The following is a 72089-nucleotide window of genomic DNA, read 5'->3' as shown; positions in this document are numbered from 1 at the left end:
GTCTACCTGACTGTGGAAGTTTGAGTAACTGGCTAGTGGCGACTCCGGTTAAATATAATACCCTCATACCTCAATCATACTGATGAAATCCCTTGAAGAAAGCACCAATGAGCACGATTCGCCCACGATCCTGTGTCCACACAACTCAATTGAGAGATAATCTAGTAAATATTGTGGTTACGCCATCTGATATCTTACCACTAGATACACGTCTAGTTAATGTTGCATTCGTTAATGTGGATCTTTTGGGTCCCGTATCCACCTTTACTCCTAACCAATCATCGGCAATGGGCCCTAGGAAGACTTCAATGACCAAAGTTTAATCCCATGTCGAATCCTGTCCTACGGTGCACTTGAGTTTCAAATCCGCCCCATCTTTCGGCCCACACCCTTCGATGATCTAACGAACCATATGAACGGATTATATTTCTCACCAACATCTCAGTAGACCCCATGTCACTTCTGTTGTAGACTCAATTTTCACAAGTAATCCGCGTCTGCAACCGACACCGTATCTTCCTCTCCTCCTTCGGCCCAATAACAAGAAATCCTTCTCAACCTAAACTCCGCCTCTCCATCTAAACCATACAAACCATGCAGCCCTAAATCTCTTTCATCCTACAACACTAAAATCCAATTAAAGGTACTAGTTCCTATAACAATCCACCACCTCTTGTTGTAAAGGAAATTTGTGATAACCAACTAGAAGCATCCTATTACGAACCCACCAGATAAACACATATGGAACTTCAATTTTATGTTTCCCTGAGCTCCTTTGCACCAATCCAAATCATCCATAAGCATCTGAATAGAGAAACGATCCCTAAATGGAAAGTTGCCATTAATGTAGCCATTCTCCCTCATCGAAAAACCACCAACCATCTCTAGGAACCTCTGATCTAAGATCCAATCTATCAATCATGTTACCTATATGATTTACATGTAATTAAAAAAAAAAAACCATGATTCAATCCAATGTGTAGAATCGGCAAACCAAACCTATGCAACATAAAAAACACAAATCATTTCAAATTGAACCCGTTTAATGTAAATCCTTGTGCAATTTGGATTTCAAAACTGAGAACCATAGAGAGAGGTTGAGAGGATTATAAAACCCCTGATGAGCCAACGAGAGAGTTTAGAATTTTTTTTAAAAAAAAGAATATTTGAAAAAAATGAAAGAGAGAGACTAGAGAGTAACAGAGAGTTTGGGTTACTACTTATTGAGCCACATCGAATCAAATGAATCTAGTGCATTGCTAGAAGTCCATGAAGCAAGAAGCCATAGGAAGAGAAATGAAGAATAATAAGAGAGAGAGAGAGAGAGAGAGAGAGATGAGGTCGCTAGGTATCATAACAAGTTGTGACTCACTAAGTCACGAGAGCAATCCATGTCTAGTTCATTGCATGTTGTTTGTATCATAACAAGTTGTGACTCACTAAGTCACGAGAGCCATCCATGTCTAGTTCATTGCATGTTGTTTTAGCGGAAGAAAACAATAGAGATCGAAGGAAGAAACTAGAAGAAGAAAAGAAAAGAAAAGAAAAGAAAGGGAAGAAAATAAAAGAGAGGAAAGAGTTGCTACTGAGTCGACTCATCAAGTTGAATCACTAGCGTACCGAAATCGTAGAAAACCAAGGCTGAGTCAAGATCTATGCATGCCATTCATTAGGTGTGATTTCACATTTAGACCCCATAATTTCACATTAAAACCATATCAAGTCACATAAGTCTACCTGAGTTAAACTAAATCCAAGTAGAGTTGAATCTAGGTTTTATTTCCAGCATTTCTCTAAACTATTACGCACTTATCCAAGTGGGTGATCCTTCCCAACTTTTGTAAATTCCATATTTATACAAGTACGTTGTGTAGTCATATTGTTTATTTTCTCATATGATGACTAAAGTTACATTGATTTCAGTTTATGCTCAATTTGTTAATTAAATTTTAAATTCTCGCCATGTGAGCTTATAGTAATCATAGAATTGATGTGGATATAAATGTACTTTTATTGATAAGCTTTACTTATGGAAAATCAATGATTGATTACTATGACCGTTAGATTGTGTTACTTTGTTCGCACATTGTATTTGGATGGAAAATGAAATTAGGATTACAGGTGCTCTGCCTTGGGTTGTTCCCTAAAAGGTTCATCATGGATGCTCTGCCTTAAGTTAATCCATAAAAGGATCATCACATGTGCTCGTCCTTGGGTTAATCTTTAAAAAGATTAACACATGTGCTCTGTCCCAGGTCATTCACTAAAAGTATCAGCATGGGTGCTTTGCCTTGGGTTATTCCCTAAAAGGATCAGCATGGGTACTCAGCCTCGGATCATTCCTTGAAAGGATCAACACAAGTGGTCTACCTTAGGTCATTCCCTAAAATTATCAATCACATGGGTGATCTGCCCGAGATTATTTTAAAAAAAATTCATATAAGAAACTATTATTAAATTGATTTGTTATTCCTATGTAATTACAAATGTCAAAGTATCTATGTGATTTAATGTCTCATTACATATGCTTTGATTTTTGTTTATAAATATGATATGATGAGCTTATGTATGTATGAACCGGGAAATGATCTCGATGGGTCATTCTACTCACCTCATTTAATTAACCATTTCAGGTGTTAAGTTGAAATTCTTTGAGCTTGCAGATCTTCCATTAGTGTTGTGAGTGTATTAATCATTGCTTGGCTTTCAATTATTGATGTAATGGAAAAGTTTTAATAGTTCATCCATGTAATAGGATGGTTTGATTCCCAGTTGTTATTGTATAAGAAACCATAATATTTGATGAGTAAATATTACTTTGGATTTAGATTTAATTCATTAGAAGACTCCTATTTCATTCTCATTTATGATTAAATATGTAATAATTGTGTTTATTAAGTTCACAGGCCTAGGATTTGGGTTTCAAGTGGCCTACTTGGGTACCTAGGTTTTGAGGCGTCTCACATTGATGTATAGGGAAATCAATATAAGGTTAGTTTTGTAAGTCGATTGCCACTGTGATTTGCAAGATGATAGCTGTAAAGAGTGCAAATATACATAACATATATACATATACATACACACACACAAAATCATATAACTAATAATTACATAAGTTGATGGTTCACACTAAGCAGATCGATCATGCATATCTATGGTCACAACTTTCACAGATTGATGGATGCATATATGTATAGATGCGTGGATAAATGGGTGGACATATGCATGTATGCATAGATGAATGCAAGTGCACACGTTTGCACGGGAGCTTATGTACACCAAATCCCAGGTCATTATATTCTACCTCCTTATAAGAATTTTGTCCATAAGTTTGTGTATGTTCAAGTGCATGTAATCCCCTACATAAATTTGGGTTGTTACAACCTACCCCTCTTACAAGAATCTCATCACTGAGATTTAATCATGCCCATAACCAATTTTTATTTTATTTTACACCCTAATGTGACAAAGTGTACACTATGAGAAGGTACACCCAAGTAACCTCACAAACAAAACAATCAGTCACAATACAAGCAACATCACAAACAAAAACAACCAGTCATTGTACAAACAACATCACCAAAGTAGAGGCAAGCAATTGACGCACAAGCAAAACAAATAGTGACAGTACAAATAATAACACAAATAATCACGATGTTATAACTTATTTTCGATGTGCTTACGTGTGTGCAAAGAAAAGTCTAACTTCAGACATAAATTATATTTAAATTTTATCTAATCACACCAACCAAAACTAACCTCGGGTTTTCTATGACTCATGCGTAAGCTATGATGTAACCCATACCTAAGGTCCTCAAAATTTAATCCTTAGGTTCTGATACCAAGCTATCACACTCCGAAATTTAATATTCAAGTTGGCTAGACCCGACTCTGTATTCCAAGTCATAATTAATAAGTTAAGCATTCACATCCATAGTTTTCATCAAAATTACAGAACATAAAATGATACATTCATGAAAGTATTCTCATAATCTAAGTAGGTACCAGTCCTTCTTAAATCTTCTGTATCTATAATGCATAATAGAGAAAGTATTAGCGTTATTTTTTTTAAAAGATAGTACAAAAATTAAAATAATTAAAATAATAAGGGTCATGGTCGACAGGTACTAAGGGTCATGGTTGACGTATAATAAGGGTTGTGGTTGACAAGTAGTAAGGATCATGGTTATTCAACAAATGTTCAACCAAAATAATACAACAACAATCACCATTTATCTTTTTTACTTGTGTTTAACATGACAACCCCAATTCTTCCTTATAACCTCAAATTCTTACAGTGATTCCTTCTTCCCATAAACAAACAAACAAATACCTTCGTATAGCCATTCCTTATCCCCATAAGCAAACCAGATGGTGTCCCTTAAAAAAAAACTAGTGATAAGGGCCATAATTTTTACAAAGTGTACTTCTTAGGAAAAAAATGGTGGGATTTTTTTTTTACCGATGAGAATGATGAAAGGCCATGTGCCAGAAAACGTATAGCTAGAAAATGGAGTCACCAGAGAATGGTGGTGAGTCACACGGAAGAAAGTTCGAAGGAAGAAGAAGAGTCTCTGAAAAATCATAAAAATTCAAAATGAGACCCTCTCGACCCACTTGGGCCCTACTAAATGGTCTTCAAACATTATCCACAGGGCCCATCATGGGATATGTGTCAAATCCATTTCGTCTATTGGATTAAGATTTTAATCTAAGCACATCGGCCCAAGAATGAGGTACATCCATAAACAGGTGGACCATACCATAAGAAAGAGTTGGAATTGAATAACCATTGCTATCAGTTATTGTGGACCATAGAGAGATTAGATCGTATTGTAATTAGTGTTTTTCTGCTAAAATTATGGGCCACAAAAAGAATGAATTAATTAGATGTCCTCTCGAGTAGCCCCAATCACCACTTGATGGGCCCATGTCAAACATCGAGATGGGGCCCTTTATCTTCTCATGCACTCAACCATCATACAGGCGCATGACTCGATGTAAGGGCAGTTTCATCCATATAAAAAAAAAAAGTGTACCAGGAGGCAAAAAAAATAAACAAATGAAAAATGGTGTTAAACAAATGTAAAGACCATACCTTATGGTTATTTTGGTAAAAATCCCTAAAATTAAGGTCCAAAACTAGATTTTTTTTTTAAAAAAAAAAGGTGGGGAGGGAAATGCCTACCATTATAACCTTCCTTCATCCACTATCATGTTTATATCTCATCTAAACTGTTCATAATGTTACTTTTGTTGTGATGAACTATAAATATAAATTATTAGCTTTATAGTGTTGTACCCTATTTTTGATAATTCTTAGAAAATCCAATTGAAAAGGATACGTGTTATAGCAAGGGAAAGATATATATTGCTAAAGATATTCAAGGATGCTTGGAATATTTTTTATGAAATTACAACTAATAGGTTGATGAGTCAGGGAGCAATTGAGAGGTATTTAAAAGCAAACTAAGTGGTCGAAAGACATCCAAGAGGTGCAACCGAGAGGTATTCAAAAGCAAACTATGTGGCTGAGAGGCATCCATGTAACACCCCGTGCTTTTGAATACTCGAGTGTTACTATTATAATCTAGATTAGCATATTTTTATGAAGATAAAAATAACATACATTGTTCACCATCATTTAATAAGTCACAACCCATTATTTAATTTCAATAGTTGGAATGCCAACATCTCATATCCAACCATTAATTTAAATAAATTGATAACTAAACGTTAAAACCCATGTATTTTGCCCACTTACAAACCTAAATAATCTAATCTTTATAATCAAAGACTTATAGGAGACTGAATGAATGAATAAATGGCGCTAATCGAAGTGTGACCCACATGAACAATTTAGAAATATATATATTTATTTATATATAAATCTAAATACAAATAAGTAATTTATCTTTGAAAAACATACAGAACATCTCCAAAAGAGAGAACCATGGGATTTAAATATAAATAATTGATAATCAAAAATATAATAATAAATTTAAATGAAATATAAAACATTGCGAAAATGATATTTAATATTATAAATATATATATGAGGCCATTTAATCCATAACCCAGCGACTAATTTCTAGCTAAATGGTTCCATAGACCCTTTTTATTGTTGATGTTCGAATTCAGTCCGATCCAATCATTGGATCAACAGAAATCCACAATTGGAGCTAATCTTCAAGAAGTATGGTCCACCTATGAATCTACCTCATCTATGAACTGGGACCCTAATAGGACTAGTAGGAGCCACTGAATGGCATGGATCTCTCAACACATCACTGTGGACCCCACACTCACGATGTGAGGGTACACCATTGGGTGTACACATGCGGTACACCGGTCCGCAAACCTGGTCAAATGGGCGATAAAAACCAGAAAAGGAGAATTTTGCTCTCCTTTTCCTTCTTTTTCAACAGCGAACGGACAGAGTCCATTAATTTGAATTTTGGCCCACTTCCTGTGACCACGTGAAAGATCCAAGCCGTCCATTGTGTTGCACTGGTGCAGCTGACCAAAACTCCATTGGTAGTTTAGGTTACAAATCACGCAAGAACACACAGAATCGATCACAAGCAACTAGGATTCGAATGTACATGGTATGTTTGATCCAAATCGGGCCACTATTCCAGTTCGTATCATTGATTTGAACCGTCCATCATGTAGTCCAAGAGACTTTAATTAAAACCCAAGAACTTTCTACTCCTAGCTGCTCATGTGCTTGTGCACAATCTCAGGAGGAACGTGAGTTGCGTGCGGTGTTTTTCCAAAAATGGAAAAACTTTCGTTTTTCTCTCTCGTTAGCTAATATTGCACGTGCCTCCTCATCCTTAAATCCTACCCATACACGTAAGTTAATCCTAGCCCTCCATTCACCCCGCACTCTAAGGCTTCCCTAACAATCAAAGAGCTGCCGCAACTAAAAACTAAAGAACCCACGAGTTTTCGTGGCTATTCATCTAAATGGTGGGCCTCACAAGGTCTTTGAGACCCATCCGAACCATCCAAAAGCCTTGTACCCGAAGATCAGTCACACGATTCGATTTCACCATTGATGGTGCTCTCATCTTCCTTCTTCAACCGAACAAACCCATTACCTTGCATTACCTTGCATGGGTCCCATCATTGATCTAATCGGTCCATCCCGTGGCCCAGAGGTCTGGAAGATCGTCTGAATGGATGGATTACAACCATACTATTAGAATACCATCATATCGACTCAAATCTTGTTGGGTTAGGTGACTAAATCTATAACTAATCCATGATTAGTTGTCGGTCCTTCTAGATGTCTAAGAGGGTATAAATAACCATCTTTCCTTTTAGGGCAACGGATTCAAAAAGGGAGAAAAGAGGAAAATAAGAGAGAGGGAGAATACGCCATTTTCGGAGCCGCATCAAGTCGGGTCTACTTGGTTCATTGCTACAATTTCGAGTCGGGTCGAGTGCTTCTGAGTCCCACTATTGGACGCGAGTTGCAAAAAGAGAGGAAGAAGATGAGAGGAAAGAGAAGAAGAAGAAAGGAAGAGAAAACAAGAGAGAGAGAGAGAGAGTGCTGGAGAGAAAACAGGCAGTCGTTGCTCGTGGTGGATTTTGTTGCCGCACTCACGCCCGAGTCGAACTACGTCCTAGTTCGAGTCGGGTAGGCCTGGCCATGATGAGAAGAAGCAGGGAAAGGAAACGAACGAAGGAAGAGCGAAAAGAAGGGAAGGAAATGGAGAGAGGGCAGGTTTGAGTTGGGTTTGGCTGCTGCCGAGTCAGGCTTCCTCGACTCAGTTTGAGTCACAGTAAGAGCTGGGAATCTGGACCGAGTTGAGTGTGGGTTTAGTCATGTTGTTTCCGAAATTCTAGTTGAGAGAGAGAGGGGGAGAGAGAAAGAGTGTTGTCTCGAGTTGACTCGGCTGAAACTCATTGAGTCGAGTTGCATGAATCGGGTCTGGTCTTGTTAAGTCCAGCAAGCTTGTTGGACGTTGCATGTTGAAAAGAAAATTAAAGGGGAAAAAAAAGGGAGAAAGAGATCAATGGAGAAGGAGGAAAAGAAGAGCAAGTAGGGAGTCAAGTTGTTGAGTCGACTCAATTCAAAATCGAGTCAGATCTCCGACTCACTATTTGGTCGGGTCCAGACCATGCTAGAAGTTCTCAGCATAAGAAGAAAAGAAGAAAAGAAAAAGGAAAGATTGGAAGAAGAAATAAGAGTCAGGAGTCAGAGTGAAGATCACGTAACTCACTTGAGTCGAGTCGCCGAGTCACCAATCGAGTTTAGTGAGTTCTAATCTCATAAGTTTTAGAGTTAAATCTTGTTTTGAATTGAGAAGGTTGACCCAGATGCTTATTTGAAATATAGGAAATGTTGATTCCCAAATGCCTCCTTCGATCATGAAATAGGTACCGAGTTGCGCTGGGAACCAACTCATGTGAATTGCTATGCTTAGGATGCAATATAAGCAAATAAATTCAACTTGAAAGGTGAGGAATCACCCCCATTGCTTCGTTCATTCATTTATTTCCAAGATAGTTTAAAACCGAGTGTAGAGAATTTTAGAGTTTCGTAAACATAGATTTCATTCCTTTTATTCATACTTTGTGTTGATGGTTATGAAGTAATGATTCAATCCCTATTGCTTTAATTCTGTATTTATAGAATTTTGTCTTATAATTCTTATGCTACATTTGTAACTGTTTGATTATGGGTACACTTCTACTAGTCATAACATGAAATGGAAAATTCCATTTCAATCTAGCTTACAAATGGTATGGTGAGAAATTGCCCTCATTGCTTCCTATATTCTTTAATTTCCAATTTAGTTTGAATCTAGTATATGGATAGATTTTAGAATGTGGTAAACAAGGATTAATTTCTAATATTGAATGATATGAAGTAATGCTTTGAATTATATTATTCAAATTCTATGTCGATTAACCATATGACTAAAATTATTCCTGTCAACACTACATCACATTGGTAATTACCAGTGTATGAGAATACTCCTGATGGCATGACATGAGTATTACAACTTCATTTCATTTTATCTTATGAGTTGTATAACAAAGATTATGTACAGAATGTTTTCTTTATAAGAAATGTAGAAAGGACTCTTAGATAATTTAAATGATCTAACAATACTCGAGATTGACATGTCACGTTTGTGAGCCCTCATTTGAGCTTAGAGAGATTATGAAGATCCATGTTGAATTCAGGATTGGATACTTAATCTTTTACTAAGAACCTTATGATTTGATTATATTTACAATTTGAGAAGCAATCTTGTCAAATCTAAGGAATGTACATGATACCATGGTGCATGACATTCATGCATGACATGTGAGCTTTACCGAGTGCTCAATGTAAGTCACATTCTGCTAGGTTTGTTAAGGGTTCTATTACTTAAACCATCAGAATGTGTGTATTTGCACCACTATGAGTTGCTCACTCTTTACATGAAGTTTTTCCATATTTAGAACCTCCTCGAGTGTATCCTGAATATTTTTCCAGGAGGTTAGACATCCTTTGATGCACTCATCTCCATGGTCTTTTCCAAGTAGTCAAACTACCTTGGGCGACCTCTTCTTTTGATAGCTAGATGTGCATCCTCAAATCTATGACTTGAGCATGCATTCATACATCCATTCACATGTATACATGATATTACTATCTTATGGAATGGATATGTTGGTTTAAACTACATTTGAATGATTTGATATGCATGAATCTTTGAGTGAAATTTTCACTAGGTTATCACTCATCCAATCGTGCGGTTACACCAAATAGACACAGGTTTGATAGCAGATAGAGACCCCTATGATGGGACCCCCGGGATAGTTGAGGAGGAGTTCAGCGAGGAGGAACTTTATGTCAATGTAGTGGAGCAGTTGGAGCTCAACTGATATCTTAGGATTTGCATATTTTCATACTTCAGACTTAGTGTTTTGCTTAAATTTGTAATAAAATCCCCTGCTGAGGGATTTCCTTTAACTTTCATTTATATATATTGAACTCCCTTGATTCTGCCTTTGTTAGTTTATACAGCAGTTACCTTTCTTAATGTTATGAAATTAGCTACCAATTAGATATATGTTAGTCTACTTCATGATGTCACGCCCCAAACTCGAAAATCGGGCTCACAAAATTTTCGATCGCCGAATCCAGCGCCAACAGCTCCGTAGTACCCTATTCTCAGCTCCCGACACTCATATACCAGGTTCCAATCCTGGGATCCTAGAAGGAGGATTTTTTTCAACATACATTTATCTCATAAGAAGCATAACCACAAGTTTACCCAAATCATAAAGGCAACATCATCATCACATATCCACTAAAAAAGGAAAATACATATATCAAAAATCAAAGCTCTAGAAGACAGCTACACGCTCCAAGCTCAACGCTACTGCAACCTAACGCCACCTGCACGCATCTATCGTGCATAAGCTTATAGAAAGCTTAGAGGGTGGTGTAAGTGTGTGCGCAAGGTAAGTGTCAAGTATACAATATTAGAGCAATGCGGAAACATACTGGTAAGTCCATAAATGTCATCAGCCTTATCCAGGCTATGCGATACAAAAACATAATAAGTCAATATCATATACTGAGGAAGCAATATAGATCAGCTATGCAATGTAGAGACATAGTAAACCAAATGCTATGTGTTGAGGATGCAATGGAATATGCAATGCGAATGAAATGATCAAGCTAGGGCGTGAAGTCGGGATGATAGTATGTAGTATCACAGGCTACGGGGTCTATCACAAGAGACTTTTATCCAAACTAGTCCTATATCTAAATTTAAATAGATAAACTCAATGTAGTAAACTCCTGATCTCAGGTTAGTCGCGCGTCCAACCGAAATCCTGGCCATTGCGAAAGTACGCATATTAAATTAGTTGCGCACCACCAGCCCGAGTGGATAGTGAATGAATGAATGAGTAAAATGTTGAGTACGTAACTCCTACTCAATAAGTCAACGTATCAATACCGTACATCTCTGGGATAATCACCGGAGTCTAGTACACTCTAAGCCAGCTTGTTGCCCATATCCGAGCGCACAACTGGGTAAGTGAAAGAGACCTCACTATCCACCTACCAATATCGGGCTCGGCTCGTCGATAGCGGACCCATTCTTTAAGCTGGTCAAACTCAACCTAAATATTGCCCCCTCACTCAGGTGGGTAAGATTACACCCCTTCCCAACCGATCACGACATAGTGGAAAACGCGACCTACTGGTATATAGCCCTCATGCACTCATATATATCCACTCGGTTTAGACGTTGGGGCGTCCTCTAGTACGAAGAGGGTTTAGGGACTTTCACCCAGGGATATTCATAGCATCCCATGTAAAAAAATATTTCTGGTGTCCCATCTGACCATCCACGACATGCATGTAGAGGCCACGACCTTAATGTCGTTAGGGCGTACAGTGGTCATACAAAATGCGAGATGCATGAGTCATACCATCCAGTCATGCATCAAACATGCGCGTACTGCACTCTCAAGGAGTCCCATAATAATCCACCCAATGGCATGTGCTATGATCAATCACTTCTTATATTAAGCATACATATGATGCGCATGGACATGGATCGTGAAGCTATACTAAGCATGTTATATGATGATGATGTACTATCCTTATATTAAGGATGGGCCTAGACGGCCTACTCATGTTAAGAATGGGCCTAACGATCATGGGAGCCTAATAGTTTGGGTTAGCCCACTAAGGGGAGGTGAGAATGGGCTTAACAATGGGCCCTAGGGAGAGTTACAATGTGGACATTTAATCATCATTGCTCTTACAATGAGGACATCAAACCATCATTGCTCCCAACGCATGGCCCATCATAAACGTCATTACATACACCATAGTGGAATCACATCGATCCTCATGTACATCGCTTTAGGCCTCACACAAGGGCCTCACATACATCGCATTGGGTCTCACTCATGAGCCTCACATGCATCACATTGGGCGTCATACAAGGGCCTCATATACATCACATTGGGCCACATCCCATAGGCCTCGAATATATCACTATAGGCCACGTTCCATAAGCCTCGAATACATCACAATGGGTCACATCCATGGGCCTCTCATGCATCACATTGGGCCTCATCATACATTACAATGGGCTGCACATATGGGCCACACAAATATCATATAGAGGCGCACCCATAGGCCTCATGTACATCAAGTTGGGCCCCATCAAATGGGTCGCAAATACATCACGTTGGGCTTCACCAAATGGGCCTCATATACATCAAGTGGGCCGCATCGCATGGGCCACAATTACATCATGGGTCGTCTCACAGCATACCGTCCAGGGACGGACGATGTTGATACAAAATACATACATCAAGGTGGGTCATACGTCCCAGTGGCCTAAACGGCGTTGATAAAACACAACTTCAAGGTGGAGTCCAGTCCACGTATATGGACGGTCGGTGAGGATAAAACCCATATGTCAAGACCCCACAATATCTGGACGGTGCTTATCAAACACAAACATCAAGGTGGGGCCTCATGTCCAAGATCTGGATGGACGAATAGACAGTGTGGAATAACACATACATCATGGTGGAGTCCATGATCTAGACGATCAGGATGACCCACGTCATCAAGGCAGGCCCCACATGTGGGTGGTTCCCACCGTCTAGGACGCTGGACGGTGTGGGTTGCATGGATGAAACGCATACGTTTGGTGGGTCCACACGTGTGGCCCACCAATCCAGTAAAATGGGCAGACAAAAGATATAGAATGCATACATTTAAGTGGGTCCCACCGTCTAGCAGGTTGGACGGTGGATAAATACATAAATCATGGTGATCCCACAAGGTTGGGCCACACGTGCCATCAAGGTGGGCCCCACATGCTATGCACGGGCAACGTGGGTATAAGACATTAAGGTGGATCACACTGTCCAGCAAGCTGGACGGTGCAGATAAAACTCATAAATCACGGTGGTCCCTGGATGGACGATGTGTATACAACACATACTTCACGGTGGGTTTCCACCGTCCAGTCATCTGGACGGTGTGGATGGAGCACATACACCCCCACGTGGTCCACGGATGGACGGTCTGGATAGAATAGATACATCTCGATGCGTCCCACACCGTTGAAACAGATAGACAGCGTGGAGACAAAACGTGTACATCAAGGTGGGTCCCACCCCCACATGGGCCACATGGGTGGGGTGGGCCTCGCCCAAAACAGATGGACAGCTGCGTATAAAACACATATACAAAGGTGGGCCCCACCGTCCAGCAGCTGTTGGACGGTGCTGGTATACAATACAAACATTAAGGCGGGCCGACCTGGACGGTTGGGATAACACACGCCTCATGATCAGACCCTCTTGCTGACGTCAATGTAGCTATCAACTGCTAGCCGTTTAGATGGTCCAGATATGGAATACAAACATCTGGTGGGCCCCACCCCCACACGTGAGCACGTGTGAGGTGGGTCCCATCCTAGGAAAAGAAACGGAAGGACAACGTGTATGTATAACACATATATACAAGGTGGGTCCACCATCAGATGGACGGTTTGGATTAACAGATACGTCATGATGGAGCCCCACAGCAGTTTCCAGCTGCTGGACTGCTAGGCTGCTAGCCCAGCGTCCAATAGATGGACAGCTGGATGTACACATGCATTAAGGTGGGTCTACACGGTGGCCCACTGGAGTTTGGATCAAACTGATATTTCTATTTTCCCTTCACCCGGGGCCTATCCCAAAACAGGGGCAACAGCAAGGTGGGCCTCATGATCAGACGGTGTGGATCTAATCCAACCTCAAGGTGAGCCCCAACAGGAAAAAGAGAGAGAGAGAGAGAGAGAGAGAGAGAGAGAGAGAGATAGATAAAGACGGTGTGATGGAGGGACCCCGCCACTATGGGCCCCTCTTTGCTTACAACACATATATGAAAATGGGTCCCATCACAAGTGAGCCTTACATCAAAATTAAGATATAATGCTATGAACACCCACCGATTTCGTTCCTCTTTGGCTCCTTGGAATGCTAAGCTCCTAAGCTCTCCTTTTGATGAAAGTTGATGAAGGTTGGATTGCTAGGATGGGAGATTCGGTGGTAGGGAGTGAGCCACACCTAGCTTCTCCTCTCTTTAGGAATTGCTTGGACGTTTTTCTCTCTTTGGTAGCTTGGAATAGAGTGAGAAATGAGAGAGGGGGGAGTGGTGTGTATGGCATGGGAAGCATGGGTCTCATTGATTTTTGGGATGAGATAAATGAGCTAAGCATGAGTTGCTTTGACTAGTTGGTGGGAGAGGTATAGGTGAGTGATGGGTTGTACTTGACTCGTAATTGATTGATTGATGTGATGTTTGGTAGAGATTCACTTGGGTTTCGCAACGTGCGGCTTTTTCCTCGAAATGAACGGGAGCCCACAACTCTTGGCCTGGGTATCGCATCGGCACCCGAGACGCAGCGTTGGAATCGCGGCGATGGTGCGATCGTAACGGTACAAGTCTCAGGTCGAGCTAACTCAAATATACAGGATGCTACTTAAGGTCACGTGCAAACACCGATTACAGGTCGCGGGTTGCCGGAATTCGACAAGAGGATCGCAGAAATCTACGGAACGGTGCGGACTAGGATACGGGCCTTACACATGACGTAACCCTCAGGTGCTCGTACTCGGGCAATCATCATTGGGTTATAAGAATCAGGGTGTTACAATCCATGAGGTAGCTGAGAGGGTCCAAAAACAGACCAAGGTTGAAAAGTGCCCGACAGCGGACAGAGCGATCGAGAGAACCCAGGAAACAAAATGCAACTGAAAAGCTCGATCGAGTGGTTGAAATGGAAAGATGTGAAGAGTGGTCAAGTGGAGTGCCAGTGAGCGACCAATAAAAGAAATGTTGTTGATGTGTGGTCAAAGGGTGAGTAATGATCGAGAGAAATAAAGCTTGGCCGAGCGGAAAAGAAACAGTCACAAAAGAAGTGTCAAGATAAGAGAAGGATTTATAAAGACTTTTCAACTATCATAGCCATTGTAGAAATGGAAGAAAGATTTGGAAGAACAAGAAACAACAAAAATCTATAAATAACAGAGAAATGTGAGGGATAAATTCCTAATCTAATTGCAATAATTTTAAAAACAAACAAACTTATCTTATCAATTTACTTTATATCAGCTTATTCTAAAAATATTAGTGATCAAGTAGCAATAATTCTTAGTTATAATATTTAGTTGTAATCTAAGTCTACGCTCATACACTGGATTTGTTCTTTATCTAACATCAAATAGTTCTTTCAATAGACACATTCGTACAGTAGTTCTTAGTGACCGATTGTGAGTTTTTCATTTTTCTTGATCTGTATTAGTATTATAAAAGTCATTTCTTGTGAAAGGTACAAAGTAACCCATCATCAGAGGAAGAACCCCACCATTCGATTATCGCTTGATCGTTATCAAATTTTGCAAGTGATTGCCATATCAATTCTGGCATGCCGTATTATTGAAAACAAATCGAAAAGCCAATGGATAAAAAATGTTTCAACGAGGACATTCAATTCCCACTATTTTTTGTAGTGTGGCTTAATTAAATTTGAATCTCCACCATTTTTGAGCTTATATGGTAACATGAGCTGGCGAAATGGATGGAAGGATAGATTTCATACACATCATGGTGGCCCACCAATGTTGCGACCATGGGCAATCCATCTCCTTCTATAAAGTTGGGAATAATGCTAAGATCTTTTGCTAAAAATAGACAATTTCCCCCTTAAGGTGGGCTATGAAAAGTGAGTATACCACTAATTATTTTCTTGCCATGCGTTTGTTGTGACATGCTGGTCGCATGGCTTGATTTTGTGCATAATCCAAAAAGTGTATGGCACATGGATTTAGTTAGGCTAGTGACCTCGACACCATCAGTTAGCTGATGTCAAAGCACGGTGAGCTAACTTTATATATATATATATATAGGAAAAAGTACTATGCGCTTGACCTCACGAGTCCATCTCATAAGGTCGAGCTGTGTGGGCCCCACCGTGATGTGTTTCGAACATCTACCCCATCAGTCAGATGCACCATTCCATCATGGGCCTAGGTCTCAAAAATCAAGTCAATCCGTGACTTGTGTGGGCCACACCACATACAAAACTGGGGAGGGGCCGTGTACCATTAAAACATTCATAATCATTTTTTAAGCCCACTGAGATGTGGTTTGCAAATCCAGCCCATCCATTATGTGTGTCCCACTTGGATGAGGGTTCAGACCAAGTTTCAGCAGCATTCAAAACTCAGGTGGGCCCCACCAAGTGCTTTTATATGTTTTAACGGTGTCTTCACATGATTTTAGATGGTATGGCCCACCTGAGTTCTATATACAGCTGATTTTTAAGATATCGCATAATTTAGAGGGGACCCATCAAATGCATGGTGTTGATGGTCGACACACATCATGGTGGGGCCCACATAGCTCGACCTCATGGGAGCTTATCGTGAGGTCGATCGCATAGTACCTTGTCCCTATATATATATATATATATATATATATTCACGCTGCTCATCTATTTTGCCACTTAATTTTTTAGCATGGCCTCATTTCCAAAGCTCAGGTGGACCACACCACATAAAAATATGGCAATTAAATGCTTACTGTTGAAAACTTTGGGGAGGGCTATGTGACCTTATAAACTGGTTAGATGGCTGATAAGCATCACTGTAGGCCTTAGAAAAATCTCAACAGTAAACATCGTCTCCCTTTTGTTTCCCGTGGCATGGTCTACTTAGCTTTGAATTTACCTCACTTTTCGGCTCATACCCTAAAATAAGCTTTCAAAATGCATGGACGGCATGGTTAAAGCACATAGATCATTGTGGGCCATAGAACTTTGACACTAGCTAGCTGGCTGGTGTTTGGTTCACCAGCCCGAGTGAGCTCGCTCACACCCGATTGGAAGTTCAGATCTCCCACAATATGACACATGGGCCATGTGTGGATGCCCACGGCTCCCACTAGCCTGAGTTAGTGAGTTAGCATACCTCTACACATGTGGCCCACCTGATAGCGAAACCCCCGGGGCTTCGGCCACCGTACAAATATGAGTGAGGTCTATCTAACGAGTTATCTGAACCGTGAATTGCGGCCTCATTTGGTACTGAGTTGGCTCAGAATCAAGCCGTTTCGGCAATCAGGTGACCACACGTGTAAGCTTATTGTCGGAGTGTCGTTGAATACTTTTGAATAATTCATTAACATAACACGTGGCACCCTAGAAGGCCTAATATGTCGTCGGCATCACATGCAAGAGGTTTAGCCAGTGCATGATGCATGTGCCTGGATGGTAGGATTCCATGTCATTTTGTTGCAGATTCATTTGACCGTCCATTTTCTGGTGCGCGTGTGTCCTTCCTGATGATGGAAACAGCCTGAATTTTGGGTGAGTGTACATCTATAGCGAGTCCCAGTTTCTGAATGGTTAGGATCTCTAGTACATGGAAGTGCAGGGCAGCTGTCAGGCACCTTGAATAAGCACAAAAACCTTGATGCTCTGGGAAAGTGTGATGATGATACACAGGCACTTAGAATTTGCAAACACGGTCTACAAGTAATTCAATTTAAACCGTTCAAATTAATTTTTACATTTTACATGCACCATGAACCCAAAAACATGCTTATTTGATAATCTGATTGTCAGATTGGCGGGCCTTCATGGGACAGTTAAAATAGAAAAAAATCCAACGGTCGTATTTCCAAAAAAAGTGTGGCTTCATAATTTACCCGTTTTAATCTGAGTTGATAACGACACGTGTACACCTTGAGAGTGCCTGCGCATCAAGTGTCATGCTCTGTCAGCGTAGATCCCCCGTTGGAAGGCCTCCATGGAAATAGGATTACTCAGTACGACTTTTATCTTACCGAGTAAACTCAGTTGGGCCCACGCCTTCCATCTGTTAGATCATTTTAATGGTTGAATAAAAAATATAAATATTCCCAAAGCTCAAGTGAACCACACCAAAGGAAATAGTAGGAATAATGACTTCCACCATTGAAACCTTGCAGGCCCAAAGTGTTGTTTATTTGTCGCCTAACCGATTCATAAGATCGCATGAAAATGGCTCGACAGAGTAGACACAGTCTGCTTGGGCTTCTTTAGCCAGGCAGCTTGGATGGAATTGGATAGTATTAGAGTAGATTGCACAGATTTCAAAATAATGATAGCGGTAGAGTGATGTAAGATCTATGGGATTGCTGTATCCCGAGATTGCTATATCTATTTGGCACAGTCCGCTAATCCTGAGGTTAAACCTTCCAATCCCTCTAACCAAACATATCCCATACAATTTTGAAAGGATTAGGGTTGATTAGATGGAATTTAAAGGTAACGACGGTGATGTCAGTGGATTGTCTTAAGATCCATGAGACTGCTATATCTAGGGATTAGGATCCTCTGTCTGTTTGGCACGCCTAACCAATCCCAGGACCAATCCCTTCCAATCTGCCCGGCCAAACAGGCTCTTAGCGGACTGAGTTACTCAGTACGCAATCCGCTCCCCCATCCAAGCGCAATTCAACATCCCGTGCGCTCCCGGCTCACGTTAGAGCCAATTATCATCTCGAGCACCGTCCTCCCTACCGCCAATAAAAAAGCGGGCCGCTTTTTGGAAGCTTTTGATCCGACAGCGACAAAAGATGAAGAAGAACGGAAGGGGAGAGAAGGAGGAATACTAATTGCAGCACACGTGGTAGCAATGCAAAAGCGTGTGAGATCATATCCGCTCATCACAGTCATCCCAACGGTTTAGATTCCTTGCTCAAACAATAGGCATATCTGGTCATGAGGTGGACCACAAGAACACATGAAATGCGAACCACGGGTCATTCCACTTAAAATTTCATCTGTTTTGAGTTGACTCGTCCGACTATTATCATTCCGTCAGTTTTGATACTAACCATCTAAAAAGTGGGGGCCGCTTGGTAAACGGTTCCGATCTTGCACACACATGGATAGTTCCCACGTGAGAGGCGCGTTCACTTGCAAAGTCCACGCGAGCCGGTCCACTTGGCATGTACATGGAGGAATTCTGCGCGGGAGAGAAATTGAAGAGGCTAATTGCGGCACGTGTCAAAGGCCATTGCCACTTTTTCGGTATATACGCGACTTTCCAATGACCCCCACCGAGCAGAATCGGAACGCGGATTTCCTACTAGACCCCTTTGCACGAAGTTCCTCCGTTGGGATGCCATGTGGGCCCACCGTGATATTTGTTAGAAATCCACCCCGTTCATCCGTTTTGCTGAGGTCATTTTGGGAAAATATGACAAAAAAATGAGGTGTATTTAAACCTCAGGTGGGCCATGCCAGAGGGAAACAGTGAGGATTCAGTGATCACCGTTAAAACATTTCTATAGCCTTAAAAATTACTCATGCGGATAACTTTTCCTTGTTTTCACTTCATCCTAATGGGAATGACCTCGTAAACGGTTTGGATGTCATATAGACGTCGAGGTGGAACTCAAGAAAGTTTCAACAGTTGAAAACTAATATTTCAGTTTTTACTCTACGCAGCCACTTAGTTTTGAATCACCTCATTTTCGGTAGCATGCATTGAAATGACCTCGCAAAACAGATAAACATACTAGATTTCTAACAAAACATCACAGGGAGCCCTACCTGTCATCCAAGCACTGGCACTCCTGCTTAAAGACTTTCCCACGAAATCGCCGGCTTCCAGGACTTCCGTGAGACATCCAATCCGGCCATGGTACTGCCTAGGGCTATAAGTGGTCAACCTGTTAAGTATGTATTTTATTGACACAACCTATCATTTTTCTATACTATTTAGTATAATAGGAAGCCTTTGCTTGCCACAAACAAAGATATTATGTTTTTATTGCATTGTGTTGGTCCACCTAGTTATTGACATTCTCACGACTGCTGCATTAGGTGCAATTTTTGACGATGTGGCCCAACATGTGGGGGCAAGCAAAGGACCTAGACTTTATTGAGTATAATCCCACAAATAAGCAGATTCAATAATCAAGTGGACCACTATGCTAAGTGGTAGACAGTCTCTATTTAACATTGAAATTACGAGTGTATGTTGGCTATGAAAAGAAATAAAAGAAAGAAAGTCATAAGTCAATGATGTTGAAACTTTTGTAAGGCCTACTAATGATGTTTATTTGTCATTCAACATATTCATAAGATCATGTAAACCTTAGATATAATATATATATATATATATATATATCAACTTGATCTAATCTTTTTATGTCCTGTGAAAAGTTTTCCCAAGTAGGGATTTGATCCCCACTATTTGGTGAGCTTGAGGTTCGGATCTGCCACATTTTTTGGGTTTTATATCTTAAAGTGGTGTGGCACAATGGATAAAAGGTGGTTATAAAATCCATATATCTTGGTAGCCCTCATAGCCCCTGCCTATGCCAGAGGGATTGGCCGGATAGTACTCGATCCAAGCCTGAGCTAGCCAAGTCCCCGAAACAACAGAAAGGTCAAAAACTCAATGGGGCTAGGTTAATGGTGTAGTGTGATGGAAACTCCAGTGCATAAACCTTTTTTTAGAGATTACTATGTCATCCAAACCATCCATAAGCTTATTTGAAAAGACCAATATAAATAGATTTATGGCATAGCCCGCTTGAGCTTTGGATGCTCGTCATTTATAACTTATGTCTAGGCATGAGCTAGCTGAAGTTAATAAAAAACTCTCCATACCAAACATTAGGTCAATCCTCTTGCAAGGCCTGCCACACTCAAATTCTAAAAATAAACAATTATAAAGAAAATTACCAATGGACTATCTAAGCTATGCCCACTTCATGCTATACAAGGTTAAAAAGGAATCTAAACAAAGGGAGGGCCTTTTGCATGAGCAGAGCTAATTGCTTACTCAGTAACTTAGTAGCCATGTGTCTTGTCCTCGCCATCCATCCATGAGCCCAAAATTTTTTGATGCATGGCTAAAGCCTAAGTGGACCATACCATGAGAAAAAAGTGGGGATAATGTACCTTCTTCGAGTTCAGGATGAAGCTTGTCATCCGACTTGCTCAGAAATGTTGCACAACTATGGATATGAATGAAGGGAAAAAGCCAAACAACAACTTGATTTAAAACTTTTGTGGCTCCGAGGAAGTTTTCCATGGCAGACTTTCAATTATCAATATGTCATATAGTGTGGTACACTTGAGCTTTGATTATGCTTCAATTTTGAGCTCATGGATAAGACACAAACATGATAGTGGACCTCACAGAGGAGTTACCCACACACACGCGGATCGATTAGGTGAGTCCCATACTCACCCAAGTCGGTGCAGCCCTTACTGCGGGGCCTACCTTGATCAATATATTCTAAATTCATGTTGTCCATCCATTTATTCATATTACTTTAAGGCATGATCCTAAAAATAAAGTTGATTTAATTCTTAGGTAAACCGTAACTAAGAAAAACTCATTGATTGCCCATGAATGAGCCACACAAGTTTTGAATCATGATTGTTGATGCGTAAATATGTTTAACCATTATTGAACCTTCGAGTACCTGTACACGAAAAAGACAAAAGAGACCCTGGCCGCAGCAGAGGACCCTCTGATGCCTGGGTTAGACAGACAAACTATGTCTAGTAGAATGTAAAGTTTTTTAGCATGATTTGTGCATTAAGTTGTATGTACCTTTCACTACTAGAGGAGGCTATTATTTATAACCTTACGAGTACGGTTGCGTAGATGGCGATTTTTTTATTTAGCAGATGCGTATTGTGGAGGGAATCGTATTCCGAGCATGTCACAATTATCTTCCCAGATCTTCGGCTGAGATTTCAGACAGATCCGTGTTGCGGTTATCTCCCGAGATTTCTGAATAAGATCTTGGGTGAGTCTCTTTAATAATATTTGAATAGTTTGAACCAGTAAAAACATATACTAGGAGGCCGATGTTGAGCGTCCAAGGTAACTTACATAGTCATCCCGGGGAGTAATCTTTGGATCTAAATTTGATGAGCCGTGGTTGAGCTTTCCTCGTAACGTTGAGTGGATCATCGACTTGTCGACCTACCCTCGGGCACTGTATCCAAGCGTTGAGACCAAGTTTCCTTAGTCGAAAACAGGAATGATAATCATATTCATTTTATCGTACGACGCAGGACTTCCTTAAGTGTAAGAGTTTGGAGTCTTGTCCTGTACAGAATTACACCTCGAGAACCCTTACCAATGGATGATCTAAGCAACAGCTCGAAAAATGAAAGGGGATCGTGAAAGGTCTTGGCATATAATGGAAGCAGAGATACTTCGCTTTCTAAGTGCCCAATTCAAGGAGTGGGTGATTTTTCCAGTAGTGGATTACAATTTTGGTCGTTATGAGCTCCTTGATCATGTTTGGAGCTAGCTAATCACGTGATGAGCACACGCATCTAGCTGTCTCCTCCTTGACCTGTCTATTTTTACTCATAAATAATGATCATATTTGTTTTTTTTCCTTCATCCATGTTAACGTGACGTGACATTATCAACCGGTGGGATGAGTACTAAACATTACAGAAACATTAAGGTCGGCCCCAGGAATTTTTTAATGGCAGGGATTTCAAGCACCAATGTTTCTTACGTCCGCGTTCACCTGAAATTTGGATCTGCCCGTGTAATATATACAGGTAGCCCCCACGACAAGGACCGCGCCTTCTTGGGTTTCGCCTGGCCGCACCTAATCCGCTCCCAAACGTATGCTGCTATTAACATCTTCAGTTTCTACCGCGCGAATTTCTTTTGATCCACTTAATTTAAGAGAGAGGAGGAACGAAAGTGAAAACACGCACGCACCACGCGTACGTACATGCAGGGGTCACTTTCTGTAATTCGGGGAAAAGCAACTTAACATGCTAAAATCCACACCGTCCATCAGGTACATAAACAGTTATTTTGGTGTTTATTCCAAAATTAAGAATGATTCAACACTCAGATCGGCTACCCCATTTAATTAATCTAAAACAACTAAACATATGGTATGGTCCACATAAGTCTTTAAATACTGCAAATTTTTAATAAATCCGTTCGTCATGACGAGCCACATCAGATGAATGGATTGGATGGCATATAAACACCACGTCGGGCCCTGTACAAAACTAATGGTGGCACCGCATCCCAACGTTTTCCTACACTGTGGCCTATTTAAGTTTTGGATGGAAATTATTTTTGGTTTTTCCGATGAAAATGAGCCATGGTATCTGATGGACGGAGTGGATCTCATGAAAGTCCAATCCAGGTCTCTCTCTGTGCGCGAGGTACCTAGCTCGACGTACGCTCGCGCTGCTGGAGTGAAGTGGCCGGTCAAATATCGTCAAAAACCAGGATCTCTCTCAAACGGACAGATGAAAGAGAGAGAGAGAGAGGACTGATAAAGAAGGAAAGTAAAAAGGGCTTGCTTTTGCCGTTTATTACTGTTCGCCCTCTATTTTCTCTCTCACTGCTGCTGCTGCTGCTCTCCTTTGTATGGATTCTTTTTCACTGTTTCATGTGAGTTTGGGATTTCATTTCTTCCCTTCTATTTTATAATGCAGTTCCCTTTTCTATTTTTTTTTAAAAATATTTATTTATAATTTAAATCTTCTATTTTCTCATCTCTTCGATATCATATTTTCCGGATCTACTACAGTAAAGATGCTGAAATTCGAATTTTTCTTTTGATTTGGGTTTGGATTTTTAGGGAATTTCTTTTTCTTTCTTTCTTTTTTGTTGATTTTTCGGTGAAATCTTTTGTTTTTGTTTTTGTTTTTGCCAAACAGCGGCATTTTGTCGATGGTTAGGGTTTGGGTGGAATTCGCTTTGGCCGAATAGCAATTCGGATACTTTGAATCTGTCTCGTGGTTCGAAATGTGGTTTTTGTTTTTATGGATAATCGGCTCAATTTGTGATTCGGGGTGCTTCCAAACAGGCCTCATGATTTTCTTTTATTGGAAGATCTGAGCTATCCATTTCTTGCCGCTTCATTCTCAGTCGAATGCGAGTTGTTGCTGTATTTATTTCCTTACCGTTCAGCTGGAGGATGCCAATTCATGGGTTAGGGTTGTCCCGAGGGGATTTTTGGACCACCGTCTATCTACGTTGGGGCCAATTAGATCAACGGTCTGGATCACTGAACTTTGTGTTCCATTGCACGGACTGAAGTTGGAATTTTGTCTGGTTGAGGAGCATGTACATCCTTATTTTGGATCGCTGGAAGTAACTGAATTTGACGGTGACTTTTTTCTTCTTCTTGGATAATTGGTTCAATTGGTGGTTTGGGGTGTTTCCAATATAGCGTCTAGATTTTCTTTTATTGGAAGATCTTAGCCATCCATTCCTTGCTTCATCTTCAGTTGAATGTGAACTGTTGTTGAATTTCTTTCCTGGACCATTTAGCTGTGGGATGCCAATTCATGGGTTAGGGTTGTCCTGTCGAGTGGATTTTTGGAGCACAGTTGGGTTAACGGTCTTAGTTGCTGAACTTTGTGTCCCATTGCAGAAATAGAAAACCAAGGTTGTCGGTTTGACAAGCATATAATTCCTTATTTTGAATCCAAGGAAGTAACTGAATTTGACAATGGCTACCAATTGCATACTCTTTGGGCTTTTTTTTTTTTTTCAATAATTATTTGCTGTTTTTTGTCCAGATGGCCGGCACTAGGAATCTTGGACCTCTTCTTTGTATTTGTTTTTATCCAGGGAGCCAAGGATAATCGCTGTCTGCTTCCCATTGAGAAAGTCATGAAAGGGAAATAATAACTGTAGGTGGAAACAGTGAATTCTTTTTGTCACCCCCTTGGGCTTGTTTCCTTGTAGGATTTTGGAAAGAAACCTTGATAAACGAAATTGTTTCTCTTTTAAATGTAGTACGTGTTTAGCATTGCGCCATTGCCCATTAGGTCATAGGGATGGTATGCTTCTTGGCTTGAGGACATGTGTTCTTCCTGTACTTTCTAAAGCAGGGCCCATGAATTGGTGATCCACCCTGGGACTCTGGTTGGTCCAACCATGGATGGCCATGTCCGAAATCTCCCAGATTAGAAGATCCCAGCTATCTAACGTTAGATTCTTCTTCTTCTCCCTCTTCTTCTTCTTTTTTCCTTTCAAATGTTGAAAGCTTGGAATTTTCTGGGGGCCCATCGGATCAAAGATCTGGATCACCAGAATGTGGGCCCCACTTCTAAGAACAAAGGGACCAAAGAGACTACATAACATATGCAAGGTTCAAAATATCAGAATGTATCATAATGTATCGGGAATATATCATGATATGGCGTTTCATCTGAAAGTATTGTTTGTATCATTGATGTATTCCGATTGAAACGCATAATGTCGTAGTGTATCCTCGATACATTCCCCCCAAAAATTGCAATGAAATTCAATATTGTCCCTAGATACATAATATTGGTGTGCGGCGTTTTGTTTCAGCTATGTGTCGCAATAATTTATATTGCAATGCCATCACCGTCATCATAATCATCCAAGTATTGCAATACAATGCATTCAAATGATGTTTTGAACCTTGAGAGAGATAGAGTGTGTGTGTGTGGTTGTGTCATTTTGTTTCGGGCATGTATACAATAAATTTATATTGTGATACAACACTGTGTATGTGTGTTTCATTACAGGAATGTATAGTGATAAATTTATACTGTGATCACATTGTGTGTTTGTGCGCATGTGTGTGCACACATGTTGATTTTTGTCCTTAGAATTTGATGTGCTCTCGTGTGATGTGTTTGTGTCCGTGCGTGCGCACATTGATCTTTGCCCTTTAAATTTGGCACATGTTGTGAATCAGAATCACATAGTTGGTATTCTCTTATGGTGCTGCTCTAGCTTTGAGATGCTGTAGTTCTTAGCTGCTTTTGTTCATATTCTCTTGCTCCTACTCATTACTGTTGTTCTTGGTGGGAACCTGATATGATGAATTAGTTGAGGAATATGATAAAGGTTCACCATGGCGCCTGTTTGAGTATCCCGTTGCTATGACTGTGGGGGTGATTATTATAGCAGTGACATGTTCCTTGACGATATTGTGTCATAGGGCTATATAGTATGTGCTATAAATGAATATAGTGCCTATTGTTTTTACTTTTTAAATATCACTCTAAACAGTGTCTACACTACCATGCTTTCAAGTGATAAGAGGAATGAGGGTCACTGGACCTAGTCATTTGAGCAAAAACAATGTTATCCTGCACATTCAATTGCTTCAAGCACAAAGAATTGGGACACATATCATCTGACTGAGTGACCGTTCACTAATGAGAATGAAAAATTCAAATCAAGCTGGAGATGTTGAAGAAGAAGATCTTTGTGACTCATATTGTGTGATCCATTCATCACGACAATGTGCCAATGATAAGGATGAAAATGAAATCTCACAGGCCAAGCAAAGCAAGCCTTTTAATTTGTTGATCTTTTATCAAAATTTCTAATGTGTCAAAAGCAAGCCAAGTAAAGGGGAACATTCTGCCCACATTTTCAGCTCAGTGGGATCTACTTAAAACTTGTAAACATTCAAATCGAATGAATCATTGGGGGATATAGTGCATTTACCTCATTTGTCGTTGTGTTGCTAGTGCCATCATGTTGGAATCAGATCTGTGTCTCTGAGTTGTCATCCTGATTCTTGTTATTATGGTATCTTGAAATGTAGCAAGGACTCCATTTTTGAGAACATCATCATGTTGACATGTCAGATCAATGCAGGCTTATGTTTTCACATAATCTTTATTGCATGGACATGTCAACATTCCAAATTCGTTTGCGTGGGTCTGAATTGGGTGGCTATTCTGAAATTCTGAAGCAACAGCAGCATTCTAAGCATGAGTGGTTCTAGCAGATGACTAGCGATACATCTCTGATCAGTCCAGTGTATTTGTATTTTTCATTATTTGTAAGAATATGGGTCTTATGGCATAACCGTTGTATGATATGATATCAATTATATTGTGAACCTTGAAGTACATAGCCTTGACTCTATGACTCTATGATCCCCATTGATTAAGCTACTTTTTAGGTGCATCATGTTGTGAGCATGGTATTAAAAAAACAGCTGTGTTGTGGCTGTCAAGGTGTGGGGGTGCAGTTTGGGTGGCTTGGGTTGGGTTGAGGGTCAACCCAAGCCCAACCCAACCTCATAAGGAGTCTGCCCAAGGCCAGCCCAACCCAAGCCAACCCAAGCCAACCCAACCCAAGGTATTCAACCCTATCAAATTTTAGGTTGGGTCAGATTAATACTTACTGCTAGTAAGCTAACATGCAAATGAAGCATCTAATCATCACATAACATCATTTAAGTGATACATGTAATGGCTGAAATAACACTAGTAGAATAAAGTCTATAGACATCACTTATAAACAAATAAAATTAAAGAGATGGACAGAACGGATGTCACACATTCAACATGGTGGTCAAAGAGCTTGGGTGTTGTGTGAATTGTTTAAAACAGGTTGTAGATGATTCCAGCCTTCCTAATAGTCATGACTCGTGGGTCATGGATATTCAATGACCAGCTTCTAATGTGCGGATGTGGAGCATGGATGACAAATCCCAACATAAAACACACATGTTAGATTTTCATGTCATTCATCAAGTACCGTGCAATGTGAACGTGCTATGGAAAATAATAATAATAATAATGGTGGTCTGTTGATCATGCCAATCAAACTTACATGAGCCCTATTTTCAAAGATTGGCCATGATTTTATGATATAATGTCATGTATATTGGTCATAACTCATGCATATGTGTGCTAAACATAAGGCTGGGTTTGGGTTGGGTTGCCCAAGGCCTTAGGCCCTTAACCCAAGATGACCAAAAGTTCAGGTTGGGCCAATTGGGTTCCGGTTGACCTGGCCCAAGTTGCACCCCTATAAAGGCTGTTACATAAATGAAATGAGCATCCCCATTATGTGATATAGGGCTGATATGCCGTTACAGGCCAATATGACCACAAAGGGCTCATTTTGAAAATTTTATGTTAAAATTTTCTCTTGTTTTTCCGTATCTTGATTCGTTTTATCCATGAAGGAAGCTTAGAAACTAAGTTTAAACTAGATGTAGGACTATTTTAAGGATCAAAACACAGTTCAAGCTAGGATTAATGGACCGAAGCAGAGTGGACCATTTTGGAAAATAATGGAAGGGGTAAACTATCACTTTCTTTTATTTTTCTTTTTCTTTTTTCTCATTTTTCTAGCTTCATTTTGTTATTACCTTTCCAAAAAAAAAAAAGAAGATATAAAATGTTTTTTTATATGTATTGTGCCCTAATCCACTAAATCATGCTTGACTTGCATTTGATTAGGGCCTATTTGGTCGACTTTCAGCAGGTCAAGTTGACACTGCCCAACAAACAACATTCTTGAATGGCCCGTTACCCATCCAATGCGTTGCCAAGATCAAAAGAAAGACTTGCATATTTGGGATTTTCACATGTCTTAGCATTTTACCAATTATTTTTGAGATTCGTTTCCCTAAGGAAAAAATGTTTCGGCCATTACAAAGCCCATGTCGGCTGAAGTATAGTATTGGCCCTGCCAGTGCTGTGATGTAATACCTTGATTTTGGGGTCTTTTCTTTTTTCCAGCATGTATTTGATTTTGTCTGACAAGCTGGTTGAGTTGTTGGGTGGATTTGACGACTTGGATCTTTGATTCTTTATTTTACTTTTCTTTTCTACTTTTCCTTGTTTTCTTCTTCTTCTTCTTCTTCTTCTTCTTCTGTCTTTCTTTATTCTCTTTTCTTGTCTTTCCTTTTATTTGAGAAGAGCTCTCAGCAGGCTAGTTGGTTGGAAGGCAAATAGGTTGGTGGGCCTTTTTTTCTTTGATATATATATTAATTTAGTAAAAAAAAAACTCCGCTTAGATGTGACATGCCAATCAATTCCAAGCCTGGATAGATGGAGCAGAAAGGTGTCAAGTGGGTGGCTAGTTGTCAAATTTTTTCTTAGCAATCATGAGAATCAAACACATCATAAATAGCTAGGAAAAGGGTTTGAGGATGGTGATGATGATGATTTTATCTTTTAAAAGAAAAAAAAAGAAAAGAACGAGAAAAGGATGACGATGATTTTTATCTTTTAAAAGAAAAGAAAAGAAAAAACAATGACGACGATGTTTCTTCTTCTGATTGCTATACATTTCACCTTGTTATGTTTTTTCTCGTGTTAGTGATGATTCCAGATGGTAATTGTAGTGTATTCTTGTTAGTGTGGGATTCATTTGTTTGTAGTCAATTAGGGATGAAAATTTAATGTTTCCCGTCGCATACTGATTTGTGAGGAGCTATTCCATCCTCAGGTATTAATCTGCTGCGGCTAAAGTGACTGGCGTCATGGGCGTTTCTGGAAAGTGGTTTAAAACGTTGGTTGGTTTGAGGAAGTCAGAAAAGTCAAGACCTTCTGAAAAGGATGACAATGTATGTAAAACCCTCACCAGTTTATATTTTCAATTTGGAGTGCTGTAGCATCAGTCATCACCTGCTTATGTAGCATTTGGAACCCCTGCAATGTGATCCTCCCTGTTTTATGTTCTTCAGGAAGGAACGTGGAATAGTCTTGCAGCTTCAAGCTGTTTGTCTTTATCACTTTGAATTTAGTAAATTTATTATATTCAAGCCTGTCAAACTGCTGCTTGTCTATGGAACTCATAAGTAATGTGCCCTGCAGCTATTTTTTTCCCCTTCAGAGTAGCATGTGACCTGCAACTATTTTTTTCCCCTTCGGATTAGCATGTGACCTGCTCCTAGATTGGGCTAACAAGGACTATCACCCACGCGGCTAATCTATTGTAGACAACAAGGTATATAATAAAATGGTAAAAATTTATGGCCCATATTGTAACCGTCAATTTTTTTAAAGCAAGAAAGTGTAAAGGTCGGACCTTTACGGGCTTGTATCGGCCCGTTACGGATGTTACAGGTCTGTACAGTCCATTTTTCAGAACAGGCATTACAGCCCTGCTCTCTCTCTCTCTCTCTCTCTCTCGATCTCGATCTCGATCGATCGAGAGTTAGTTTTAAATTTCAGGTGGACAGAACACTAGTGGTATACTATCATGCTGGATTTAAAACCATGTTTGGCATGTTCGTACTTCGTACCTGAAAAAAAAACTGCTGGATATGTTAGCCATCTTAAAAAATCAGCTTGGTGCATCTAGGCCAAATAACAACTTACCAAAAAAAAACACCTAGAAGGCCCATATTGGGTCTCACTTGATATATGCGTGAACCAGTGTTGTCATCTGCGACCGCATATGCAAATCGCATATGCGATGGTCGCACATGCGATCGTGGCACATATGCGATCGCATATGCCACATGTGCGACAATATGTGATCGCATATGCGATGTATGCAGGGTGTCCCAAATCGGTTACGTATCGGCCGTAACGGCAGATACGTAACGGTAATAGCCGACACCATTACGCGATACAGGGTCGAAACGGGCACCCCCCGATTTTGTGACCGTAATGGCCGTTACGGGCCATAACGGCCGTTACGTCCCGTAACGGCTGTTACGGGCTAAAGAAAAAGGGGGGAAAAATTAAACAAACGTACCTTTTTTCTTTTTTTCTTTTTTCTTTCTTTTCTTCTTCTTCTTCTTCTTCTTCTTCCTCTTCTTCTTCTTCTGGACTGTTGCGGGTGTGGGTGCGGCTGCAGCCTTCTTCTTCTTCCCTCTCTCTCTCTTCCTCCCTCTTCTTTCCCTCTTTTTCTTTTTCGGTTTCCCTCTTCTTTCCCTCTTTTTTCATTTGGCGTCGGAAAAAAAATCGGAAGCAAATTTGCTGGTGTACCACACACCAACTATGTAGCTGCTGCAGGTACGTGTCATGCTAAGACAAGCGCTGACACTCCTCGAGCTCCGAGTTGTACGAATGGTTCAAAGGAGATCAAAGTTACATGGGCTCCACAGTGATGTATTTATTATATCGACACCGTTCATCTATTTTTAGAGATCATTTTAAAGCATTACTCAAAAAATGAATCATATCCAAATATCATCTGGACCGCACCAAAAATAACAACGGAGATAATGATTTTCACTTTAAACAATTTGTAGGGCCCACCGTAACGTTTATTTTCCATCCAATCTGTTCGTAAGGTCAAAAAGACCTGAATGAAGTGGAAAAACAAATTTCATATTGATCCAAAACTTCTGTGATCCCAAAAAGGGTTTCAACGGTAGATGTTCAACCCCCCACTGCTTTTTGCAGTGTCGTCCACTTGATAATTAGATTTGTATTATTTTTCGTGTCAATCCTTAAGTCGAGCTTGTCAAATGAATGGACGGTTTAGATATAACACATACCTCATGATCAGACCCATAGGAATTGCTGACGTCCAATGAATGGACTGGGTATGCGGCATGCTTTTAACGGACAAGTTAATAAATGGTACATGTGCCACATGGGCCCCATCATGATGTATGTATTTTATCCATGCCGTCCATCCATTTTGCCACATCATTTTAGGTCATGATTCAAAAAATTAGTAAGATCCAAATCTCAGGTGGACCACAACATAGGAAACAGTGGTTATAGAATGCTCACCATTAAAAATTTCTTAGGGTCCACTGTAATGTTTATTTTCCATCTAACTTGTTAATAAGGTCACACTGACGTGGATGAAGGGAAAACACACATGTCAGCTTGATCTAAAACTTTTGTAGCCCCCAATAAATTTTTAATGGTGCACGTTTAATTATTATTGTTTCTTATGGTGCGGTCCACCTAAGCTTTGGATCAGTCTCATTTTTGGGCTCATGCCCTAAAATTATTTGGCAAAATGGATGGACAGTGTGGATATAACACATTCATAACGGGTGGGGTCCAAAAAACTTTGACACTCATGTGCTACACTTTACAATCCGAGTCCCACCGAATTCGAGCCCTTAAAAAATTATACACAAGACATGTATTAACTTAAAATTTACCAATTAAATTATGGATTGTAATTGCTAACTCACAATGCCAAAATCAATTTGTTTGAATAGTTTTAATTGTTAATTTGTGGACACTTATTTTTTAAAATAGGGCCTTTTGATTTTTTTCGTAATTCACTATCCAATAAATGTCCACCAATTCATAAGTGGGATAATGCCAATAAATTGCATGAATTTGAGGCTGATTTGGGGCATGGATTGGTCCTCCAAGTCAGCCCCAAATTGGCAACGCCATCTACCTGAATTTAATTTCATTTTTTTAAAGAACTATTGGGAGAAACGATATCAAATTGTTAAGTATATAAATTAGATATGTAGAAAATTAAATATATGAATTTTGTAGTCAAATTCAGGTTATCTGGTTTATAAATTCATCAGACGGTCTGATACAACTTCTCACCAAAGAGTGGACCGTTACACCACCATAAACTTGTTCCAATTTATAAATGAATGTATATTTGGAATGCTTAGAATATTCCGGATTTAATCCATATTTTTTCATATTTTTTTGGCAAAAAAAAAAATTGCACCGTTACGGGCCGTTACACCCCTGTATCCGTATCGGTATCGGAGGGCACCGTTACGCCAACCGATACCGATACGGGATACCTCGGATGTATGCGATTGCATATTGGCCAATGGTGAGAAATCCGATTATTGGCACTTTTTGTTTTTTTTTTTGGGCAAAAAAAAAAACACCTTTTGCCTATAAAAAAGGCTTCCAAAGCTCCTTCATTGGCAAATGGCAATATTCTCACCCCAAACTCTCTTATCCTCTTCTTCTCTTATCATTCTTAATTCCAAGTGGTCTCTCTCTCTCTCTCTCTCTCTCTCTCGCATTTCCTTCTTTTAAGTGGTCTTTAATCTCACCCAACGAGGTTTGGGCGAATGGTCATAGGTTTGCTCCCTATAGGTGAGGGTTCGATTCCCCTTCTTGGCTTTACCCAATACACGTGGTTGCAGGTGATTGCGTGTATCCGCAGGGATTAGTCTCACTTCAAAAAAGAGGTGGGGACACCCCGTGTCTTCAAAAAAAAAAAGAAAAAAAAGTGGTCTTTAATCTCTCTCTCTTTTTCTCTCTCTCACACACACACACATTCCCTCTCTATTGGAAGTTGGAAGATCAAGATTCAAGCACTTTCAAGGAAGATTCAAGTTCAACATTCAAGCATTCTCTCTTACATACATTCTTGTAATTCTATTACTTCTTTTCAAGGAAGATTCAAGTTCAAGTGTTCAACAAGAACATTCAAGCGCCATCTCTCATACATAATACATTTCTATTTCATTCTCTCTCTCTCTCTCTCTCTCTCTCTCTCTATGCTCTCTACAATCTACATTACATACATAATACATTCTACATTTTTTCCTCTCTTATCTTTCAATTATTTTTACAATCAATAATAAATAAATAGCTTTTTCATTTTGTTGTTACTTGTTAAGTGTTATTTGTTAACTATATTATTGAATGTTGATGACTTGATGTTTAATTCATTTCATTTCACTCAAATGTATTTTAAATATCTAAAATTAGTTACCTATTAACTTTGGAAAGTTTCCCCTAATTTCTTATATATATTTACATTTTTTTTCTTATTTTTCCCTTATTTTTTCGATTAAAAAAAAAATCGGAAAAGAACCAAATATGTGCTCGCATGTGCGATTGTGCGATTGCACATGTGATTTGACAACACTGGCATGAACCGATTGGAATGTGGGGTTCACTCATCCTCTTGCCTTGCTTCGTCATCATCTCTTCCTCTTTGTTGTCATCTTCACATTCTTGTCACATGACCTCTAAGAAGTCAACTTTGTGTCATCCATCATTGCTACTTTCTGAGGCCTCCTCTTGGTATTGCTCATTGTCAGTTTTGTCCCTGTAGTGTTCGCTGCTCAACACATCTCGCACCCCTTGGTTTTGAATATTGTCTAGTACAACTCAATATTGCCCGAGTCATATAGATAGGAACTGGTCCAATTCAGCCAACCTGCACACGGGCATGGGCTGACTTGCACCTGACTCGACTCGGGGTGAGTTGTGCCAACTTGAAACGAGTCAACCCATAAAGTAACAAGTTGGGATGAGTCACACCATTTTCTTTTGAATGTCACCCACATGAATTTTTTTCATCATTTGGATGAGTCACATCATCTTTTTAGACCGCACCCACACCAATTTTTTCGACTTTGGGTTTTGATTAGGGCTGTACATCCAGCCGAGTCGAGTCGAGGTGGGTCAAGCTTGGCTTGGATCGTCTCTGCTCTCCTCGAGTTCGAGCTTGAGCTTACCATTGGAGCTTGGCTTGTTTGCCAAACCTTTCGAGTCGAGCTCGAGGCGAGCTAGTGGATCAAGTTGAGGCGAGCTTACCTCGAGTTGAGTCCAGTCTGCTCCCAACTCGACCCAACCCGCACCTGACTCAACCCAGCAACCCGACCTAATTGACCCAACCCCCTAATCAAATATTCAATTAATATATATATATGAATGATAGAGCCATAGAGGGTACCTTGTTGTTGGTGTTGAGAGAGAGAGAGAGAGGAAAGCTTGGGCGAGTGCAGGATGTATGGCTGAGACAAGTCGGGTAGACGCTGAGTTAAGCTCGGGCTAGTGGCCAAGAGAGAGAGAGGAGCTTGAGCGCAACGACTTAGGTAAGGAAGGGAAATGGTAAGAAAGGGACGGACGGGTAGGGTATGGTTTAAGTTTTTTTTTTTTTTTTTTAAAATTTTTTAAATATAATAATATATATAATATAATATATATTTGAGTTGAGCCGAGCTGGGTTTGAGTCGAGTCGAGTCGATTCAAGCTTTGCTATGTTCAAACTTGGCTTGTTTTCAAAACGAGTTGGGTCATATGAAGCTTGGCTCGCCTCAAGTCGTCGTTCGAGTCAAGTTAAGTTGAGCTAGATCGAGCCAAGCCGAGCGAGCTTTTCGAGCTAGGTTGGCTCGTGTACAACCCTAGTTTTGATATTATACTTTATTTGTTAGTTACTACGGTCATTGTTCTTAGATTTATCTACTTCATCGAAAAATCTGAATTCTTCTCGTGCTGAAATTTAAAAAGATCACTTAAGACATTTTTTTTGAAAGATGAAATTTATCAGGCAAAAGTAAAAAACAAACACAAAACCTAACAAAACAAAAAAAACACAACCTAAAAACCTAACACAGGACTAGCTACTAAGAGTACAACAGCAATCAGCCCCTGGCTGATGCCCTAGAAAATGACACTATGGTGCCTAACCCCTGAAGGGCATAACGACTTTACTAAGGAGGAAGGACCCTCGTCATTGCGGAATTTGTATTCCGGAAGCAACGGTCGTTCCTTTCTCCCCACAAAGAAGACCCCAACAAGGCTAGCATGGCAAGTCTCCATCTCTTCCTCCCAAGAGACCCACCATCAGACGCATGCCAAATTGGGAAAAAGTCTTCAATGGATCGAGGCATGACCCAGTAGCTCGATGCTATATTCAGGATTCCAATGGAGGAGATCTGCCTCTAGACCCAGTAGACCAATCATGAAAAAGTCTTCAAAGATCGCTTAAGACATGTTTAGCTAAACAATAAATTTTTTTCCCAATTGAGGAGATTTACCTCCAGACCAATGCGTTCATGGTGTGTTGTAACGGTTGTTATGGGGCCATAAAGGCCGTTATGTAAAGGTAATGGTGGCAACTATTACATGTTATAGGGTTGTAATGGCAGTAATGATTGTTACGGAAAAAAATGACTCATAACAACCGTTACAGCCCTTGTAACGGCCCGTTACGCCCCCATAAAGGTTGTAACGGTCCTGTAATGGTCCATTACGGGGCCGATATAGTTTTTTTTTGGGAGGTTTTTTCTTTTCAATAAAAAAAGAGACTATAACGAACGTTACAACCCGTATCGTAAAAGTAACAGTAGTGGCCGTTACAGCCATTGTTACTGTTACGAAATACCTTGAATGCACTATTCTTGTATTTATCTGCTTTGTTGAAAATCAGAATTTTTCTCGTGTTTCGTGAGATTTGAAAAGAACAATAAAAATACGTTTAATGGTACAATCAAGATTCTACATGGTAATGGAAAAGAGTTCATCTCTAACCCATTTTTGGATGGCATACTGTATTTAATTAGAAAAAAAAGAGAGGAAATGAGCCACTTATTGATAATATGGCAATAGGTGGTAATTGGCTATTAAAAGAGATGGACCAAGGTTTAAAGTATCGTCGAAAACTGGTATATATTGCCCGATATGTAGTGGTATTGCCTGTGAATGATATGGGTGTCTCGGCCCTGCATCGGTTTGAAACAGCCCAATACGGACGATACATAACAATATTGGTGGTGAACAATACGTTACATAACACAACCATTTCAAACCTTGATACAGACCATCTTTAGCAAGCAAGTCAACAATAGAATCTCTCCCCTGGGACTACACAAAAAACTATGGACCATGTGTTGGCTATGGGTTCTAATCTCATTAACGCTAAAAGGTGTCTTCAACAGGATGGCATAGAGTGGCTCCCCATGAAATAGCAATTTTTTGGCCACCTTCCCACAATTAGTTGACGTGAGAAGGATTCCCTTACCCACTTAATGCCCACATGAATGGCCTCCAACTTGGCATGATTGAAATCTTCTTTGCCGATTGGCTCGGAGAAAGCCCATGCGACCACCCCAAGCTCATCCTGAACACTACTTCCTATACCCAATTGACTAGAGTTATCAAGTGAGTAATTGTCCATGTTTAGCTTCCACCCATTAGCCACAGGACTGTGCCATGTTGCCCTGACCTTGGTGTGATACTTAGGTCATTGATAACCTGCCACTGAGATGTCTGAGAAGGAAATGCTAGAAATGCCATTTTCCTTGTTCTTACATGTCTCAACAAAATGGGATTCAGAGCTAAAGCATAGACATTTGAGGGAGACAATATCATCACTTTTTTCAAAGTAAGATCTCAAATACCACGTGGATTGAGGCATTTTCAATGGTAATGTCTCTGATAATTAGGATTGAAAGTCGGGCAAGTTCAACCTGACCGACCCGACATGGCGACGACATGGCGACATTGGGTTGGGCTCGAGCAGGATGTATTGGGTTCGGTCTCGGGCTTGGGCTATACAAACACCAACCAGATAAAACTTGGGTTGTGCTAGGGTTGCTTGACCCAACCCGAACCCGATTGATATATAAGTTACCTATAAATTATAATTGAGTGTGGGTCGTCTGTGTTGAAGGCATAGGAAATTCTGGTACCGTTGGGTCTCATTAGTCCACGTCATTTCCGATGACTCGAGCTAACAAGATACGTCAAATTTCTCTCTCCCAAATAGATTGCGTGCTACACAACTTGACTTTTACAGGAGTAGTTGTCTTGTATTTTAGGTTGTTTACTTAGAAAAAATGAAGTTCTTTATGATAAATAATTACATATATAATTAATAAAATCATAGGTATAAAAAATAAGACGTGTATTGAAATATAATAGACTAATGTAATAACGAAAATATTAGCATGCATCCGCCTGACCAGCCCGACCAACCTAACCAAGCCTGCTTGGGTTGGGCTTGGGTTGAGACTTCCCAACCCGAGGTTGGGTTGGGTTGGATTGGGTTAGGGTTGAGGTATAGGAACCTTGGGTTGGGCTAGGGTTGAGCACCAACCTGATCCAACCTGGTCGACTTTTCGCCCCATTGATAATTGCCTGCAATGCATACGCTGATTCTCCAGAATTAGTCGCCCAATGAGTTGCTATTTGGATACTATAAATTATAGTTTTCTCCGTGTATTTGGTTGTGAATGTTATCCCAACGTGTCTGGCAATGCTCCAAGAAGGTTAGCACGTAACACAAAGATGTGTGTTTTCAGTGGAAACAACTTTGCTCACAAAAGTTACTATTTGAAATTGTTACTTGAAATATAGTGGTGTCTTAGCATTTTATTTTTGATGATTATTTTTATTTTTTATGAAGAACTACCTGCCAGTAAAGCTCAATTGTCATCTAGTTGGATTTTTCCTATCCTACATCTACTCCCATTCCAATGCTATCTCCACATCCTCAAGTTTATACTAGAGGACCTTCGTACTCGATCCATTCATCTGTATCCTTGATGTTGTCATGTACTTCCTCTGCCGCAATGATGTCTTCTCATCCAATGTCTACCCGTCGTCAAAGCTGCACTCAGAATGTGATCCCTCCTCAACATCCTCATTTTGATAAGTTCCATGCTCTCCAAGCCTCCACTATGCTTCTTTAGAGCCATCCTCCTACTTTAAGGCTTCAAGAGTTCCGAAATGCTGCGCAATTGTGGATGAAGAATATGTTGCTCTTCTTTGTAATCAAACACATGATTTAGTTTTTTTACTCTCCTTGTACGAATGTCATTGGTTGCAAATGGGTATAAGCATTAGGCAAATGACTCCTTTGGAAGACACAACTCCTTTAGTGAACTAAACACTCAAGTCAATTATATGGGCCTGACTTCGATGGAACATTTGACCTAGTTGTCAAACCAGCTACTATTCACATTGCCATATCCTTAGCCACCATTGCGGGTGGCCTATTCAGCAGCTGGATTTGAAGAATGCTTTTCTTCGTGTCTTCTTGAGTGGGAAAGTTAACGTCCAACAACCATAGGGATTGAAGATCCTACAACTCGACAAATTGTGATTGTCATTTGTGTAAAGCTATCTATAGCTTTAAATAGGCCTCATGTGCGTATTTACCAGATTTAGTACATATCTTTTGCAACATGGGCTCTTATATAGTTGGGTTTGAGCCCATACCTCAATGGGAGACATGACTTGTGTCAACATTGAGGTCTCAGGTTTGACCCAGATTACCTATCATCATCATCAACGTCATCATGTAAGCCTTATTCTAATTAATTGGGGTCGGCTACATGAATCCTGTTCCACGTCCACTTTATCAAGGGTAATACTTTCAGTTAAACCATAGTTCTACCCCCATCCACAACATTTTGGGCCCTCCCTTTGCCCTTTTAGAGTCTTTAACTTGTACCAACTGGTCCAACTCACTCCTAATTGACATGATTCTTGGTCTCTGTTGCACTGCACATGTGACCAAACCATCTAAGTGTATTTACCCTCATCTTATTACCTATTCGTGCTACTCCCAAGACCCCTTTGAATGCATTCATTTCTAACCCTATCCTTATCTTTCCACTCATCCATCTCAACATCCTCATTTTAGCTGCACTCATCCTATGAACATAATGTTTCCTTAACTGCCCAACATTCCGTCCCATAAAGCATGTCTAGTCTTATAGTTATCCTATAAAATTCCCTTTTAGTTTTGAGTAGTACATGACAATCTTATAAAGCTAAAGCGGCACATCTCCATTTCTTCCACCCCACTTGAATTTTATGGGCAACATCCTTATCAATCTCCACTCATGAAATATCAACCCAAGATATCTGAAGTGGTCATTTTAGGAAACTTCTTGGTTAGCAATCTTAACTAACTTCTTGTTCCTACTCCTATTGTTACTAAAATGTACTCCATATATTTTGTTTTAGTCAAACTAATCTTAAATCCTCTAGATTCTAAAGCAACCCTCCATAAATCTAGCTTTGTGTTTACGCCCTCTATTGTCTTGTCAATCAAACCATTGTCATTTGCAAACAACATACACCGTGGGTTCTCTTCTTGCAAATGCTATAGTAACTCATCCATAACCAATTCGAAAAGGTACAAGCTCAATGCCGATCGCCTGGTGCAAGTGAGCGTGTACCAGAGGAGGAGGAGGCGTCGCCAACAAAGTACCGGAGCGGAGGAGTTGATGTGGATGGACATTGGGTCTATCGGACCCATTTTCTGACGCACTACGAGTGCAGGAGTGGCATGACTGCACCCTAACCATAGATTCATGGGTTGGATTTCACACCCTACCACATGGGTGTTTTAGTTTTAGACGTTTTTGTTCTTTTTTCTTATTTCAAGGGCTTTATTGCACTTTCTTTATTTTTTTTCGTCTTTTTATTATTTTTCCTGTTTTCAGGGGCCTTAGTGCACTTTTACATTTTCTATAGCCTATATATACCGCTTTTTACAGTATGGTCCACTTGATCTTTCGATCTATCTTATGTTTCGGCTTAAGCCTTATGATAAGCTCGCTAACTGGACGGACGGTTTGGATATAATACATCCTCATGATGGGACCCACAGAACTTGGTGACGTTAACATACCAGCCAGATCAATGGTGTGTGGTACACCTGCTAATCCGCTTCCCTTGCTGCATCTCGTTAACTCGAGATGAACATCCCATGTGGGCTGCGGGGTCCACTTGATGTATATGTTTTATCCAATCTGTACATTCATTCTGGAAGATCCTTTTAGGGCATCAGTTCAAAAAATGAGACCTTTTTAAGGCTCAAGTGGACCACACCATAGGAAGCAGTGGAGATTGAATGTTTACCATAGATAACTTTTCGGTAGGGACAAGTTTTGGATCAAGCTGATATATATTTTTTACCTTCATTTAGGTCTATGTGACCTTATGAACAGGTTGGATAACCAAATAAACATCGCGATGGGCCCTACAACGTTTTGAACAAATTAGATGGCAAATAACTCGATTACCACTATTTGATGTGGTGTGGTCCACTTGAGCCTTAAATCTGCCTCGTTTTTAGGATAATGCCCTAAAATGACTTGTCAAAATGTATGGACGGTGTGGATAAAACATATATAATATAGTGGGCCCCATACAGCCCCTGATAGGTCCATCCATATCTTGCTAGGTACCCGCGAAGCCCAACTTGGGCGAGACCCTGGAACTAGCGATGTGGGTGGGACCCCTGACTGTAGGGGCCACCTCAATGTATGAATTGTATATCCACGCCATTCATATGCTTTTTCAACTTATTTTAGGCCATGGTCCTACAAATGAATAAGATAATAGTGTCAAGTGGACCACACTATATGACATAGTGGTTAATGACCATTGAAAACCTTTTGTGGGTCACAAAATTTTTACATCAAGGTGATATTTGTTTGTCTTTCATACAAATCTGTATGACCTTATCAATAGGTTGTGTTTTCATACGTCCTGATACATTTATAAATGTTATGCATCATATTTGAATACATTGGTCTTAGTTCAATCGAACAACACATAACTTAGGACCCTATACAAAGGAAACCTATTATGTACACTTTTTTTTTTTGAGATTCTGTGATTTAAAAGTGTGTATTAAGGTCTTTTTAAATAATCCCTGAAGTTTCATGGAAAAAATCAACCAATTTTCCAATGTTTCCCCATGTTTCCCAAAAAAGTGCGATAAATTACGCGATACAAACGATATATCCCGTGCGTTAACTGATACGTATTTGTATCGCAAGGGTACGATACATTGCGCGATACCGATATTTTGAACATTGCCTGGGATGAAACTAAATTGATTTTTTGATACATTAGTCTTATGCCTTAGTCTTTTCTCAATCACTCTTTCCCAAAGTTTCATAGTATTGTTTATAAGTTTAATCTCACAATAGTTAGTGCAGCTTTGTATGTCTCATTTGTTCTTATAAATAGGTACTATTGTATTCGTCTGACATTTTCTTCGATATTATAATCATGTTGAGCAACTTTGTCAACCAAAATAATCTAGTATCTCCCATACACTTCCAAACCTCAATCTGTGTTGATGTTTTAAATAGCGAATAGTGTATAACATAAATAAGGTGTAAGCTACACAATTTGTTGTATAAACTACATGCTACTTTTTAGATTTTTAATTAAGGTTGTGCTTGGTTGCACCAGATATCATAAAATTTCATTATTAGTCAACATAATTTTGGGGGGAGCGCAAAATTAGAACATTTGGGGGGAGCGCAATTCTCAATGCTTTTGCAACGAGTGGGGCCCTTCGGAAAAAGTTTCGTGGAAAGTTAAAAAGGACGTCAGAGAATGGGCAGTTTCTGTTTGTTGCTATGATGATATGACTGCACATCATTTTTTCGATTGTAGTTAGATCTTGTTGTACTGTTTTGGCTTGTTTGAAGGCTTTTTAATAAAAATTCATCTTTAACCTTCAAAAAAAAAATCTGGTGCAACCAAACACAACCTAAAATGGTAGGAAAAATAGGGCACGGATTAACTATAAAGAGAAAGAAAGAGCAATAGAACTGGTTTAATATTTTTACTTTTATTCAATGTTTTAAATAGTGAATAGCGTATAACGTAGCTTTCACTCCTCTAAAGTGTGAGGCTTTCATGTTATTTTGCACCAAATTAGTTTGATTAATAATGAAATTTAATAAAATTTAATGACATTTGGTGCAACCAAACATAGCTTAAAATAATAAGAAAAATAGGCAAGGATTAAGTATAAAGGTAAAGAAAGAGCAACCTAATTGATTGAATACTATTACTTATTTTATTGAAAAGATTAACTTATTTTTAATAAAAAAAAAGAAAAATGTAACAAATCATTGAAAACATTAATTAATTTTAATGTTTTAGTGAAAAATAACTTGTAGTGTAAGCTACGTAGCATATATCATAGGCTATATAGTGTGTAGCATATGCAAAATTAGCATGTAGCATAGGCTACACATGACTTATGCTATTTGCATGAACTAAGTGGCGTTAAGGTTATGCAACGCTACGTAGTGTAAGCTACATGTTACATAGCGAAGCTATTTAAAACACTCCTTTTACAATTTTACGAAAATCACTGAAAAGATTAACTAATTTTTATTATAGAATAGAAAGTAAAAAATATTGAAAACATTAATTGATTTTTGTTTTAGTGAAAAATGACTTGTAGTGTTACCTATGTGGCATAGGCTATGTAGTGTGTAGTGTATGTAAATTAGCATGCAATGGAGGCTACATGCGACTTGAATTCTTTTCATTAGCTACATAGCATTAAGGCTAAGTTACGCTAAGTAGTGTAAGCTACATGTTACGTTGCATAAACTATTTAAAACATTGATTTGTGCACCATCTGGTCTAAGGTCCTTTCCCGTTTTCATCTTTTTCAAAGCTTTGTTCACTTCAGATATCCTAATTCTAGGAAAATATGTATGGATTTTGATGTTGTTTGAGTTTATGGTTCCTTCCATCCCTATGCTCTTAGAGTAATTGTCATTTACCAAGTTTTGAAAATAGCTTCTCCACCTTTCATTGATTTCATTGTCCTTGACTAGTACTCTCTGGTCATTGCTCTTAATGCATCTAACATGATCTAGGCCCTTACTCTTCCCTCACATTTTGCAAGTGTGAAGAAATCTTTCTCACCTTCTCGTCTCCAATCTATTGTAAAGATTATCATAAGCTTAAGTTTAGCCTTACTACTTTCTTAGCAATATTTATGGCATTTCTTTATTTTTTTTCAAGATTTTCATTGTTTCTAGTCCTTTACTAGGTTTTGAAACATGAACGTTTCTTTGTTAATAACTTTTTTACATTGTCATTTCCCCACAAAGTTTCCTTACATGATCGGCTTTTCAATACTCTCATACTCCCAAAACTTCTTTTGCCACTTTCCAAATGCACTAAGCCATCTCATTCCACTTAACTTTTACTCCTTCCTCGACATTCCACTTTTTCTTCAATTTACTTCTAAATAACATTATTTTCTCTCATTTTAAAATTTGCCAACTATTTTTTGGACGGTTATTAATTTCATTTCCTTTCATCCATCTCTTAATGTATTTATCCATAACCATTAACCTATGTTGTGCAGTTAAACTCTCTAGGTATCGCCTTGCAGTCCTTACATTTTCATTGTTCTGTCTTCCTAAGTAGGTAGAAATCTATTTGGCTTGTATATGATCCACTTTTGAAAGTTATTAAATGTTCATCTCTTTTTAGAGTACGTGTTTTCTAGAGCTAGATTGCATGCCATGGCAAAATTAATGATAACTTCTCCCATCTCACTTCTTCTCACAAAACCATATCCTCTTGTATTCTCTACTTTCTTTTTCTACATGACTATATAAGTCTCCTACAAATATCTTCTCCACATTCGGGATTTCTTGCATTAGTTCATCCATATTCTTCCAAAATTGTATCTTGATTCTATGCTCTGGACCTGCGGTGCATATGCACCACTAACATTGATGATCTTCTCTCCTAACATAAGTTTTATTAATAAAATTAATTATCCTTTAAATTTTTATCCTACCTGCGGTGCATATGCACCACTAACATTGATTATCCTTCTCTCCTAACATAAGTTTCATTAAAACTTGCTTACTCTCTTAATATCTATAACTTTATCCTTTAAATTTTTATCTACCGCTATCCCAACCCCATTTATATTACTATAATTTCCTACATACCAAAGCTTATATCCATCAATTTCTCTAGTTTTGGCCTCTTTTCACCTGGTGTCCTGAATGCGAGCTATGTTAACTCTCGTTCGTTTCATATATCTAACTTCATAACCTCACCTGTCAATGTTCCTATATTCCATGTGGCAAGATGAATTCTATTATCCCAGACTAGCTTCTTTACTTGCACGAGTCTAGAATGATGTACGAACCCTTGCCTACTTGTTACAGCAACCGGGTGCTGTTGTGCAATGTTGCTTCGCTTTTGGGGGACACCTAGCCAACCCTCACCCATTTCTCACTAAACTCGTGTTTGGATGCAACATATTGCTTACAAGCCCTAGCATGATTTTGGCATGTCATATTTTTCGGATTTATGTTGGAAGTTGTGGCATTAAAAAAAAAAGAGAGAGAGAGAGAGAGTTGTGGCATAAGCATGATATGCCGAAACGGTTACATAATGGCTTTAACTGTTACGCGTTACCGGTCATAATGGTCGTTATAGAAAAAATGGCCCATAACAGTTCCGTAACGGGTCTAAAACATTTTTTTTTTTCAAAAAAAAAAAAAAGAAAAAGAAAAGAAAAAAAGAAAGGCAGCAACGTAATGGTAATGTTGGTGGCTGTTATGGCCACCGTTACCATTATGGAATACCTTGGGCATAAGTTTGATGCCGGCTGCCAACTGGACACAACCCTCCTTTATCCGAGTTGGGGACTGGCAATGGGAGCATAAAACTTCCGCAACAAGGTGTACCATAATGGCCACCACTGTTACCATTACGATACAGGCTGTAATGCCCCTTTTTTTCTTAAAAAAATCTCTTTTGGGACTATTATGGGGCCTTTACGAGACTGTTATAGGGCCATTATGGGTCGGTTTTTTTTTTTCCTGTAACAGCTGTTATGGCTTTTACGTAATTGTTTTGGCATACCATGTTCCACAGGTGCAATGTAATAGACTATTACATAGGTTAATTACAATCAAGCACTATTTAATAGTCTATTAGATAGGTAGATTACAATCAATGAGTTCAGCTTACCTATCGAAAAAAAAAGAAAAAAAAAAAAGAAAAAAAGAAGCAAAAAAAAGAAAAAAAAATGGTTTTTTATGTAGTCAGGCTAACTTATCTATATTTTACTATTCTAATTTGCTAAAGTAAAGTTGTTGCTGAGCTGGTTTTGCTAGCATGCTGAACACTTGAACCAACAACTAAATTTCGTCTATGAGCAGGCTATATATTTTGCAGATTCAAGTTCTAAACACTTTGTTACAAATTCTGCAGGATCTAATTCGCTCTGTAGAGTATGAGCAGTCAGTTAACGCAAAACTTGGACCTGGACGTGTGTTAATGGAAGATGTATATGGGTGTCAGATTTGGTGACTTGAGGATGTTGGATCTGCCCACAGGTTCTTTAAACATCATAAACTATTGAATTATGACACTAGAATACGAAAGAATACATAAAACAAGGAAATCATAGGAAATTATAATGCTTTGTCCATATGTGCCTATGTAGGTACTAAATCATTCCAACAAGGCCAGAAACCTAAATCATAGATCAGTTATGATGGTAAAAATGTGCTTGGCTTGTAGTTTGGTACATCTTTTCTGAATTCAGCAGTCATGGGGTTCTATACTTTCTCGGCTTTGTTGTATGAAATTTAGTAGTTGTGAAATTTCTATTTGTTGTATGATTTCTAACAGCAAGCTTGTAACTTGCTTCCCCAATGATGCATTCTCTTAACTGACTCATGCATTGACCATTTTGCTGTACTCCATTCCAGATCATTGTTAACTGTTATTGCCGTTATAGTTGTTTTTCCATCCTTATCTCTTTCTTCCTTGAGATCTTATCTATTTCTCCGGGAATATGTAGAAAAATGTAGCTGCTGGACGGTTTTGGCACCGGAGAAAGCCATCTGTTGAGATTGATACTACTGGCCTTGAAGATGAATTTGCCCAAATTGCTGTGCAACCAACAGAAGATGCTAATATCCAATCAAGCTCAAATACCGCAACCTCTCCCACTAGCTCACTCCATGTGCAGACTGCTGTTCAAATTGAACCAAATATGAAAGAGGAATGGGCTGCCACGCATATCCAAACTGCTTTTCGTGCGTTTCTGGTATGGATCGATATCCTGTCACTGTAGCCAGTACGTGCATTATATGTTAAGTTACTGTTATGTTGTTGAAGATATTGGCAATTAAAGGATGGATCTAGAGCAATTTACAATATGTTGTGGATTCAAAGAAACCTAATATATGTGAGCAAATCTAGATTGGCATCTAAATCAGTTCATTTGTTTATAGCTTGTGCTTTGGAGTATCAGTCCACTTAATGTTATCCAACCATATGGGGTTCTAGTTAAATAGTTTGATGGTGTTATTGAAACCCTAAAGAGGTTGGCAATAAATGAGCAAAATGGCATTTTCTGAAAATTAAGGTTTGGTTTTAATCAACTAAAAAGAAAAAGAAAAAAGGAAAGGTACACCTTACTCTGAAATTGATTTTAGGACTACATAAAGGAGCTCGAAGACAAGACCTTAATTTTTGTTTTACTTTTTGTCTTTTAATGTTTCCAATTGCTGATATTGATGCTTTGATTATCCCTTCTTTTTTTCTTTTTCTTTTTAAAAAAAAGAAGAATGTGTTCCAAAGGTTTGTACTTTATTTTGTCTGCATCAGGCTAGGCGAGCACTGCGGGCTTTGAAAGGATTGGTGAGACTTCAGGCCCTTGTCAGAGGCCATGCTGTGAGAAAGCAAGCTGCGATCACTCTTCGATGTATGCAAGCATTGGTGCGAGTTCAGGCACGTGTCAGAGCACGGCGTGTTCGCATAGCACTGGAGAGTCAGTTGGTGCAGCAAAAACATCAGCAGCAACTTGCACATGAGGCTCGTGTTCGAGAAATAGAGGTAAAATCAATGACAGGTTGACAGCAGAGTACAGCATTATAGGTTTTTATGGGAACCAACTGGGTTGGTCATTCATGAATTCTTTTTGGATCTCTAGATTTCTTTTGATTCTGTTGAATTTGAAGAAAGTGTTTTATTTTAATTTCAGCCATACATGTAGTTACAGGGGTTACAGTCTTTTTAGTCTGAGTAAATGTGCATGAGGAAACTTATTGCTGTCTGAGCCTGCAAGGGTACTATTTCAGATCCTACTTGCCGGCATGTGCATGAGAATCCAGCTGTCCATCAGGTAGACCCCATCGTGAGTCTGCTGTGACCCAAAAATCAGATTGGTGCTGTAATATGGTGGTCTTACATATGTATAATGTGGACTGCATGTCAGTTCTCTTTAACTGCTACATGATGCCTGGACTGGGCTGATTTTTTGGTCATGACATGTGATATGGGACCTGCCTATAAATGTCCTAGATCTTGAACATGCTGCCATGTTGCCAAGTGTGGGTGAGTATGATTCGATATATAGCATTGCACTCTTGCTGATTTATGCTGACCTGTCCTTTATTTATTTTGTTTTTTATTATTATTATTTTTTCCTTCTTTTGATTGGTGATATATCTTGTCAGTGGTGTCATGGGGTTTCTAATTGGTTGGTTTAATTGCGGATGCAGGAAGGGTGGTGTGACAGTGTTGGATCTGTCGAAGATATTCAATCCAAGTTGTTAAAAAGGCAAGAGGCAGCAGCCAAGCGCGAAAGAGCCATGGCATATGCTCTTGCTCATCAGGTAAACCTTTGGTAGTTGCCTTTTACGGAGTATGATACAATTGCCTTCAACTTTTAGCAATCTGACAGATAGTTGATTTCTGAAGGAACAAGATGCTCACACGGTTCAGAAACAAGGAAGTTGCTGAATTTTCTTTAATGAAAAGAAGGCAAGACTATTCTTTTGTTAAATGATTGGAAGCTACCATATATATTTTTTAATAAGCATCCAAATTTATGGAAGTTAATTTGAAACACATAAAGCCAATCTCTCCACACTTCTGGCCAAGGAGTCGGTGATTTTATTATCCTTCCTATACAATATCAGCAAACGAAATGTTTAGCCTGGAATCTAGATTGTGGACCTCGTCAATGATAAAGGATAGTGTCCTTGCCTGGATCCATTGTTTGATGCCCATGTGATGTCATTGCTCATAAAACCCTCCATAATCAAACTTCTGGAGAAAGATGAAGAAAATTTCTCAAACCATCTTGAAGAGATTTCCCCTGCATGTTTTGAGTCACATTCCCTGGCTGGACCAGAGTACATCTCTTGATGAAGCCGCGTTCATCCCTAGGACTGCCACCCATGTGGATTCCGAAGGAAAACTAGAAGTCAATTCCCATACTGCCAAATGTGACCACGTGCATCTCCCTTCTTCCTAGAACCACTCTCCAAAATCAGGTTTGAAACAACTGATAAGTCTGAGACTGATATCCTTGAAACTCCTCTCTGATTAAAGCCTGTTTGATATGATACCCTTTTATGACTTGCACATGCATTGTTCTGAGGACACTGCATCTTTGAGAATGTGATGATTCTTTTCTTTACAACGTCCTTAACGGGCAGTGAGAGGTAACATTCTCTAAACAATTTGTCATAACAGTTCTTAGTTCTTTTAGAGGCTCATTTGGTAACCATCAAAGTTGTGCTATTCTGGACATGCATGTCCAGCTAAGGCCTGTCTGGATAAGCTTTTGCATGGACGAGCCCTGTTGTTGTACGAATTGCTGTTTATCAAACACCTTCGAATAGGGCTTAAAACAACTTCTTGTCTAGATTAGCTTATACAAGGTAAAAGGTCAAAATTCGGGTATACTCCTATCATCAATTTTATTGGAACCAGTGGCTAAGGATGCTTGACAAACTATGGATAGGCACTTCAACAGCCACCTGTACTGATAGGATTATCTGGACAGAATTTTTTTCAGTTATCAAACAGACCCTCAGTGTCGTATTTTCTTTGTTTGAAATGTAGGATGGTCTTGCACTTTTAAAATTCCACTGGGAGAAGATCCTCAAATCTCAATGGATGGGTCCGATTTCTATTGTTAGTGTAAGCTGACTTTAATATGCTTAGTTAAGACACTGTTAACTCATAATCCTTTTCTCTGTCATTCAAGCAACCCACCCACCTACACACTCAGGCACGAGAAAAAAAAAGGAAAGAAAGAAACCCCAGTACACAAAGCATGGGAAGGTAATGATAGACGCAAAGAATTTTGAGGAAATTTAGATTCCTACTGGTTTCTAATGGTATTTACATGAAAATCGTATCTCCTTAGACATTACCATTCATCCATTCATCATGGAAGTTTGGAGAACTTGTAAACCTTCAGAGGTGGGCCTATTGAGCACTATCTTTTGTACTTGGCAAGTTTCTTCTTTTTCTGCATAACTCGTTTTTTCCCCCTTAATGATAAATCAATACACTCTGTTATGATAGTTTGGTCTTGCACTTCTCAATCTAAAACCTCAATAACTGGTTTTGAATTTTTGGGATTTTCTAACTTCGTTTACTGGTTCTGGCCTTTATTGAGGTGGGTGTAGTTCTATAAATAATGCTTGCATGACTACATTGCATTATCTAAATGTTACATTTCCATTTTGTAAGTACTTCCTTTACCATGTCAGAATTTTCTCACAGCTGGTGCCAATTATGCTCGTACTTGAATGAATTATTGCATGTGACAAATGCAGAAGAGATAGCTATACCTGCAATACCATTTCAAATGCTGTTTGTTCTTTACTTAGCCTCTTTCCCTCCTGTGAGTTTGTGATGTTGCAATATTTACTTCTTTTTTTCACATGCACACATACCCCACACACTCACGCTGTAGTGGAATTTCACCGCCTATGGGTACTTGAACCCTTGACCAGGTGTTGAAACTTCTAAGAGTACCACCGGAGCAAGAGTAAGGACCCATGTTGCAATATTTGCTGTAAACACTCATTTCCTTAGAGTTTGTGATAGTGCAATATTTACTGTAAACACTCATTTCCTTCAAGTTTGTGATCTTGCAATTTATACTGTTATGGTACGAGCCATGATGGCCTTTTTTGGTAGAAACCAATTTCGACCCCGTAATGGACCGTTACAGGTCCCCCACCATACCTCCCCACCACACACACACACACACACACAATAACCTTTTTCTAAAAAAGATAATGCACTTTAATAAAGGCCAGAGATTGAAAAGGAAACAAAGAACAAAAAAGGAAAAGAAAGGAAAACAAAAAAGGCACCCAATCCCTGATGAACAATATAACCCGACTGATAACCCCCCCATTATCAAACCATTCCTATTATGAAAACAATGATCGTTTCTTTCACCCCAGATCGACCAAAGGACAGTGAGGAGGGTGACACTCTACCAAGCTCTGCCCTTCCTTTTGATACCATCAGCATGCTGAGAAAGGAAAATGGCCTTCAATTGACCTTGACATCACCCATCACATGCTGAAGAAAGAGAGGATGGTGGACCAAACTGATAAAGCAAAGGGGCAATGAAGAAAGACAGAGAAGACAAACATTAGGCAACACCATTGCCCTCTTACGCAGATTGTCGATAGTAAGGATCCTATTATTACCAGTGTGCCAAGTGAAAGCCACTACTTTTGGAGGAGCACCATAGGTCCAAACAATGCCCGTGTGATAACATGAGGTAGAAATCCCACACTAATAAATGAGTGAGTAAAAAGTTTTTACCGAAAAAGGCCCCGATTTATCCTTGAGCCACGCCGGTGAGTCTCTTGCTCCCGGAGAAGGATGAATCCCTTTAAGTGAGAAAGAAGCAGAAGGAAGTCATTGAATTCAGAATCAGATAGATTCCCACGATAAGGAGGGATCCTAACTCCCCTGATCTGGACACCGAGAAGCATCGGTCCACCAAAACTTTAGTAGAGGAGCAAAGGTGGGCCAGAGAAGGAAAAATATTTCGAAGTGAGGAGTCTCCACACTAGATATTATTCCAGAATCTAACCCTCAACCCATCCCCTACTGCAAGCCCAAGCCAAAGAAAACTTTACTAGCAATTCAAGCAACGGCTTTTCAGAGGAAAGAAGCTCAATATAGAGACAATTCCTTTAGCCACCAATCTATGACTGAATAACCATATTTTCCAGCAATTATGGACCTCCACCAGCTTCCCTCCTCGACTCTGAATCTCCAGACTCACTTTCCCAAGAGGGCAGAATTCACAACATCAAGATGGCGAATTCTGACACCACCCTCGGTGAAGGGTCTGCAAACCTCCTGCCAACTGACCAGGTGGAACTTACATTATAACCCCAACTCCACCTCCCCTCCCCCCCCCCCCCCCCCCCAAAACAAATAAATAAATCCCTTTGAAGCTTATCAAACCTGTCCAGGACTGACCTGGGGCACTCGAGAACAGCAATATGAAATAGAAGGATTCTACCGTCCAAGGGCAGTTACGACCCCGTAACCTGTAATAGTTACCACTGTTACTGTTACATAAACGTTTTGGAATACCATGGCAGGAACCTTCTTCCCAAGCAATGTTAGCTAGACACATGTTGTGTTTCTGTTTTGCTGACAATTTAGGACACTTGTATGCTCAAATGTGAGCTGGAAACTCAAAATCTTTACGGACAAACTGTTGCACTGATGTCAGCCTAAAGTGCTACGCCTTGGACACTTTTAGTGTGGCATTAAAACATATATTCTCCATAGTTTTCTTTTCGTTTCTTTTCTTTCCCTTTTTTTTTTTTCAATATCTCTGCTTGTAGATCTTTTTTAAAAAAAAATTGTCAACCCAAAATTTCTCTCTTGCTGTCTCTACTCTCTTGGAGGCAGAGAAACCATAGGAATTATTTCTCATGCTCAAGGTTTTAATTTCATCTTTTTATGAGACGTACCCTTTCCCACATAACAAATAATCACGCCTTTTGTTGTTTTTACTTCTCTGTTATTTTACTTTGGTCTTCTAGATCTTTCAGTAGAGCAATTGATGTTCATCATTATGTTTATACAAGCTACTTGGGTTCCAGTCCTTGCCCGAGTGGTAGACTCTGAGGAGTTTCAACACAGGGTCTTGGGTTCGAAGCCCATAGGTGGTGAAATCCCACTACGGCATGCGTGGGTGTGTGGCGGGTGCGTGTGTAAAAAAAACAAAAAGTTTATACAAGCTACTATTTCTTGAAATTGATTTTGCATGACCTTCACTATATTGTTAATTGATCATCTGTTAATTTCGATACAAATCGATTTTTATTGGAATTAAAAGTGCTTTCTTAGATGTACTTTTGATTTGATGTTCATTATTTCTCTTATTTTAAAAGGCTTGGCTCAAGGTCCTAATAAGGGATATGAAGGCTTGTTCACTTACTGAGGATAGGGCCTCGGATAAGAATGTTTGGCAATATACCAATACCTAGGAGTTAGGACAGATATGATGATGATGATAAACTGCTTTAATCATAGAATTATATTATTATTTGTTCATGGAATTGTCCTTGTGTATTTATGTCCTAGAAAATTTAGGACATTTGATATTTGGAATCTGTGCTATGTGTCCAGACAACATGTTTAACCCAGATGCTGCTTTTGCTTTCAACCTGTGCTCCAACTCCCGCTTCCTAGCCATTTATACTTGCTAACTTTTTTAGCAATCACTTCCTCATTCCCGCACCTATAGCTGTTGTCGCTTCCCCTCATGTTTATGGCAGCTATATATTTGCATCAATTCAGTTTCTAGCAGCCATATATTATCATCATCAAAGTCTTGTACCAGCTATTTGGGTCGATTTTATGAGGACATGTTAGCCAATAAATCCCAAGGCCCTGTTATTGATAAGTGGATAAGCCTTCATATGCCTTCTCACTATCTCAATTCAAGTACTTCTAGCTAGGTCTTCTTCTCATGCTCTTTTTAGGCACTCCAACTCTTAACCAATGCTCCCTCCTTGCAGGATCCATTGCTAGTCTTCATTGCACATGACAGAACTACCTTGATCAACTCTCACCATTGTCTCATATTGGGGCTACCTAGGCTGCTCATGGTGACTGACTTCTTGATTCTATCCTAGGCTTCAAAATAATAAATCCGGCTTTATGGAACCTTGTCTGCTTTTATAAGCCTGCTTCCGCCTATAAATCTTAAGAATCATCGTAGTCTAACTTTCCTTGATAAGTGAATAAGCCTTCATATCCCTTCTTATTGCATCAATCCAAGTCCTTTTAGGTCTTCCTCTCATCTTCTTTTTAGGCCTTAGACCCTAATCAATGTTTCCTTCCCAATTGGAACCATCTTTTGTCTTCTTTCCACATGATGAAACCATCTCAAACTACTCTTCATCATTGTATCTCCCACTGGGACTACTCGGCATTTTATTTTGTTTTATTTTATTTCTATTTTAAAGATTCAGACTTATAGGTTGATTATGATGACCTCATTCTCGATTCTATCCTTCTTAGTCTTCGCACATCCATCTCGACATCCTCATCTCCACAACACAATTTTTACTCATGCTGCTTCTAACTACCCAACACTCCACCCCATATAGCAATGTCAATTGAGTAACTATTTAATCAAAATTTTCCTTAAGTTTCATAAGCATGCAATAACCGTACAGCACTATAGAGGCACATTTCCACCTCATCAACTGAACTCTAATTTTATTGAAAACATCCTCTTCAATCTCTCCGTCATCTTGAATAATAGAGAGAAGATAACAAAACAGATCGCTTTAAGGAATCTCTTGACCATTGATTTTAACTAAAGCCTCAACTCTGTAATTCTTCTTACTAAAGCTGCATTCCAAATTTGCTAACTTTTAAGCCTCTAGATGTTAGAGAGCCTTCCCCAAAACATCCACTTTAGCATTTGCTTATCTTCTACTCTTGCCAACTAATGTCATGTCATTTGCAAACAACATACACTAAGGGATCTCTTCCTGGGCTCTAACGGTCTCTCTTTTTTTTTTTTGAAGAGAGAGAACAGCAATTTATTAGAAAGCTTGCCAAACGCAGGAAAAGAATACAGAGCTACACTAATAACCTAAAAAAGAAGAAAAAGAAGCAGCATTAGCTGCATATACATGAGGAGCCCAACACAATGCAAAGCTTTTAACTGGACATATCACTCCATCTGCCCAGGACATTCTATTTCGAAAACATTGCATGTTCTAGTCCTTCCAAAAATAGCCATGATTAGGAGCCTCCAAATAGCTTTCCCAGCTCTCCTAACTCTGCGCCCATGCCACACTCGAAGGAGTTCATCCACCGACTCTAGCATAACACAAGCCAAGTGCAACTTGTTGAGGAAAGAGTCCCACTCTCTCCTAACAAAAGGGCAATAGATGACTAAGTGATCAATAGACATTGCATCGTTCATGCACATCAAACATATATAAGGGAGAATGAGGGATCTCCTTTGAAGACTATCAATCATCAAGACTTGCTTTCTACCAACCAAATGAAAACCGCCACTCGAGGTGGGGCTCCATAAAACCAATGATGGAATGGATGAGAGGGGCCAGAATCACTATTTGAGGAAGATAGACAGGTGAAGAAAGATTGCACAGAAAATTTCCTAGAGCTGTGCCCTTTCCAAATAAAGGATTCATCTTCCAAAGAAGAGGGGGCGACATGCTTGAGATAGTCCATAAGGCCAATAAACTTAATGGCCTCATCATCAATCAAATTCCTGCGGCAAGGGGGACACCAAGCGGCAACGACACCACAAATAGAGAAGCACCTAGTGGTAGTAACGAACTGGTCCGAAGCAAGAAGAGCTAGTCTTGGGAAGGCCTCTTGAAATGCCTGGTCGCCACACCAAGTATCCATGCAAAAGTGGATGTGACTATCGTTCTGAAGAGCAAAGCTATCTTGCCATAAACTAAATATTCCATCGATGCAATGCCTTTTCATATGATCAAAGCGCAATGGAGAGATGATCTCTTCACAAACTAATCACCCTCTAGAACTTGCAACTTCCCTCCAAAGCCCTCTAGACTTGGTTTCAAATTTCTAGTGCCACTTCCCAAGAAGTGCAAGATTCATGAGGCCCAAATTCTTTATCCCCGCACCCTCGGCAATCGGCCTACAAACCTCCCCCTGACGAAGGAGGTGAAACTTCCTACTCTCAGCTCCTTTCCAAAAAAAGTCCCTTCTCAACTTTTCAAGCCTATCAAGCACCGATCTTGGACATTTGAATAAAGACATGAATTAGACAAGAATATTCGGAAAAGGTTCTTTAATGAGAGTTAGCCTCCCCTCGAAGGGCTCATGTCTTGCACCCGAAGACTCTCACAAGTGTGACAAGTTTCAGAAACGTGAACTCCCTGATGCAAGACAATTAACCACTTGCTTTAAAAGCTCGAACTGTTAGAGTATGGTGAATTAATCCCTTTTATCTCATAGCCTAGGCCCCACATCTCATGGGTTGGATCTCGGTCGAACCTCCCTTGTGGGCCCCAAATCACATGGACCGCCCACCCCGAGTGTGTCCCCGCATCCCACGGGCTACCCCACTCGAGCCCGGTGTGAAATGTGCATTAATCACTCAGTCTTGAACACAAGACCTCCCACTCTGATACAATTTGATGCAGGACAATTAACCACTTGCTTTAAAAGCTCGAACTGTTTAAAAGCTCGAACTGTTAGAGTATGACGAATTAATCCATTTATCTCATAGCCCAGGCTCCACATCTCATGGGTTAGGACCTCGGCCGAATCCCCCTCGTGGGCTCGTGGACCCGAAATCACATGGGCCGCCTACCTCGAGTGTGTCCCCGCATCCCACGGGCTACCCCACTCGAGCCTGGTGTGAAATGCCCCTGCATTAATCAATTTGATGCAAGACAATTAACCACTTGCTCTAAAAGCTCGAAATGTTAGAGTATAACGAATTAATCCATTTATCTCATAGCCCAGGCCCCACATCTCATGGGTTAGGACCTCGGCTGAAGCCCCTTCGTGGGCTTGTGGACCCTAAATCACATGGGCCACCCACCTCGAATGTGTCCCCGCATCCCACGAGCTACCCCACTCGAGCCCGGTGTGAAATGCCCTTGTATTAATCACCCCCGGTGAGAAGTCTCGAACACTAGACCTCCCCCATGGGCCCTAAATCACATGGGTCACCCACCTCGAGTTTGTCCTCGCATCCCACGGGCTACCCGAGCCCCTGCAGTAATCATCCCCGGTGAGGAGTCTCAAACACGAGACCTCCCGCTCTGATACTAATTTGATGCAAGACAATTAACCACTTGCTCTTAAAGCTCGAAATGTTAGAGTGTGGCGAATTAATCCATTTATCTCATAGCCCAGGCCCCACATCTCATGGGTTATGACCTCAGCTGAACCTCCCTCGTGGGTCCCAAATCACATGGGCCGCCCACTCCGAGTGTGTCCCCGCATCCCACGGGCTACCCCACTCGAGCCCAGTGTGAAATGCGCATTAATCACCCCCAGTGAGGAGTCTTGAACACGAGACCTCCCTCGTGGGCCCCAAATCACATGGGTTACCCACCCCGAGTGTGTCCCCGCATCCCACGGGCTACCCCACTCAAGCCCGGTGTGAAAATGCCCCTGCATTACTCCCAACATCTCACTCTTGGCCACATTAATCTTTAGCCCTGATACTACTTCGAAATAGACTGATTTTACGAAGGTTGCCTACCGAAGTCACATCTACATCGTAAAATAGAAGGGTGTCGTCCGTGTATTGAAGATGACTGGTCTAAACCCCACCTTCGGAAACTTTGAAACCCTTCACCTGGCCATTAACCTCCGCTTTAGATATCATTTTGCTAAATACCTCATTTACGACCACTAACGTTGAATTGGTCAATAACAAGCGGCAAAGGTACATCTTAATGCTGATGATCCACTATTACTAGGAACGCATCAGCTTCACAACAGGCCATTCTCACTCTTGCAATGGCACCCTTGTACATGTCTTTAATTATCCTCTTGGGACCCCGTTTCTGCTCATCATCCACCACAACCTCTCGATGTATTTTATCCATGGTTTTGAATATCTGATACATACTGGCCATATCATATCCATATCAGCCCAGGCCGGCACATGATACAGGGGATGATGTCTATGTTTAAAACCGTGATTTTATCTCATGCTTCTCAATATCTTAGAAGCCATAGTAGGTGTTCTCTCATCTATATACTTTTCCATATATTATCCAAGTAGAAAATGGCTTCAGATGTTGATCTTCCTGGCATGAAGCCAAATTGATTTTCCGATATCCTTGTTCCTTAATCTTTATGTTACCACTATCTAGTAGAGCCTCGTACTATAACTCAGTTTGATCCCTCGACATTTAGTGCAACTTTGTGGATCTCCTTTGTTCTTGTCAGTCAGTTGTAAGTTGTAACTGGCTATTGTGATGTTTCTCCTCCACACATTTGCCTTTTCTTTGTTTGCAAAATTTTCTTTGAACAACTAGTTACTCAAACTAATTTGATTTCACCCAGTATTGTCTGCACTTTTGTAGTTAAATGGTCTCCCAGTATTTGGCTGCACTTTTGTAGGCAACTTGTCTGTTCCCATAGCCAGCCTTTCCTTTCCTCATCCTTGTTAAAGCCACTTGCCCTATGCCATTTCTACTGACCCTCCAATGTCCAAGGCCCCTCCTAGTTCTATACCTCTGTTCACATCTTCTTTCAGCAACCTTTGCCTTTCTCTACCTAATCTCACAGCTTTTCACCAAGACCTTTTGATCCTCACCTTAAAGCATTGGATTTGGTCTCCTCAACTTAGCTACTTTGTATATATCAAAACCATTCTTTATAAGACTTTATTTGTTTAATTGCTTTATGCACGCTATCCCTATGCTACCACATCTCTTTATGTGTGCCTTTCTTGCCTTTAGATTCCCGAAGTACTGCTTTCACCACTCCTTTTATGCAGTCAGCCATCTCTTTCCGCATCTGCCTGGCTTCCGGCTTTTGGCTTCAAGATTCCACTTGCTTTCTTCTATCACTTCCGAAATAATGCTGACTTTTTCCTTTTAAGTTCCACCACCATCTTATTTTTGTACAGATTTTAAACTCACTTCTTTAGCTCTTGATGCACACATTGAAGACCTCTAGTCTATGTTGCATAGGCCACACTTGTCTATGCTTGTGCAACCATATATTAAAAAGAAACTTTTGGGTTCTCATATACGAGGTTTCTTCTTCTTCTTCTGCTCATGCTCAAAATGCAGTCTGATTGTAATCTACTTCACTTTGGCTGTAGAATGTACAATATTTTGGCTGTTTGTCATGGTTCCTGCAGATTTTTCTTTTCATCATGATCTTCATCTTTTCATGCAGTGGCAGGCTGGATCAAAGCAGCCAGCTGCCCCTGCAGGGTTTGAACCAGATAGAAATAACTGGGGGTGGAACTGGTTGGAGCGTTGGATGGCTGTTCGTCCTTGGGAAAACCGGTTCGTTGACATTAATATCAGAGATGGAGTGACTGTCCGTGAAAACGGATCGGCTGAGGGAAAGAACAGCACCAAGACTCAGTTCAAATCCACTGGCAAAAGGCCTGTCGTTCATTCCAACATCTCAAATCAGAAAGCGGCACCATCCCATTCTGATGGAAGTGGTTCCTCATCAGCCAAATCTACAAGCATGCAAGCTGCATCCTCCTCTCTTTCAGGCAAGCCAAAACCCAAGACACCTCCAGAGGAGTCAGCTGAGGAAGCCAACTCCAAACCTGGAATTAGTTCTCGATCTTGCAGCAATCCAAAAGAGAGGCCCACACAAACTGATAACCAGGCAAAGAAACGATTATCCCTGCCAAGCAGTGGTGAGTCTCTGTGTATCGATCACTTCCTATTCTTTGATTGTTTTGGCATCATACCACCATTTCTTGAAACTTGAAACGAGTAAAATTTATGGGGTTTTATTCGGGAAAAAAAAATAAATCATTGCCATCACTTATACACTTGTACAATTGTATGCACCTAAGTAAAGTTAGTTGTGAAGCACTCCGCACATGCATGTCATCGAGACTGTTCAAATTGGACCACTAGTGCGATCCTATCAATTGTTTTGGGGGCTTTTGGTGATTATAGATGTCTGGTTTGAAACTTTGAATCAATGGTCAGCATTTACCTAGAAACATCCTCCAATTGGTGGCTAGGATCATCTGACCATTGTGATGTTCAGGGCTGGTCTGTTCACTGTGGACACCAACAGGGAGGAGTGAGTGCTTGATAACTAAGATTTAAGCCTTTAGCACTGTATCCTTTCCCTTCTAATTATTTAATGCTTGGCTACTCTTTGGTTGATAATTTGCTTTGTGGAATTATGTTTTGCAATCACAGGCTGATTACCTATGGATACCGATGTGGTGATGCCCATCAAGATGTTACACTCAAAACTCTGGGGGTACTGCTTGAGGAAATACACAATTTTTGTTGGGGTATTTTCTCAGCCTGACAGACTTCACACGTGGGGCCCAAATTTTGATGATCTAGACAGTCCATTTGGTTGGATCAATGTTACCTAAGTTGCCAACCTCTACACATTTTCCGTTCCGAATCATGCAGTCCAGATTAGGGATCATTTGATCGTCATTTTTACTGACCCAAAATAATGATTCCATACCCTTAGTGTTAACTAAGTCGTAATGTAAATTTATATTTGGGATGCAAGACTCGTTTATGCAAAATAGCGTGAATATAATATATTACTATGTGTGTGCAATTTTGCACACGTATGGTATTCATCATTTCATCTATATATTTTGCAATATGAATTCGTATATAAAACTATTTTGCACATACTTCATGTATGCATTGGAGAGACCACATGATCGTAACCCTAGCATACTTTGTATTGAAGTGGCATATTGCGTACCAGTGTCCGTACCACATATCAGAGTGGGCCTGTGATCCAGGTTACCTTGGGTGGGACCCCTGACAGATGGGAAATGGCCCCAAAAGCTCGGCCATAGTATGATCATAACATCTGATATGTGCCCTGTTTAATGTGGACTATTGGTTGTAAGTGTCCAATTTCATCGCATGGCTAGATTACCAATAGGTGTGTCCACCTGTACGGCTGTACCATTGTCGGGTCGAATAAAAGAAACAACACTAGCTTTTGATTATCATATAACACCTCTCGTGGCTTAGTTATTTATTTCTGCTCCTTGACTACCTTTCTGTCTTGTGGTTTTGAGCAGGTGCCAGATCTCAAACCGCCAGGCGTCCCCCTAATCGAATTGCTGTGAACAAGAACACTGATCTGCCGAAGCTGACCATGGACAGAACCAAATTGGAAAAACATGATAAAAATCCCACAGATCAGGTACCACAGGGAGTTGAACTGCAGACATAAAATACTGCATTTGCAGTTTTCAGATATGGAATTTAGAGTTGCCGACTGAGAGTTTGGGTTCTTTTTTCCAGTTTGTATGTATAGTCTTTATTTATTTATTTTTCTTCTGGCTGGGTTGTTGTAACCTTATTCCTTTTCATATATGCTTTGTTACTTGTAGTGGTTGTCTTGTAGTGGGCCAGATTGTGGAAAGCGGCGTTCGCCGCTGCCGATAATAATAAAGGGGGTTCCTTCGATTGCATAATAGATCTTTACACTATATGTCACCTTTACAGAATCTGTCTTTGCAGCGTATCTGTTCATTGAATTCTGGAGTTTTATACTGAAGTCGTTTACTAATATCATTAGCTGGTGATCAAGCTTTTTGGAAGGCTTTCTTCGTGTCCTCTGGAGGTAGAGTGGAAAGGAGCAGTCTAGAAAGGTGGTGACCTGCATGCGCCCTGAAATGAGCATTTGAATTGCATGCTGCCTGGCACATGCGCATTCAGGAGGCAGGTGTGCACATCCTGCAGAATGGAGATGGTGGGATGCACTAAAATTTCCAATCTGCAACATCTGCTTGGAAATGAGAATTGAGGACTAATGGTGGGTTGGATCTGCATTCTAGGCTGTGGATGCAATTCATGCTTGCGCTTTCAGGTATCTCAAACTGGTACTTAATAATAACAATAATAATAATAAATCAAGGAGATTTACAGTTTTCGATATCTAGTGTAGTGAGTGTGGACATTGGAGCTGCGCGCCAGGTGGGCCCCACCATGTTGATTATCTGGACCAAGAAAAAAGATGGGCTGATTCATCAGTTGGGTGATTTGGGGCCCATAGCTTGATGGTCGACCTGGATTGAGGTCTCAGGTTTGAGCATGAGCAATGATCTGGTGGGCTAATGTGCATGGAAACCTTCCCATGCAGATAGCTGCATATGCACTCCTTGGCCGGCGCCCACGACCATTCATTAGTTCCAGTTCACTCTTAATAGGCTGCTTTGAGGATATCATACTGATTGGATGATCCAAACCATCCAATAATTAGCTTTTTTTTTTTAATTATTTGGGTGTGTAACTAATTGTGTTTGGGAACTCTTAGGCTCCACGGTTGATGTTGCCTAAGCCAAAAGCTGGGTCCCTCTCATTGGTGGGCCATACATACTGAAAATTGGTTAGTTTAAAGGATGAGCATGTACCTGTGTGGTTCACCTACAGAAATGAGTTAGTGTTGGGCTTGGGCCAGGCAAAGTCAATGCTTCGAATAGGCCGAACTATTTTAAAATCGGAGCCTGAACAAACCCTAGGCTAACGCGTAGCCAGGCGTGGGTAGGTGGATTGGATTGATTTATGGGCTATGACGTATTCAATGTAAGGATCCATCCCAAAACATAACGTGCTTCTAGTAATTAGCATGGTCCCTACCCAACTCGGTACTAATACTCGACATTGTCCTTCCACAGAATGTTGACTCCGACTATGTGTTTGACTAGGGTAGGTTAGTGTTTTTGTTTTTATTTGAATTGTTTGGCAAATCTTATCTAATTTAAAAAGATCTCTAATAAGAGCTAGAGAATTAGTACCTTTTTTCCTGGCTCTTGTTTTACAATAAGCACAAGCATGTTCGGTAAAATAACTTTTTCAGAATCAAGAATCAGTAATAGTTCTTTGTTAAAATAAACTTGTTTGATAAAACATTCAAATAAAGGCTCTTCTTTAAAAGGTAGTTGTCAGTTTTAAAAATTGCAACAACTGTGTTATAATCAATGGAAATTATTCGTTTTTCTGGATGGCTAAAATCATCCAATTAAGAGGAATTAGCAACTAAAGATGGGATCCACCTTTGATGTGGACCATCCATTAGCCCACCTTTGATGCGGACCATCCATCGTGTGGGGTGCACCTTTGATTTTCAACATCTATCATGTTCGGCCACCTTGGATATAAGCTGTCCATCATGCAAGACCTTTGGATCTACACTGTTCATCAGGAGGGACCTACTTGATGTGAACCATCTATCATGCGGGGCCACAATTTGATATGGCCATCCATCATGTGGAGTCCATCTTTGATGTGAACTGTCCATTACGTGAAACCTCCTTGATGTGGACCATTTATCTTGCAAGACTTCACCTTTACTATGGGTTGTTTATCATATAAGCCCACCTTCAATATCCACTATTTATCATGTTGGTCATACCATTGGTGCGGACCATCTATTGTGTGTGGCACACCTTGTGTGCTTCATCATGTGGGCCCACCTTCAATGTCCACCATCCATCATGTGGGTAGCACTTTTGATGTAGATCATTTGTCGTGTGGTGCCCACTTCAATATGAGTTGTTCATCATGTGAGACGACCTTCAATGTCAATTGTTCATTTGTGGGCCCACCTTCGATGTCCACCATTTATCATGTGTGTTCCACCCTTGATGTGGATCATTTAGCTCTATGTCCCACTTTCATAATGGGTCTTTTATTATGTGTGCCCACCTTTAATGTGACAGGGAGTGTAAAGAGGAGAGCAATATAAAAATTTCTTACAAAAAATTTAGGGAGCCGAGTCTTAAAAAGTGCCCTAAACATACATAGGACCGTTTGTTTTGCCCATTTCTTGATAATGTAAAATGATTATGTCATCATTGTTCTTTTACTAATATATTTAGCATACGCGTAAATTAATTTGTAATTATTATACTTTTTCATATAATTATTGTAAAAATCTTTAATAAGAATAGTGACATTAGCTTATTTTGATGATGATTTGACATTTAAGTAAGGTAAAATTGTCATTACTAAAATTTTACCTACAATAAATCAAATAATGTAAAATTGTCATCATTGTGAGCAAATGCAACTATTGTTAGGAAATAAGTAATTTGTAATTATTGTTAATTTCTCATTTAAATTTTTTGCATTCAAGAAGTGCATCAGGGCTTAAACTCTTTATATATATATATATATATATATATATATATATATATATATATATATATATATAAAAGCAAAAACAATATTAGATACCAGTTATCCTTGCTAATTAAAAGAATGTAGGGAGTTTTTCTTTTCTTTTGTCTTTTAATGTAAGGGTATTTAGGGCAGTTTATCTCAATGTTGAAATAGTCTGTAACCACTGAGCCATAAAGCTAGACCTTTAAGCATTTTCTTTTAACTGTTTCAAAACTATTTATCCAAACAAGCATAAGGCAATTGACTAAAGTGTGGAATCTCCTTGAGAAACATATACTCAAGTCGAGTCAACATTTCAGGCCTGGAACTCTTTCTCAACTCATCTTGAGAAAACATACATCATCCACTGCTTCTTGTGGTGTGTGTTGTACTTTATTTCTAACTATTCCTGAGATAGCCAACTAGAAAAAAATACGTGTTATTATACGGAAATATATAGCTTGCGAAAGATAATGGGATGATACATGTCATCTGATGAGGCAAAAAGTGGTTGAGTGAAAAGAACAGTTAAAAGGACTCGTGTCAAGAAGAGAAGGATCTTGAAGGCCAATGTGGCAATGAATCAACTTCCATAACTGTTAAATAAATAAAGAAACAGCTGAGAAATAGCAGCGAGAGAGATTTATAAATAGCTAGGGATTCAACAAAGCAAGTTGTCTGATAATTAACCAATCAAATTATCTTTCCTTATCATAGCTTAGCTCTATCATAAGAGTAGCGATAATTCAGTAGTAGTAATATTTAGTTATAATCCATTAGTGGTAATCTTTAGTTGTTATTCAAGTCCGTGCTTTTACGTTGGACTATTCTTGGTATCAATATAATCAATTCATCTTTTAGAAAGACATCTTGGAGTTGCTCCTTACGACCGACTGTAAGTTTTTTTATTTATTATTACATTATTTCTGCTTATGAAAGTCCTTTCATATGGAAGGCAATGTGTAACCCATCTTCAGAGGAAGAACCCCAATTTTTTATAATCACCCGATCTTCTTATAACTATTTTACGAGTGGCTGAATAGGTGATTGATCCTCTCAGGTCTCGATTATATACAATTACATTCGACGTATCCGTTTATCTTGGCGCATGGGGTCAAGATGTTTGGTTTGAATTGAGCTACGTAATCGATTCTAGCATGCCCACATACATCACACATGACCAAAAACAAACAGAGTACCAACAATTTTTGGCACACCCATTGGGACACCAGATTGTGGGTAAACATACCAGTGCAATAATAAGATATGAGCCGAAGAAATACTCGTAATACTTCTCGAGCTAATGAACCACCTGCACCAGAGGAGAAAATTCAGGTGCAACCAACACCTGAGCTGTTAAATCCATAACTAAACCCAATGCCCAATTCTCCAAATTAGGATAAGGCATCTTCATCTCAAACTGATCTTCTTAAGATAATGTCGGTTGAGTTACGTGTTATGAAAATGGGGATTCAGTATATTGCAGAGCAGTCAAAGCCGAGCACTCATGAATTCAGGTTAATACTTTTAATAGATAGATGTCCAATTAGACTGAGATTTTGAATATGATGATTGAGATTTTTGTTGAAAGAATATATGTCATACCTCAACAAACTATTGAGACTAGTGTTATCAAAAATTTAGCTCAAGTACCACTAGTGCCTCTTTTATAGCGGAACATACATTTTGCTATGGTATAGGAAGTGTAGAATGTTCCTCCACCTGTTGAGCACAGGCGATTTGAATGAGGGAATATGAATTTCATTCCTGAGGCTAGGAATCAAGGAATACCCTAGAGGGGCAAGCTTTTTCCTAAGGATATCCTTTACAATGGCGAGCAATACTCGGTAGGTCTTGACTTACCTCCGATGACTGACCCTCGCCATTTAGATCGCGATCAACTTTTATAATTAGACCAAGAAGTGGCAGGCTAAGTTTTTTGCCATATTAATACTCTCGTCTATCACAAATCCTTTCCCAATGGATCGATCGACTACATCTATTGCCGAGAAATTACCAACTTGATTTTCACTATTTACAAGTGACACTGGTTAATTGACTATGAAATACATAGGTCAATTTATCATGCAGTGTAGAGAACCGGCCAATAATTATTATTACAAATTGCAACTATTTGACCATTCTTTAACCACAATGGCTTTTACTAGGTACTCAAATTTGTTATCGAACTCCATCCAAACGTGGCAAGAAATGGAAGAGAAATTTTATGCTCATATCTTTTCTAAGGATAGGAAAATTTCTATTGCTGACCTTGCATGTTTCCGACAGTTTCCAAGTGAATCATGCAAAAATTATATTGTTTAGTTTAAAAAAGCGAAAAGTCGATGCAAAGTTAACACAACCTAGGATGAATTTATACAACTCGCTCAAGGTAGTTTGGAATATAAACTCTTTAAAAAATTCATTGGAATGAAGTTTGTAGATCTATGTTATTTAACTAGAAATGTATCCAGGTATGAAGCTCTTCTTCAAGAGGGAAGAAGGCAAAAAAAAAAAACTTATCAGCTGGGACAAACTACTATGATCCTAACTACAAGGTGGCAGTGACCGAAGTAATGTCAAGCGACCATTTGTATGTTTGGCATTGGTTAAAGTAGAAGCAACCGCGCTGGCCACACATTGAACTTAAAAGATATATGCATTTGATATTACCCGATCCAATGAAATCTTTGATATAATGTTAGCCAATTTTTTTAATAAAAAATTCGATAACCATAAAATACCTACGGTCAAAGAATTAAAAAAGACTGAGTATTGCAAATGGCATGGAACTCATTGCCATTTTACTAACAAATATGTCGTTTTTAGGAACGTCATCCAATACAACATTGGCTGCTGATTGCTTAAATTCTTTGAGAAGGAAAAAGAAGCAATGCAGATTGACTCCGATCAATTTTCACTTAACATGAATATCAACATGGCCACGGGCAATCCTTAAAAGTTAATTAGACCATGATAAAAAGTTGACCTCGATCCTTGTGAGGACCAGTTTGAGGTGTGACGACTTAGCAAATGATCTAGGATGCTTTCACAAGTGGCTATAAGCGCGGTAATACGATCGAAAGCAACATTGCCCACTGACAGCATACCACATTTGTGCGAACAATGCGCAATGCCAATTCCGCTGATTAGGTAGTTTCCTTAACCGAATAGTGAAAAAAAAAAATCATGGTTCATGCAAAGGATGGAAAATGATTCTTATCACCAAAAATAACCATTTTCGACCAGTTCTAATGCTGCAACATAAGATGGTCAAATCTCTTCTTACTCACTGTTGAGTGTCAAATATTGCATATTTCTCCCTATTTATATCTTGGTTTTATGAACATGATAATGCTTAATGGTATATTTTATATATGTTTATATTGCGAGGTAAATCTGAGAGCTTGGATTGAAAAGAATGTTATAAGCATGGATTTGATGCTTAAGAATCACCAAGGCTAGGGATGGATCTTAGGAGGCCAAGGTTGAAGATTTCAAGACCCCAAGATTCGAGAAAACCAAGTGGAGAAAGAAGGAAGTCGAAAGTGCAAATTGCAGAAATTCACAGAATCTAAACTCCATTGTCTATGTCATCGACCACTAGTCGATGACATCGAAGCCAGTGTTTGATGACATCGGAAATTACCTGAAAATTGAGTTTAGCTGCTGGACAAATTGGAAGCATTTCTAGTTGACATCGAAGATCTGTTCGATGGCTTGACGACCTATTCGATGGCATCGTAGGTTGTTCGATGGCATCGATATTTTTGTGGATTTTTAAAGTAACTCGTTGGAACACTTCGGACACATTCTCGATTGATCGAACACCATTCGATGACATTGAAGGCAGTTCAATGACATCGAAGGTATGTTCGATGAGATGAAGAGTTACGCAGTGCGAAAGGCATTATGCAGTGCAAAAAGGCATGACTTCCGGATTCAAGTTATATTCAATGGCATCGAAGGCGTTACACAGAGTGCATAAATTTGAGGTGAATTTCAAGGACGGTCGAACAAAGGCTATAAATATGGATTGTTTAAGGAGTTCTAAAAGAGAATTAGGTTACAAGGAGTAGAGCCAAAGGGTGGAAGCAGCCTTCTAAGAGTTTTTCTTCTTTACTTTTCTATTTTTAATGCTTTCTTTTAGGGTTTTAGTTCCAACCATGTCTATGGTTAACTAAACCTCTTAGCTAGGGCTAAGAGGTGAAGCTTGTAGCGTGTTGGGATGATTATCTTGCTTTGATTCTTATTCTTATTAAACCTCATTGATTTTTATTTTGATATTAAAGGAATATTTTTAGGTTTCTATGATTTATTGTGACTCAAATTACAATAGATGCTGCGATAGCTTTGGATATCTTCTTTTCCTGTTTTGAGATTATGAGATTGGTAAATCCTGCTGTTCACCATCGTCTCTTAGGCATGGTAGGTAATGGAATCCCTTTCAATCATCACAATTCTCTTCCATTGAAAATTAGGTCAATGAAAAGTTCAGATTTGATTTAATTGTTTTATCTTCCAATTGGATAAGATCAGACTCCAATTCTAATTGTGTTCCTTGTTGAGGGTCAAATATTGCATATTAGACCCCAGTTATTACCTGGATCTACAGGCATAATACTGTTTAATGGCTGATTTAATCGTGTTTGTGATGCAGAGTGTACTTACGAGCTTAGACTGAAAAAAAGGATGATAAAGCATAGATTTAACGCGCTGATGATACCAAGGGCAAGGGACGGACTCCAGGGGACCAAGATCAACGGAATTTCACACCAGGGGTCTGCGAAAATTGAGAAACTGAAGCTCAAGCGGCCAGAAAGTCAGCCAAAATGCAAGATCACTAGGTTTCCATCATCTGTTTGGCTCAAAAATTCATACATAGCTTGAGGGCCATAAATTAACCGTACACATAAAATTTCAGCCATTGGATGCCTCTGAAAGTGGCACAACTGACAGATCAGTCACCAAAACAGTGATATGGGGCCCACCTGATCTCTGGATGCGCTTCAATTTTGGACTCAACGTCTTAAATTAAAATGGGAAGAAGATGGACGGAGAGGATTATACAGATACATCACAAGTGGACCCCATTGACATCGCCAGTGCACAGTGCACAAGTGCACTCGATGTGCACTGAATCGAGACAATCGGTCAGCGCCACTGACCCGATCCATCTCGCGCACGGAGAACAGCGGACGGACGCTGTCCATCCATTTTTGTGTAGTGGGCCCCACCCATCACCCATATCAACGATCTGGACCGTCCATTCGTCCCGTTGGGCGGAAAAATCCCGTTCCTAGGTGGTATAATTTCAAAATATTGCGTAGATCGGTTTTTCATTGTTCAAACGCAATTTGGATGGCGGTCTAAAAAGCTCAGTATGCCACACCAAATCCAGTAAAAAACTATTCGTTTTCATCTAATTTTTCGAGCTGAATACAATGAACGGGGTGGATTCTTCCAAAAACATCTCTGTGGGGCCCACCGAACACGTCAACGTGCTCTGTTTTTCGTAGGCCCTGCGTTCATGAAAACCGGACGCTGTGGGCCGTTCTGTGATCAAGGGCACGGTCGGATCCATGATCCGGACCGTCCACACACTCGATCAGGTGGTCCTGACCCCAACCATGAAGTCAGAATGGAAGATGAGATGACCACCATCCTGAAAATTCAAACCAAACGCAATGAGTTTGCATTTTCCGCTAGCTGCTGCGTAACTTACTGACTGTGTAAGCTCCAGCCAACTCCACTGCGCACGGGATTTCCTTCACCGCCTCTTGCTGCGTAAGGAAGACTTCCGCATGAAGTTTCCCGACTCCAACCGATTGCAATACCTATAAGAAGGAGAGAGAAAGAAGTAACCAGGGAACCAGGTGGACAGAGGGCTGGACGTGAGCAGAGGCAGAGAGAGAACATGGGGTGGCTTGGGTTGGGCCTGGTTTTTCTTTTTCTTTTCTTCTTCTTCTTTTGTTTATTTTGAATTCAGCCTAATCATGCTCGTGATTGGCTAAACCTCTTAGCTAGGGCTAAGAGGTGAAGCCTGTAGCGAGATGGGAGACTCTATTTTATGCTTTTAATTTAAATTCATGAACTGAATTTGTTTTTAGTTGATTATGAAATGAATGTTTTTTTAGTCTTTAATGGTCTGTTGTGACTGAAATTACAATGGGTCTGCAATGACTTTGAATATTTCCTTTTCCCTTTTGATGTTTATGACGTCAAGAAGCCCTGTTGTTCACCATCGTCTCCTGGGCATGGTAGGATGATGATACCCTTCCTAACCTTCATAGCATGTTGATTGATTGGTAATTAATTTAATTTTGTTGTTTGCTTTGTTTCCTGGGCATGGTTTGGTGATGGAATCCATTCTAATTCATATACCTTTCATCTCTTGAAAACCAGATCAAGTAAGTTCAGTTAAATGTCCATGATTCCTGATGCAGGCATAAGATCTCCCTGATCTCTACAAGTAGATCCTCTGAATCCCTAGTTTCCTTCCTCTGAATTCCTTAAGTTTTAGATTAGTATTTCACTCTTATTCATCAAATTACAACTCGAATTAGATTTCATCTCATTCTAGTTTTAGTTCTAGTTAGTTTCAGACAACGTACGGATATCAGTCCCTTGGGATTCGACCTCGGTCTCACCGAGTTTATTACTACATCACAACCCTATACTTGGGGAGTGAACAAGTTTTTGGCGCCGTTGCCGGGGACTGACGGTTGCGATTCTCTGAAATTAATTAGGTTTAGAATTAGTTTAAGATTAGAATTTGACTAACTTTAGTTTTAGGTTTTTATTTGATTTCTAGAACTAACTTGTTTTCCTGTTTTGTAGGATCCTGACATAAGTTGGTAATTCCTTCCTAATTTCTCTACTTTTTCTACTTTTAAAATTAGGGTTTAAATTTTAGAAATTTTCTAATTTTAGTATTCTCCTATTTGTAGGAAATAGTTTATTTTTAGAAACTTTGCTCTTTTGTTTTTAGAAACTAGGTTAGTTATTTCCCTTTTTAGAAATTAACTTTCTATTTTTATTTTTTAGTAACTTTCTAATTTTAACTCTTTTAGAATCTAACTTTGTTTCCTAATTTATTTTTAGAAATTTTCTACTTGTAGAATTTTTGTTTAGAAACTAACTTTCCTATTGTATAGGCTTTTAAGGCAGAAATTTCTAATTCGGTAAGCTTTCTCTCTACTTTCTATTTTTCAGTTCTCTTTTAGTAATTTACTTTCTTTTAAGAATTCCTTCTTTTAGAAATCAGTTTACTGCTATCTTTCTTTTTAAGGATTTTTCTTCTCTTTTTAGAATCTAACTTATTTGTTTTATTTTGCAGGTTTTTAACTTAGGGACTCCAATTTGGTAACTTCTTTCCAACCCTCTCTTTCTTTTTAGATTTTCTTTCTTAGGATTAGGTTTCGAATTTGATTGAGGGCTGCGAGTGTTTCATGCCCAAGTGGGCCCGTGACAACACTCGACGTCTCTTGATTGAAGGAGGATTGGTTGAGGGGTTAACTATCCATCGCAGGACTAGACATCACTCGAAACCCCCTGAGTTAATTGAAGTGATGGCTGAAAACCAACCTCTTCTACCCCAACCTAGGGTGGAGGACATTCAGGATGAGAATGAGGTGTATCAAACACCCCCGCCATGTACTTTAAGAGATTATTTACAACCAGCGGGGGTGAGTACGCCCTCATGCATGATTTTTCCTAAAAATACAGGACATATGGACATCAAGCTAGGGGTTATCCAACTCCTTCCTAAGTTTCATGGGCTTGAATCTGAAGAACCATACCTACATTTGAAAGAGTTTGATGAGATTAGAGCCACCTTATATTTTCAAAATGTGTCTGAGGACACAGTCAGGCTGAGACTCCTTCCTTTTTCCTTAAAAGAGAAGGCTAAGATGTGGTTACATTCACTGCATCCTAGATCCATTGGCACATGGAATGATATGCAAAGGGAATTTATAAAGAAATTCTTTCCACATCCTAAAACGATTACCCTTAGAAAAGCAATCATGAACTTCACCCAAAAAGAGGATGAAACGTTTTACCAATGTTGAGAAAGGTTCAAGGATTTGGTCAGTTCATGCCCACAACACGGCTTTGAAACGTGGCGCATTACAAATTTTTTCTATGATGGACTGACATCTTCCATACGCCAAATGGTCGAGACAATGTGTAATGGAGAATTCATTAATAAAAATGTTGACGACGTATGGGATTACCTCGATAGTCTTGCTGAAAAAACACAATCATGGGACTATTACCCAAAAGTCGAACACCACGTCTAGGCCGACTCAATTAAAGAAGAAAGGTGGATTATATCTCTTGAAAAAAGAGGATGATCTCAAGTGTAAAGTGACTATGCTCATAAGGAAAGTTGGGGCCATGGAAGGAAAGAAGGATAAGGTTAATGAAAGTGTTTGTGGCATCTGTGATTGCAACATTCATACAACTGAAAATTGCCCTACAATACCCGCCTTTCGAGAAGTGTTGAATGAACAATCCAATGCCATAAATAATTATCAAAGACCTTTTAATGGACCAACCTCTAATACGTATAATCCTGGTTGGAAAAATCATCCAAACCTTAGTTGGAGAAATGGACAAACTGCTACCTCTCAAAGTTTCT

General features: G+C 39.6%; 1 protein-coding gene and 1 non-coding gene across 2 annotated transcripts; one reads left to right on the top strand and one right to left on the bottom strand.

Moving 5' to 3' along the window:
* Positions 1–23340: 23340 nt before the first annotated feature.
* LOC131233983 (protein IQ-DOMAIN 5) lies at positions 23341–60756 on the top strand. The gene is made up of 7 exons (XM_058230913.1): positions 23341–23496; positions 29296–29413; positions 46111–46359; positions 46923–47150; positions 47819–47932; positions 58494–58974; positions 60358–60756. Exons 2-7 carry the CDS (start codon positions 29330–29332, stop codon positions 60510–60512), a joined length of 1311 nt encoding a protein of 436 aa, XP_058086896.1. The 5' UTR covers positions 23341–23496; positions 29296–29329; the 3' UTR covers positions 60513–60756.
* A 10698-nt stretch (positions 60757–71454) lies between these two features.
* Positions 71455–71561, bottom strand: LOC131234145 (small nucleolar RNA R71). Its single transcript, XR_009165554.1, has one exon. It is a non-coding gene; the product is annotated as a small nucleolar RNA R71 (small nucleolar RNA).
* Positions 71562–72089: the final 528 nt, after the last annotated feature.

The sequence above is a fragment of the Magnolia sinica genome, chromosome 18 (assembly GCF_029962835.1).
Source record: "Magnolia sinica isolate HGM2019 chromosome 18, MsV1, whole genome shotgun sequence".
Lineage (NCBI taxonomy): Eukaryota > Viridiplantae > Streptophyta > Magnoliopsida > Magnoliales > Magnoliaceae > Magnolia > Magnolia sinica.
The sequence above is the reverse complement of the archived record's forward strand: the minus strand, read 5'-3'. Positions and strand labels throughout refer to the sequence as shown.

Excerpts from the sequence above, each read along its gene's own strand:
- LOC131233983 (XM_058230913.1), top strand. The coding sequence starts at position 29,330 with ATGGGCGTTTCTGGAAAGTGGTTTAAAACGTTGGTTGGTTTGAGGAAG. Across the intron at positions 46,360-46,922 it reads CTGCTTTTCGTGCGTTTCTG|GCTAGGCGAGCACTGCGGGC; the intron begins GTATGGATCGAT and ends TGTCTGCATCAG. Across the intron at positions 47,933-58,493 it reads CATATGCTCTTGCTCATCAG|TGGCAGGCTGGATCAAAGCA; the intron begins GTAAACCTTTGG and ends CTTTTCATGCAG.